At 37.1% G+C, this 72,089-nt stretch overlaps 2 protein-coding genes across 3 annotated transcripts in view; one reads left to right on the forward strand and one right to left on the reverse strand.

Moving 5' to 3' along the window:
• The first annotated feature begins 517 nt into the window (after nt 1-517).
• lcor (ligand dependent nuclear receptor corepressor) lies at nt 518-35,144 on the forward strand. 2 transcript variants are annotated; one of them, XM_084417987.1, is made up of 7 exons: nt 518-649; nt 21,641-21,706; nt 24,837-24,916; nt 25,471-25,597; nt 28,164-28,490; nt 30,419-30,515; nt 33,418-35,144. In XM_084417987.1, the coding sequence occupies exons 1-7, from the start codon at nt 553-555 to the stop codon at nt 34,472-34,474; spliced, it is 1,851 nt and encodes a 616-aa protein (XP_084274113.1). In that variant the 5' UTR covers nt 518-552; the 3' UTR covers nt 34,475-35,144. The 2 variants fall into 2 exon arrangements, with proteins under 2 accessions (XP_084274113.1, XP_084274112.1); XM_084417986.1 differs by having other exon boundaries at nt 541-649; nt 28,161-28,490.
• A 22,769-nt stretch (nt 35,145-57,913) lies between these two features.
• The window catches only part of slit1b (slit homolog 1b), a 53,165-nt gene continuing 38,989 nt past the window's right edge, over nt 57,914-72,089 (reverse strand). The window contains exons 26-37 of the mRNA XM_084416728.1: nt 71,500-71,663; nt 71,301-71,425; nt 70,109-70,203; nt 69,893-70,032; nt 69,673-69,769; nt 64,603-64,740; nt 63,033-63,261; nt 62,056-62,186; nt 61,821-61,975; nt 61,442-61,742; nt 59,558-59,757; nt 57,914-58,645 (exon numbers count right to left, since the gene is read on the reverse strand). Of these exons, the coding sequence (XP_084272854.1) occupies nt 58,401-58,645; nt 59,558-59,757; nt 61,442-61,742; nt 61,821-61,975; nt 62,056-62,186; nt 63,033-63,261; nt 64,603-64,740; nt 69,673-69,769; nt 69,893-70,032; nt 70,109-70,203; nt 71,301-71,425; nt 71,500-71,663 (2,020 nt within the window). The 3' untranslated portion in view covers nt 57,914-58,400. The remainder of the gene's footprint in view (nt 58,646-59,557; nt 59,758-61,441; nt 61,743-61,820; nt 61,976-62,055; nt 62,187-63,032; nt 63,262-64,602; nt 64,741-69,672; nt 69,770-69,892; nt 70,033-70,108; nt 70,204-71,300; nt 71,426-71,499; nt 71,664-72,089) is intronic.

Consider the following 72,089-nt stretch of genomic DNA (forward strand, 5'->3'; position numbering starts at 1 on the left):
AATTAATGACAAAATTGTCTTTTTTGGGTGAACTATCCCTTTAATGCATTAAACATTCCTCGGAGAAACTAAGTACAAATGTAATAATTCAATTATGTTTCTGTAATGTAAATTATTTTATAATTTTTATCTAAAGTATAGGCTATTATTAAAAAAATTACAATGTATGTTTATTGTTTTTTATACTATTTATCAACATATGAAATACACAATATAAATGACAAGGATCATATAAGTATTAACATATGATAACAGACAATTTTAAAATGAAGTCATCTGAATTCTTTTCAGCGAAACACGCTATAGCAAAATGTAAAGCTTCGGCATAGGCTGAATAAGATTTGGATGTGGGAGGGACATGTCAGAACAGAAGAGTGCTGCAGCAGCGAAGACCCCCCCCTCCAGCCCTTCCCACAGAGAGAGAGAGAGAGAGAGAGAGAGAGAGAGAGAGAGAGAGAGAGAGAGAGAGAGAGAGAGAGAGGGGGACTGATGACGTCGACTCTGGGAAGCTCCCAGTAGAAGGTGCGCGCCCGCGGGAGGGGCCGATAGAAAATGGCGAGTCTGTGCAGAAGGCAGCAATGCACGATCGAGAGGCGCGGCTTTCGGCAGGAACTTGATTCGTGGCGGCATAAACTCATTCACTGTGTAGGTAAGCTCGTTTAACCTAACATGCAGAATTGTCCAGAACAGCTTCACGTTCCGTGAATGTGTATATTTGGTGTAGGGGACTAGTGGAAATCTATTGCCTATAGCGGCGAGCGAAGCGTCTTTTTTTGTCTCGCAACGATTTTTTCCTCATAGCCGCTCACCACCCGCTGGACCTTATCAAAAAAAAAAAAAAAAACGCAGTTATGAGTTTAGTTATGCGGCTGTAATATGAGCAATAATGTGTCAAGTGCACATTTGTTTTTATTTCACTGTGTAATAGTTAGCGTTTTTGCCCCGACGTTATTTCTTTAAGTTATTATTTTTTTTAAGAAAATTTTGGCGATGTTTATTTATTGTAAGCAGGGCGTGTTACGTGTACAGAGAGAATTGTGCATTGACCAATCAAATGCGTTCCTTTTGCCAGTGTGCGCGCTCCCTGTTTTATTGTAGGCTACTGTATTATTTGGGGTTGGGGGAGGGCTGTGCGCGTCCCCGCCCCACTGTCATGCTGCTGCTGCGCGCGCGCGCGCGTCCTCCCTTCCCTCAAATCATCGGCGCTGGGGGAGCGCGCTTTGCTGCAATGGGGAAATGTCAGAAAATAATTTTGTATTTTAGGGGAAGGTGGGGGGTTGACAAAGAAAATGACACTGCGCATATTGCATAGTTGTTATCGCGGCCTTGTCAAGACCAATTCTTGCTATACTGAGCATTTTAATATAACGCCTTGATCTTAATCTGAAGATTTTTTTGGCGAATATATACGCTCTGATATTTGAGTCATGTGTTTTTTGTTTTTTGGTTAATCGATTGCTCGCTTTGTCCGTGAACGAGACTTGCCAGTGTAACCAAAATGTCGCGCAAATAACAACATTATTTGGTTTTTAGGAACCCACGAGTCCCGTTTCAAAGTGTTATTTACCCATATTTGTTTCTCATTTCCCAAAATATGATGGAAAATATTGGTTTCCCGCCCCTCCCCCGTTACATGTAATGTTTCATTAGCTGTGTTTAATCCTTTTAAATCGCCGTATCTGATGTTATTGGGAGATTATCTATTGAGTCTTAACCTCGAGGTTTCCTCGTTTTTCAACCCTAGATTTGTGTTAATCTCCCTTTTAATGTCAGACAGAAAACCCTTGGCTTTTGGCATCTGTTAACTGCAGCTTTTAAGTAAATGTTGGACACACTTTATCAACCAAAACAATGTAGATATTTCAACACATAGTGAACCGCACAAAGTCTGATTATAATGTTGCTTAAGATATGCCACAAATACATTTTAGATGTCACATATGTGGATCTCTATGAATGGTAAAGCTTTTATTGTGAACTTTGCTCTTCTGTTTGCTCAACATGCTCTACATCGTATCAAACATGATACACTTCTGTGTTTAAAATGACTAGGATGTGTTTTATTATCGAAGATGGCATGTGTCAGTGAAACCTGCTTAGTTATCATCTCATGATACGAGGAAAACACTCCCAATCTGTATCAAAATGCCTGTTTCAGGAAGTATCAAGGCACTGAGGTTATGTTGGTTGGATTCATTGCTCTTCTGTTCTGAAATATGAAAGATATTTGGCAGAGAGCCATTAAAGGGTTGGTTCATCCAAAAATGATTTCCTTACCCTCAAGCCATCCTAGGTGTAGGCTATATGACTTTCTTCTTTCAGCCAAATATTATCGGAGGTAATATCCAGGCTCTTCCAAGCTTTATAATGGGAGTGAATGGTAGAAGATATTTTAAAGCCCAAAAAAGCGCATCCATCCATCATAAAAGTAATCCAAACGCCTCCAGGTGGTTAATAAAGGCCGTCTGAAGCACAGCCATGCATTTTTGCAAGAAAGATATCCATATTTATAACTTTATAAACTATTATCAATGGCTTCCGGTAACGGCCATACGCGAGTCTAGATCCGGCGGAAGAGTGACCTCCCACCCGACGCATGACGTATTAACGTAACCGGAAGCCAGTGATTATATTTTTCTTACAAAAACGCATGGCTGTGCTTCAGAAGGCATTTAATAACCCTCTATATATTACTTTTATGATGGATGGATGCGCTTTTTTGGAGCTTCAAAATCCATTACAGTATAAAGCTTGGAAGAGCCAGGATATTTTTTTAATATAACTCTGATTGTGTTTGGCTGAAATAATAAAGTCATATACACCTAGGATGGCTCGAGGGTGAGGAAATTATGGGATCATTTTCATTTTTGGGTGAACTAACCCTTTAATTATTACCTTACAAATCATGGGAATTTCTATAGGCCTAGTTAATATATATTTTTTCCTGTTATAGTCTGCTCAAAAATATTACATTGTATAAGATTGTTTCTTTGAGAGTACAATCTCTATGAATTTAAAAAAAACATCCTTCTAGTAATCACAAATGACTATGTTATGGAAAGATGATAATTGTATGGGAACTCTATTTTAAATATAATTGCTGTGTTTAAGGCTTAAAGATTGGTTGCTTCTTGTATCTTGTGCTGTGTAGTTATTCTGTCCATCATAAGAGATTAATTCCAAGTACATTTTTTGAGGAAATCTAGGCTAAATATTTTGGGCTTAGCCTATTGAAAATTTGCAGTGAATTCATAACGAGAGCTTAGCTTTATCATGTGTTTTTAAAAAGTAACCAAAGCCATTAATCTCCCACCGTATTTCTGAAATCTAGAAGTGTGTAAAAGTTGATTCACACCTTCGTGACGAGATGTTTCTCCCGAGCTCTGTTGATAACGCTTTAGGGAGCATCATAAATCATTCCCTCAAACTTTTTGTTCCAGGGTCAAAGTTCCAAAATCCGAACTCTATTGTTGTTAACACACTTGTCCAGCATTCCAGCACTGATAGAAGTTGCCACGTTCAGAAACACCATTTAGTTTGATGGTGAATTTGGACTGTCGGTATCATATTTTGTCATACATTTCTTTTTCCGTTTCTATTTGTAGTCTGATACTAAATCGCCCTCTGTAATGTAACATGGACTATTATGTTTCCTACAGGCTAGCTTTTCCTGTATGTTGTTGGTAACTTTTATACAGCCTTGCATTATGGGAACAGCAGTGGAGGACTAAATAAAGGACTGATTGCCTAAAATGGTTAATAACCTGATTAAAAATGACTCTTGATAATAATTGATTCATAATAATTGACCAAAAATGACCAACATTGAATTATCATCAAATTCATTAACTCATAACTGTTTTTATTTACATTCATTTTATGATGAGCATTTCAGTTGTGCCATTCCTTGTCATTTACTTTAAGTAACAGTCTATTATGAGACCCCTGAATAGGATTTGAGGTGTTATGGATGTTTCATTCGGTTAAGGTGCCTGTGTTTTAATAAGCCAAATTCATTCCATCTGCTGTTTATTTTCACCCCCTGCAAACAGTCGATCCATACGTGGACCCGACGCTCCCAGTGCCAAACCTAACCTTGTCTTTCCCGGCTTTTCGGACCTCTTTCTGTGTGAATTTGTCGGCACACATTTGGTGTCATGCTCGAGAGCGTCACAAATTCAAACAAAACTGAAGGTCAAAGCTGCTTGCTGTGAGAACCATTACCATCAGGAAAAATGTCACTTTTTATTTTTATCTCTAGTCATCATCTACCTCCCCCTCTCTCTCTTCGAAAGCTTCCCTTTCCTCTCTTTTCATCAAAGATCAGCAGCAACCTTATGGCCAATTATGTTTCTTGCAACATTTCTCTCAAATATAGGGCTATTTTGGATATTCCTTTGACATTTTATCAATGCTTTAGTCTCCAGTTTTGGTCTAGTCCATACTAGTGCTTTAACAAGTTCCTGTAGTTCTTCTTTTTGAATTGGTTGATAATCATGCATTTTGGTTTTGGTGGCACATATTGAGAGCGACTTTATACCTTTATTTTTCCAGCTAGACCGTAAAACGTTTCTAGCAGCTCTTGAACATCCACCCCCAACTGAAGAGGTTGTTAAAGAAGCGTCTGGAGCTATTTGACGACAGTTTCCAGCAGATTTAATTGGTATGTAGGCTGCAAGAAGGTGCATTGATTCAAGTTGCATTCGTTTTTTGACCACCGCTGAAAATCAACAGCATTTTATATTGATTTTAAAAAAAAAATTGTCATCTGAATTGTGTATGGATCTTTTCTCTGTGGGGAGATATTGCATTTAGGGAAAATATAGGGAACATTTTTCAATGGTTATGCTCCATAAAGCCTAGGTTAGTTGCATTTAGTATTTTATTCAATGAAATATACAATTACTGTTAGGTTTCATTGATGACCAAATGAAAGACGTGTTTTGTTTGCACCGTTGGAGAAGCCGGTTCATAATCACAATAGCAACTGTGATGATTTTACGGTGGCGCAGCTAAGGAACTAAAACATTGATTCTTCATGATTATCGAGTTTACAGCTTGCAGTTTCCATCACAGCTTTGAAGCTGTCAGGGTTTCACTAAACCGTGTAAACTACTTAAAATGTACTAGCACTACACTCCCACAGAGATAATACTTTTGGTTTTTCCACTGGATTTTTCTCAACAGTTCGGATCTTAAACATGCCAGGCTTCTGTGCCTAAGTATTTTGACATCTGCGAAGTCTGTTTCCATTATTATTTTCTTTTAAAACCCCAGGGATTCTCATTCTGTCAAAGGGCATCTAGATTAAATCCGTACTTTATCCCAATTCTGACTTTTCTGACTCCTCATTTCATGCAAATCCTGTTCTTTTTTTTTTTGTGTGTGTGTGTGTCCATGTACATAGTGATTTTTGGATTAAAGGCACAATATGTACGATTTTTGGATTAAAATATCCAAAAACCACTAGAACAGTGTTATGTGTTTTTTTTTACTTATACTTACATTATCTCATGTTTCCAACAGTGTTTAAATCCAGAAGCAGTTTTAACCAGTGTAACATAACATTGATGTCATGTTCAAGTTTCCAGTTTTACTTCCGTAGAAATCATGGAAGCACCAAAGACGTTTTAATAAATATTGTTTTTTTATAGCAACTGTTTGGATACATTAACTGATGGAAAACTAATCATTGTTTTATAGCTCAACACAGTAGTGTTTTAACAACTTTCAACACACTCAAATGTGTTTTAGTATGATTGACCAAGTCAAACACCGCTGCGTTACTACAATAAAATGGCCAGTATTAGTGGTAATTCAGCACTTGCGGCTGTTTATGAAATAAAATAATGTGAATTTAAAGGGATACTCCACTTTTTTTGGAAATGGGCTCATTTTACAACTCCCCCAGAGTTAAACAGTTGAGTTTTACCGTTTTCGAATCCATTCAGCCGATCTCCGGGTCTGGCTTTTAGCATAGCTTAGCATAGATCATTGAATCGGACAGGACCATTAGCATCTCTCTCAAAAAAATTACCAAAGAGTTTCGATATTTTTCCTATTTAAAACTTGACTCTTCTGTAGTTACATCGTGTACTAAGACCGACGGAAAATGTAAAGTTGCGATTTTCTAGGCTGATATGGCTAGGAACTATACTCTCATTCCTGCGTAATAACCAAGAAACTTTGCTGCCGTACCATGAGTGCAGCAGGCGTAATGATATGACGTAGCGCCTGAAAATAGGTCTAATAGGTTAGACAAACTCCCGGTCACGTTGGAAGTTACAGAGCTGGGGACTATTTTCAGGCGCTGCGTCATATCATTACGCCTGCTGGACTCATGGTACAGCAGCAAAGTTTCTTGATTATTACGCAACTTTTCATTTTCCGTCGGTCTTAGTACACGATGTAACTACAGAAGAGTCAAGTTTTAAATAGGAAAAATATCGAAACTCTGGTCATTTTTTTGAGAGAGATGCTAATGGTCTTATCCGATTCAATGATCTATGCTAAGCTATGCTAAAAGTGGTACCGCCAGACCCGGAGATCGGCTGAATGGATTCGAAAACGGTAAAACTCAACTGTTTAACTCTGGGGGAGTTGTAAAATGAGCCTATTTCCAAAAAAAGTGGAGTATCCCTTTAAGTAATCAAACGTAACTAACTGTAACAAAATTCAAGTTCAGGATGCAGACATTAATCGTAAAATAAACATGACCAACAAAACGAAAGGAATGGCCGACTACGGTCACTGAAAAAAACGATTCGTTGAATTTAATCAATTTTTTTATCGTAAGTGGTTGCACACGATTGATTTTAGCTACATTTAAACAAATGTATTAAGATGAACTTAATCAATTTTCAACTTAATGCATTTGTTTAAATGTAGCTAAAATCAATTGTGTGCAACCACTTATGATAATTTTTTTTATTACATTTTTTTTCGGTGTACAAGCATAATAAAATAAAAAAAGTCCGGCTTCATACCACAGTAACGTTAGTAAAACTTTTATACATTAGCTCATGCATGAACATGATTTCTGTTTATTTTTCATTGGCTGTGAAGGTGAAGACGACAACTCCCGTGATCCCGCGCTCATTCACGGCGTCATCAAGCTACGCCTTCGTTATTGTTTCGAATAAGCGACCTCTGGCGGCGAAACTTACATACTGTGCCTTTAAGTAGATCAGTTGGTATTTTGGATGTCAGATGCAAATGAACAATAATTGTAAAATAAACCTTTCACATTTAAAAGAACAGTTTGAAAAGACTACACATTTGTTCTCTCAAGGCAGGTTTTCCCCTAAATTCCTCAAAGATTCTAGGTTAAGCGAGTCCTTTTGATTTGCTAAAATGAAACAGTCTTTAACAGCCTCTTGCGCAAGAACTTTGGGAGTGTTTCTTTTTGATATCCAGTAACCGTAAAAGACAAGATAAGCTAAATTTTCACTCTTCCTCTTTCTGTGCTGAAGGTCATTTTAGCCTTTAGCTAAACAACTCCTTGTAAATTCAAGTGTGTCAGAAATCTGCCATATGGTTTACTTTTTTTTGTTTTTTTTGTCTACTTCTCATGTGACACTGTGGTGGTTGTTATCCATTAAACCCCCTGAACACTTGCCGTGTTGGGAATGAGTTTAGATTAGGGTGAGGGTTGAAGGAATTTTGACATTATTTTTGCTGCCTAATGCTGTCGATGTTTTCAGGGAACTGTTGGCATGCCTAGTTTTCAGGTTTTAATGTTTTACGGTGGTACAATTCCTAAACATTTTAGCTTAAATCTTACTGAAACATACTTGTGAAATGTTGTACACAAAGACATTTATACGTTTTCCAAACTTACTGCAGGTATTTGATGGATATATCTTATGCATCAATGTTATTTGAGTGACTTTTTTTTTTTTACCCCAGATTTTGCGGTTAAAATTTTGAATGCTTCAGTAATATTTGATCTAGATGCTATCCTGCAAATATATTGAACCAAATGTGAACAAAAGTCACTCTATCATGAGGTAAAAGCCACTGTTAATGTTTCTTGTGTCATTGTTTAACATTAACATTGTTTAATAGTTTTACGGTTATTGTTTTACGGTTAAGTATTTTCATGTATTTTTGGGTTATGATTAGCTGTTATTAGGGATGGGTTGCGATGGTCGATTGGTCAAAGAAAGCACTGGTCGATTAGTGAGTTTTTTTTTTTTTGCACCAATACTTAAATTTGCATCCTGTAAAACTCTCAGAAAAGTTCATCCCGTTTAAAGCACAAGAACAGGCTCAGGTGAATCCAAAACATACAATTAATTAGCTTTTTACACTCACAACCAACCTTTTAGTAGAGTTTACAAGTGTGTAGTTTTGCCCATCCCTGAGCTGTATGTTTGCATCATTCATTTTCTCCTACATCCATCTGGATCCCAACACGTGAAGGATTTCTTTTGTTTCTCATAGAGCAAGAATCCATGTGAAAATCATATGAAAAGAGCAAGACTGAAATCTCATATCAATTACATGCCCCCCCTCCTCCTCCTCCTCCTCCCGAATGGAGATGATTTTATACTCTGGTGATCTGATGACTATTGTCTTCAGGGTCTTTTTGCTATTAAATGAGGATCAATTGTGAATCCCATTGTTCAGTAGCTGCCACTAATTACAAAAGTAAAATCACGTGTTTACTATCCTGAATTATTATTATAAAACGCTATATTTTTTGGTCATTTTAATATTCTGAAATGTTTTGGGATTTTTCCACACAGTTCTGATTAAAAATCATTTAGTGGAACGCATTATCTCTCCAGCGAAGTTATTACTTTTTGTCAGTTTTTTTCAAAGCTAGATTAAATCTCATTAAAACCCATATAACCTAGAATAGTATTTGAGCAGATATAGAGAGTACGACCTGATGTTATTTGCTGAAGTTTGAGTTGTTTTTGTGTTTCTCATAAATGAGAAATGAGAAACACAAAGCAATTGACCTGGATATATATTGCTGTGTGGTTGAATTATGATATTTTCATGGTAGTTTGACAGTTTCTTGGTAAATCTTAACGCTAATTTTCTGAATTGTGCATTGGCTTAACTGGTCTTGGATGTGTAGTTTTTGACTTGTCCTGGGAGAGACCTGGAGGATCCCAGACAGATTGACTTGTGGGAACGAGTGCGAGTATCGCATCTCCTGCATTGTATGTTGAAGTTTTCCTTTCTCTCGTGTATTGTTGAATTATCACACTGGCATACAATGGATACATGTTCTCTGATGTCTTTTTGAAAGGAATAGTTCACCCCAAAAAAAAAAAAAAAACATTTTCTGGAAGTTATTTAACAGAATGTCCAAGCTGCTCTTTTACACTTACAGTGGAAATTGTCACAATTCACTTTTAAAGATATAGACAATTCACTTTCATTGTATGGAAAAGAGCAGCTTGGACATTCTGAAGAATTTCTTCTTTTATGTTTCACTGAAGAAAGAACATTTAAACTACTTTTTTTTTTTGGTGGTGGTGGTGGTGAACTACACTCTAGAAAGTGGTAACCAGCAATTTTTTGCTGTTTTTTACTTGATTTAACCCATACATTTAAATTTTGTTGGTATAAAATGAACACATTTACATTGATTCAGTGATGCTAAATAATATGTTTGACTTGAATAAAGCCAGTTCATTTGGTTTCTTCTTTTTTTTTTTTTTTTTATCAGTGAACGCCTTTAGAGGGATTTGATTTATTACGGTGGTTTTGTTGCTGGTTCTGAAAATATTTCGGTTAAATATCCATATTTTGGGAAAAACTTAAAATTATGTATTTTATGTACTGCGTTAAACATTTTGAACATACTTGGCAACATTGTTCATGCATGGTTGAAATAATCGTATTTATACAATATAACATAAAATATATGAAAAAAAGTGAAAAATAGATACATTTGTGTTTGTTATATCCATCAACCCTATTAAATGAACAGATAGAAGGATATTATTGATTCAAGGTTCAGATGCAATGTAATACACACACGATGAAGGCCATGCCTTTTTTTGTAAGTGCTTTCATTCTCAGATTGTCCTCAGGCTATAAAAATAACATCGTTTTTACAGGAAAAAAATTAATTATGTCAAAGAAATATATATTTTTAAATGTGCTGCAGATGTTCTGTGCGTTTACACGGAGATCGCCACATCAGTTTGACGTGCTAGTCGTGAAAATAACTAACACAGAACGCCTTGCAATTGCATTAATATTGATCGATTCTTTAAAAAATGACGGCTTTTTGAAGAAGAAGAAGAAGAAAAAAAGGCGTTATTCTACGTCACATTTGGTTTGTTTTTTGGTGAACACTTAACCCTATAAATAACCTGCTTTGCCGTGGACTTAAATCCACATCTACTTCAACCTAATGCTTCACATTTGGTACTTAATGGCCAAGTAAACATTGCTTTTGACACTAATCACCACCATCAAAAGCTTAAAATTGCCTTTCGTAGCCAATAGTTCGTTTTTATGACATGTACATTCCCTGCAATTGGGGCTTTGATGACCTAAAAGGTCCTGTCATAGAAGGCCGATGTCCTGATGGGTTCAATTTGATTGGCCGTTCCCTCAAAGCACATCTGCGGGTGTACAGTTTTCCCGCACTCTAATTCAAACCCAATCTAGGTCAAGAGGGGCCCGAATGACATTGTTTAACCTCCTCTCCAAATAACACTTCTGCACTTGCAATGTTCTTGCTGGAATTGGACAAGGGAAAATAAAATAGCTGAAGCAGGAAGCATTTGAGTGTGTTTTCTTGTGCACTAGCTTGTACCAGGAATGTTCTGTTTTTTTTATTTTATTTATTAAGTTATTTAGTTGTTGTTGTTGTTGCTGGAAAAGCAGTGTATTTCAGGTAATAGGACAAAATTATCTGGAAGACAGCCGCCAAGTCTTCTTTTATCCTTTATCTTTATGATCTTCATAGTGTTTAGACTTATTATTATTTAGACATTTAACAATCCAAACCAGATTTGAATATATTTTTGAATAATATTTATTTATTTACTGCCTTTTTACTTTATTTAGATTCTAAGTCTCCAGGGGGTATCAAGTCATATTTGTTGTCTAAATTTGGCTATTGCTTTGATACTTAAAATGTTGCATTAATTTGCATATTTTTGAGAGTGTCAACAAAAGTGACAAATGCTAAAGTTTTTATTTAGTGAATTGAGCCAAGATATGGGCATGCTTTTGGATGGTCCGTTTATATTATTATTATTCATGTATTATTGACTGTTATATGACAGTTTTTCGATTTTTACCTGTTAATTCTGATGATTTTTTTGTTTTGAAAAAGTTTTGGGTGACATTTTTTTATACAAATGTGTTTTAAATAAATTCTATTATAATTAATTTTCTGAAGGATAAAAAAATATATCTTAGCTAATGCTGTAAACTATATGGGGGGCCCTTAATTGCAAATTACTATAAAATTTAAAGGTTATAATTAACAACAGAGCCCAAATTATTAAATTTAGCTGCTATTTATTTTTAGATATATAATAATCAACACTAAACTGCACATAAGGCAGAGCTGATAAGAATGTAAATGTGTACCTTGAAATGCGATGCAAGTCGCTTTGGATAAAAAGCGTCTGCCAAAAATGCAGAAATATAAAATAGATGTTTTGCATTAACTTCAAAAGTTAATTTTCTAATCATTTTTTTTTTTAAATATAATCATTTACTCAGTGGCTATCATAACTTGTTTTCATGACATATTTATTTAAACATACATTAAATAATCAAAACATTAATAACAGGTTAAGTAAATATAATGTATAGGTTAATATAGTGCATATATACGAAATGCTTCTCTCTAGAGTTAATTTATCTAGCGAACTAACCCTGCTGTCGACACTAAATCCCTGAGGTAAATGTAATGCTACGTGAGATATTATTCTCAAGCTGTTTTATTGATATCTTTCCACAGAGAGTTTGAGAGATTTAAAAATATCGAGTGATCGTCTCTTCTTCTTCTGTGCTTTTTACTGGTAGAAAACAGCGTTTCCCCCTTCTGGATTGGAGTGTGGATCGCCTGTAATGTACGGTTCGGGGCAAATACCTAGAGTTGGGTATCGTTTGAATTTTAACGATTACGATTTCAATTCTGCTTATCGATTACGTTTCTTATCGATTCCTAATTTAAATTCCAAAAAGGTAAAAAAATCAAAAAAAAAAATCAACAGGCTAAAGAACAACTTGCGCAAGGAACGTTTGCTGTGGTTTAAAATTATCAAAAAAAACAACAACTAGCCTTTATATTTTAATATAAATTTTAAGCATTCGCAACAAATAGATACAACCGAACAAAGAAGCGATTGAGATAAAGTGTTTTAAGATTTTCAGGTATTCAGGTACAGAAACTGTAATCAAATCGTTAGCCTCATAGCATAATTGCCTAAGTCCTTTTAAAAAAAATATTACTTAGGCAATTATGCTATGAGGCTAACAAAATGTAAAATAACACTGCACTTTATAAAGAAAATATACATTACAAATATAGTTACAAAAGTTATTTAGCCAAGAACGAGTGAATTTTCTCTTTGTCTTTTGTTGTTTGATTAGTGTTGCTATAGAGACGGCAGCAGGAATATAAGGCTGCTGTCACTTTAAGGCCGTGTGTCCACCAAAGCGTTATTAGCCAGCTGAAAACGCTAGGCGCTCTGCTAAAAACGCTCAGCTGTGGGCGCTTGAGAGCGTTTTGGCAGCGCAGCGTTTTTTCAGTTGAGACGGTTGAGACCGAGACACTTGCTTGTTATGATACGGAATATCCGCGAAAGTCTTACTAGTATCTCATTTCACACATATTTTGTTTCTGTGTTGATTCTATATTAAAATGTCAATACAATGTAATGTATTTTATCTGGCTCTTGATTTTATTCCGTTATATGCTTGTTGTTGTCATCTGTTGACGTTGTACAAGCAGAATCATGTGGCGGACGCGGTTGGTCGGTATGGTATTAGTCCCGCCCCTCCTCCACTGTGATTGGACGGTTGGGTAAAAAGTGACAGTGATGAGCGCTGCGTTTTACCAAAAGTTGAACATTCTTCAACTTTCGGCGACCAGTAAAAAACGCCGAACGCTCAGCGCTTCAGCGTAAAAAAGACGCTCAGCGCCTCGTTACGCTCATGGCGTTTTAAAAACGCGGCGCTCCCATTGAAAACAATTGAAAAAACACGCCAGCCGCGAGTAAAAACGCTTTGGTGGACACACGGCCTAAGAGTTTCCCAATAGTTACACACGCCTGCAGTGCTGAGAACAGCGCGCGAGTCGCCTTTATAACAAGTATCCGATTCCTGACCTCAAGTATTTCTGGAATCGATTTTCGATTCCCAACCCTACATGTACCGTTACACCCCTACTTATCAGTCAAAAGACCTGGGGTGCGTTTCCCAAAAGCATCGTTAGCCAACTATGTTCGCAAGTTCCGTCGTTACCAGCATAGTTCAACGAGTCTGTGTTTCCCGAAACCTTCTTTCTAACAAACATTCGCAAACAGCATCGCAAAGTTGTGTGGTTGGAACGACAGCTCTCGACCTGTGGTTAGAAGCAGAGTTTCTTGTTTTCATGACATGTGGACTTAATAAATCCTTATCTTGAGCAAAATAAGCAATCTGACATTCATTACAACCTATATATTTTATTTAGAATACATACAAATGTCATTTACGTCTTTTAGTTTGTCAAGAGATTAAAAACACCGTTTCTGAAGAGTGTGCATGTGCGAACGTGCTCTGGTACGTAAGAACGAGCCTATGATTGAATCTGGAAATAAAGCAAAATAACTGAGAAAACTCAGATGCCATGTCCGTATTTTATAGCAAAACATCTAGCATTAATTCGATCTCAAACAGATTCATTAAAGGAAGTTATTACTCCACCACGTGTGTGACGTCATAAACCAATGTGGTTGGACGACCAATTTGCGACAATACGGTTTCGGGAAAACAGTCGCGACTAGCTAGTTGATTTCTTCAGCGATGCATCGTACTATTGTAGTTAAACAGCGAGTTGCGTCGTTGAAGAAATCAACTAGCTAGTCACGACTGGTTTCCCGAAACCGTACGGTCGCAAATTGGTCTTTTTTTTTGCGTCGCGAGTTGTGTCGTTGTACGGGAAACGCACCCCAGGCCACTGAATCCTAGTTGCTTCGTACGACGTGTCCGCTTTGCGCATCTTCTCCTAGATTGGTGCGACGCCCAACCGTTTCCTGACGTCTTCGTTCGCTACGAGGTCCCGTCGCTTTAGCCCGTCCGTATCTCCATAACACGCAGAGCCTGTTCGTGTTTCACAGGGCGAACAATGATCTGATAGATCTTGGCCTTGAGGCGGTCAGGCATCCGTTCGAGTTGTTGTCTTCAAAAACAGACAGAGCTGTTTAACAGCTAAAGCTCAGAATGCTAATCAAAATATATTTGCGGTTAAGAAAAAGTCTAAATTAACTAGTCAACCTCACGGAGTTCTGAATAAATGCGAGGATCTAATTTGCTGTCGGTCACTTGTATCATGCTATATATAATCAGTATTGTATCTACCATCTTCCACCTTGATCTCAGAGTATCGTTATTAAAAACTCATATCAGTCATGCTTTAATCTCCATGCACTGCATGCAACCGGTTTAACATTAATTTACCTTTCCTTTAACCTAGCGCCCTTCATCTGCAGTACGTACACCTTCCTACGGCATTCTCCAGGAACTCGCAGTTACGGCCAGCGTGTTATAAATACTTTTCTAACTTCATCAGATGCTACGCCACATCAGTTGAGGATCATAATTAGCCATTCATCTGCACACAAAGACCCCGTATGAAATGGATGATGGGGGGTAGATGTCCAGATTCGATCCTCCCTTTCATACCATGCGTGTCCTTCAGAATTCAAAAGCCTTTTTAAGAGGTTTTAAAAGCAAGTTTTCAATCACAATCCAAGCATGTTATATATATATATAGTCCAAAAAAGATGACTGACAGGCAGCAGGAGACAAAGGGATGGAGTAAAGGCTAATTAAGAGAAGTATAGCGATCTCGCCCAGTGTCACTAAGCAACGTATGAAACCCTTCTTTCACGCCCTGAGGATAGGAAGCACACGTCTGAGGAAAGCCGGTCTGCCTCCATAAACTTCCCTTTTTTTTCCTGTCCTCTCTTTAATAATAAAGTATGTGCACCTTGCGACCTCATAATTAGCTTTTTCAGCAGTCTTTCAAATTAATTAGTTGGATGTCTGCGTATGAAATACGGGGATAAGAGGGCATTAAATAGTGAAGGCGGGCAAAATGGCAGTAGCGTTGCGCTTATTTATACCATTAATCTCACACAGGTGATGTGACACTCTTTTATTTAAGCTTCTGCGGTGAAAGAAAACAGGTTTTTAGGGGTTGCAGTTCTTGAATGAACAAAACGAAACATTAAGGTTGTATTGAAAGCCGTGGCGAAGTGGTTAATGGCGCTGAGCTGTGATGCTCACGCGGACTCTTGAGGTTCAAATCCGGCTTTCAACGTGTCTCTTCCCTTCGTTTTCTGTCGTTTTTTTCCACTTTCATGTGGTAAACATTATATAAAGGCCATTATATTTTTGCCAAAAAGGTTTTATTTCCTCTAATCTCATTGAAAACGAAGGCCAAACATTAAAAAGCAAGGAAAGGTCTTTGTTTTGAATTCTGTTTTTTTTTTTTTTTTTTTTTTTTGGAGCCAAAGAAATACTACAGATTTTTTTTTTTTTTTTTAAGTCTTCAAAGCATTTGACACAAGGTCATCTGTGAGCAATGCCTTTATGTCGGTGTTTACAGTTTATTTGGAATTGAAGTTAATTGACTCTGGGAGAACGTGTGAATTGAAGCGTAGAAAACCTATAAAGCACTTTCCTGTGTGAGAATAGAGAACTGAGTCTATTGATATCACGTAGAGCAGTCGCATGAGATATCTGCGCTATCCACTCGCCGTTGGTTTGTATTTGTTCGCCGTACACCTCGCAGGTGATTGAGACAAGAGCAGAAATCTACTCTCTCAAGGGTGAATCTATCCAGCTGCAGTATAAGCAGCCGAAGGTAATCTTCGTTACCCCAACATCTGTTCCACTTCACTAAAAATATGAGCGTCTTAAACGCTGAATAAAACATAAGCGTTTGAAACGCGCTCGCTTTTTGTGAGCAAAGTGTCTCTGCGTCCAGGATGATGATTTGTGAATTTATATTCTGTTTGTAAAGAATGTGAAAATAGATGTCAAATTGATTTAATTAGAATCTTTTGTTTATATATTAACTTGCTGAAAAGATATAAATGTAATATAAAAAACTATGAATATTCATATTATTTATAAATAAGTCTTAGAATATATTTAATATATTATTTATGTATTATATTATATTTTCATATATATTTACATAATGGATACCATAAGAGTAATTTACTGAATTCTCAGCTCAGAGTTTGCCTGTACCTTGATTTTCTTGGGCTTGTTTGGACAAATCCCAAACACTAAATGCACGTTGTAGTTTATTTATATTACAGACATTGATAATGCCTAAAAGTACTTTGAATGGAAGCTTGTTTTCCTCCATGGAATAATTATAAACTTTTCCGATATAAACTCGCAACTGCGAACTCAGAGATAAAAAGTCAGAACTGCGACTTCATGAGATATAAACTCGCAATTGTGAGAAAAAAAGTCAGAATTGTGAGAAAAAAAGTCAGAATTGTGAGATATAAACTCTATAAAGACTGCGAGTTTATATCCCGGTTTTGCCAGTTTATATCCTGCAATTCTGACTTTATATCACACAATTGTGAGGAAAGAAATTCAGAATTGTGAGAGAAAAAGTCACAATTATTTTGTATAATTTTTTATTACGTGGTGGAAATACGCTTCCATATGTTTGAGCTTATTTGAAGGGATCAACTTGTGTTAGTACTTGTATTGATGTCTCTGGCTTGTATTTTTTTATTTCATTTTTCATATATATCTATATATATATCTATATATCTATATATCTATATCTATATATATATATATATATATATATATATATATATATATATATATATATATATATATATATATATATATATCTATATATATCTATATATATATATTGGGACAAACGAGTGGATGTTATCATACCTTGATGCTTCTTTTCATATTTCTAATAACCAGCGTTCCCAGAGGGCATTGAGGCTCACACTATTTAGATATGTGTTTTGTATAATATCATGAAAAGGTATATTAAAGATAGTGGGACCTATCAACATTACTTTAGATTAGCTCTATAGTATTCTAGCTACATTTTCTTGTTGCTTGAAAATTAGAGCACGTTAAAAATTGATTTCATTTATTTTTATGAATGTGTCAAAGGAATAATAAAAGATATCAAGCTTGCGTTTTACAATTGAAATCCTAATCATTTCAGTGGCCTTCGGTCGGATAATTAAATAATTGGATAATTAATTAGACGTTCTGCTTTTGGCACATGGCGCACTGAATAAATCATTGGCCCCAACAGGATGGTTGAACTGCGCTGCGTGACTCCTGCGTGCCGCCACACTGAATTCATTCCTGTCACAAGGAAAATGTTCCTGCTTTTTTTTTCCCCTCTTCTAAACGTATAGAATAGCCGTCAGGATCACAAAGGCAGGTTCTTCGCAGATTTGGGATTGCTTTCTCAAACACTGCGGCTTTTTTTGTGGGTTAACTCCTTAACCAAACAAAGAGAAATGACCCATTTTCCTCCACCCCTCCCAAATTTGAATAAGCTTGGAGTGAAATTGGATAAATGCGGCTGAAATGCGGAGGAACTACTCTTTAAACACAACAGTGGACTGAAGAATGGGGTTGAGGGCAGGATTGGGATCATATTTTGGTGTGTTTTTCTTTTTTGTCTTTTGAACTGCTTGGGGCCGGATAAAGGGTGACATCCTCTTCCGATGTATATGTTGAAATCTAACAATCTACTCTTCCCATCGGAGATGTTTCTGCAGGGACTAACCATAAGATCTAACCGAGATCAATGTGTCGTGTGTTTGTCATATTATTGGTCAGTTTCGTTGGTTCGTTCTTGAAAACTCGACACAGTGGTTTGTTTAGTTTTCCTTTGACCTGGCTGTCACGCTGCTGACTTTTTTTGTGTACCATCCGTCTCAGGGAATGGCTCTACCAGATAGAGATGGTTGTAGTTGACACAGATTTCCCCTGAAAGAACAAACCCAACCCCCTTTCTACCTTCTGTGAATGGAGGATGTTAAGGATTGGGGGTAGGGAGTTGGCTTAATTTAGGGTTAAGATAAACCACGGGGAGGCAAGCGTGCACCGTCTCTAAAATGCTGATTTTAACGATTTAATGAAGGTATTGCCATCCCCGGAGAGAAAGAGATATTTCCCCCCCCCCCTCAGTCTTAATGTAAGATGATATTGATCTCTTGGGTGGTGCTTAGTTCCTTAAAATGTTACAGAGGAAGTCTGGAAGATATTATTGACAACAGCTCAAGCCTTTAGGAAAGTCTATATTTTAAGCATGAAATGGCAATCAATTTGATTTTTTAAAAATAAAACAAAAAATGTTAAGGTAAATTTTCAGCAACATATATGAAGCCAAAATATTAACAAATTATTGTAATATTCATTCAGAAGCAGTTAATATCCACGTTCATTTCAAAGGGGCCAAATGTCAAACGGTGTGCCTCAGGGCTCGGTACTCGGTCCAACGTGTGAAAATCTCCAAATCGGCATGCTGTCACCACAGATAAAAAATACTGCTAATGCTAAATCTCAAACTTTGCTCGGAGACGTTGTCACATGGGTTCAATACCATAAACTTCTAATTTTCTTTTCTTTCTCTAACTATATATATATATATATATATATCGAACGGTATATATGAAGAGTTCAGATGCAAAAGCCTCTGTGCCATCTGAAAATTTCTTCTAGAATGATCATTTTTATTAAGCTTGTATGTTTAAGTTCAGTAATTTCACTTAAATGACAATTAATAGGTAATTTTTATTGTCATTTAAGTGAAATTACTAAACTTAAATATACGCGCTTGATAAAAAATGATCATTTTAGAAGAAAATTTCACGATGGCACTTTAGAGGCTTTTGAATCTGAACTATATATATATATATACACATTTTAAGGGGATAATTTAATAGGAATTTTAAGTAGATAAAATAAACCCTTATGTAGTTCATGGATTTAGAAACATAGCACTCCATGTTAATTGTGTTTAGACTAATTTCAGCATTAGAGGTAAAAGCATGATTATGTTTTTTTGTTGTTTTTTTACAGTAACTGAGCCTTCTAATCTGTCCTCAATATAGATTACACATAAGCATTTATGTTAGATTAAATTCAATTAAAGATCGAGCAGTTAGCTTGTGTGGAAAGCTTGCTCAAGACGTACATCTCGTCCTTCAACCATCTGCAGAACTCAGACTCTGTACGATATATCGATCTTATCTACTGGTTAGATACATGGTTGCTTGTTGCCCAGCGAAAGTAAATTATTCATTCATCCACTACACTATATATAGACTATTAATGGTCACCAGGAAGTTCGAACAAAAAGCTGCTGACGCGACCCTCCCTGGTGTCAAATTGATTGGCTTGTTTCTGTTCGTTCACGCACCCCTCAGTGGGACATTTCCCCCGCCCTGGTTTTACTGTTGTGTATGTATGGAATGCATTCTTCATTTGCTCATGGCGATTTAGGGTCATGTAGTGAATGAATGTTAGTTTTGTTGGCTTGACTGAGTCGCTCTATGTCGATATCCCACACAGTTGTCCTTCATACAAAATGCAAGAGGCCTGTATGAAGTATTATACCAAGACTTATGATAATACAAAATACTTGGTATCTTGCAAACCAACTTGGGTAAGGATTACATTTTAGGCTAAATTTTTACACACACACACACACACACACACATATATGTATATGTACATTTTGTTTGTGACATTTGTAAATTATTTTACATTTTTTAAATTTGCTTATCAGGGTTTTTTTTTTCTCCAAACACTTTTTACCATCAAACACTCCATGTAGTAAAACGTTAGTTTTGTGGTCCATGTGTGTCAGCTTTGAGGTACTTGAATTGCTGACAAAATTGACTTTTAGGAGATACATATAAAATGTACAGTCTTTTTCTCCCAGGAAAATGGCTCATCTTGCATTGCTCATTATTTTATCGGTAACTCACTTAATAAGGTCTTAACATCATTAATGTATTAGCTAACATGAACTAACAATGGACAATACATTTGTTACAGTATTTATTAATCTTTGTTAATATTAATTAATAAAAATACAGATGTTCATTGTTTGTTAATGTTAGTTCACACAGTGCATTAACTAGTGTTAACAAACACAACTTTTGATTTGAATAATATATGAGTAAATGTTGAAATTAACATGAACTAAAATTCATAAATGCTGTTGAAGTATTGTTCATTCTTAGTGCATGTTCACTTATGAAACCTTATATTTTATCCAAAATATGTATTAAATAAAAATATAGAAAATAAATTCGGCATCACAGTCCATTCATCATTTTTTTTAAATAAAATACTCTTGATTACAATATAACTTATAATGTGTATCTGTATCTGCACATCATATGAACAACTACACTGACTTTCACTAGCAATATATCTCAGTATATCAGTTGATTTTGGGCAAAAAATGATGTATGGCAAAAATGTGTAAATGTTTGTGAAATGTAATCACACAAAAAAAAATCTTTTTTGTCCTTAATCACAAATATCTTTGCATTATATGTCCAGTGCTTGATCACTGTGTACCTACCAATGCAATTATCCACTAGAGCTGGAAAAGCGCTGCAGTTTTAGCATTAATGCGGTGCATTTAATGGACTACAATGTTAGAAGTCTCTGAAGTGCTCGTTTTTGTTTTCAAAGCCTCCTTTGTAGAAGCAACAATTTGGAATGCGTGCTTTATAACTGCAGTGGGAACCGCTGATGAATAGCGAATCACACTAACTAAGTCTGGCCGTTTCTGTTTCTGTTTCTGTCAGAAAGACGGCGGTCTCCTGAAGGACAAACACTCGTGATCGTGTTCTTCTTAATCGTTGTGACAGCATAGCTTTAAGGACGTCACTGAACAGTATGCTCAAGAAAATGCCATACATTCAAGTTTAAGTGTATGGTACGGTTTAGACTAGAAAATGCACAGAAATGTTATTTTGACAGTGTTGATGGCTGTATTAATTTGCATAATTTTTTTTTTTTTTAGATATTTTTGGTGGCAGTTCTTCATTTAGGAGTTGACATTGTGTATTCAGATGTCTGCATCGCATCTGGTTCCTTTCTAAGGTTTCCAAAGCTTGTACAAAATCACTTCTATAGACATTTACCCAGAATAACACTTTTTTTTTTTTGTATTCCCTATTTTAGCGGCTTCATCAGAGTGTATTCATGCAACTACTCCGTTGATCCAGTATTTTCAGTTAATTAAATTGAGTGGCAGGATTAAATTGGCAAAGCATTGATTTAGTTCATAAAATTGAAAGCGGTTTTGTGCGTGTGTGGGGGTAGACGTGGGTGGACATGTGATTTGTACTTAAAGTCCATACATATAGCTAATGAGAATGTACCTTTGTCTTCTTCACAGGGTTTGAAAGCATTTTGGAGGGGCTGTTTGGACCAGGACTCGTAAAAGATCTTACCTTCTTTCAAGGTCAGTGTTGCAGTTTATATGATGGTGGTGAAGATTAAAATAACGATTACTTTTAGTTTCGAATGTTGGAAACTTCTACAGTCTAAATAAAGAACACTTGTTCAGATGTTCCTAACCTTATATTATAAATCATGAAAATGTTTTAAAAATCCATAAAAAATATGAATTATTACATTTAAAAAAACATTTGGCCACAACTAACAATTTTGCCTAAGTTTTTTCACTGTAGGTTACCAAAGAAACAATAGCGTCAGTGAAGAGCATGTTCAAAACTAAATATAACATTAAATTAAAAACTATATTGTGCATAATTTGCAATCAACCTGTAATTTTTTTTTTTTTTTTTTTTTTAAACTGCGAAAGTGTTGTGTTCAAAAATAGTGCTAGCAATAAAATTAGCCTTTGTGAGACAAAGAAGTTGGCCGGTTTATTCCAGAAATGTTTAAAGTGTTATTTTAGTCTCAGAATGCTTTAAACATAATACATAATCCGAGATTTAGTGAAGTTAGGAAGGAAATCTGGACTAAAACATGCCGAATAAATGTACAGATGTTCCACTGTGGTGATGGGAGCAGCTAAAAGAGAGAGAGAGATTTGTTCTTAAGTTATTGGAGGTTTGGCGTCATTAGTGACATTCGCTCTGATAAAATGCATGGTTGTAACCACAGATACACGAGTAAGCCTCAAACTAGGGCTGTGCAATGATTAATCGCATCCAAAATAAAAGTTTGTGTTTACATAATATATGTATGTGTACTGTGCATAACTATTTAGTCTATATAAATCGATATAAATGCATGTATATATGAAATATTTGCAGATATTGTATAGAAATAAGACATTTTTCTTAAATATATACATGCATATGTGTGTCTTTATATATACAAAATGATTATACACACACATATATTACGTAAACACAAACTTTTAATCGTTGCACAGCCCTAATTCAAACCATCATATTCATTCACGCTGAAAAAGCCAAAGCCCACACTCGCGACGTGATTGCAAATTACTCTCGGAGGAACATTGTTTTGGTAGTTTTATGCCTCCACTGCTCGATGGACGAATCTTTTGTACTGCACTTTAAATAATGAAACCGTTTAAAGAGGTTTTTTTTGTCCACTTAAACAAAATTGCTGTTGAAAAATGTCTTCTTTTGTTCTGGAGTGCCTCAGGGTTCTATTTTAAGACCTTTAGTCATTTTGGTAAATTCACAAAATTAAACGCAACGATCTAATTGCACATTAGCTCGTCAACCATAAAGCCAGAAAATGTTCAAATTGTCTGTTTCTAAAGGTATAACTAGGTAGAACCATTCATGAGCCTAAACCATCAAATCATATTACTAAATTTTTCATGAATGAGCATGAAATATAAACATGGCTTTGATGCTCTTTTTTTTGCAGCACTTGAAGTGCAAATTACCTTCACACAGAATTTTCTATGCCAAATATGACCTTATTCTCCAAGTTTTAAATTACGCTGCCAATTATTTATTAAGAAAAATGCATATTTTTGCAATAACATTTCATATTAATAAATGTCCATTGACCAAGTATATTTTGTGTTTGATCATTTTAAGGACGTTTCTGTTTATCTTTTGCTGTTACTGGCAACTAACAGTAAGAAAGCTACTATTCATACCCAGATCAGTACAGTTTAGTTCTGGCTCTTCGTGTTCTTTGGTAATGAGAGATTGTTTGATTGCTTGAGACAGATGTCACCGCATTTCTTTTTTTTAGTCATCCTTTTGTCTTAATTTAATAAACTGTTCTCTGTTTTTCTTCATTATTAAATAATATATCCTTATTATAACATCGTTTGTTTAATTTACCTGTCACACATGGAGTAGTCTAGACTAAAAAGCTAGACTCTCCGCTTGGGTTACTTTGCAGTCAATCGGTCAAGAGACGGCAACTCCTAAAAATAAGCAGAATGACCTTTTCATGTGATTGTCAGCTAGCGGCTATGATCAGACACAGCGTTGAAAACATAATCTGCCGAGGATCATAACAAAGAAGCATATTTAAAGGGTTCATATAAGGGGTCAAGGTTTATCACTTAAATGTCCCCCCCCAGGCCCACTTATGGTAGTCAAGGTTTCTTACATTCATGACTATTTTCCACCCCCTCTTTTGAACCCTTAGAAATTAATGGGCCATTTTAATTTTTTTTTGCACATGACTCCTGTCAATGTTCACCAATACATCAGATCGCCGCAGTCTAACATGTGATTTAATATTCTGGTCACACTTTAGATTAGGGTCCAATTCTCTCTATTATTTTACTATTAACTTTGACTTTTGCCTCAATAAACTCCTAATTACGGCTTATTAATAGTTAGTAAGGTAGTTAAATTTAGGTATTGGTGGATTAAGGGATATAGAATATCGTCATGCAGAATGAGGCATTAATATGTGCTTTATAAGTACTAATAAACAGCCAATATCCTAGTAATATGCATGCTAAATAAGCAACTAGTGAATAGTGAGAATTGGACCCTAAAATAAAGTGTTACCAATATTTTTACATCAATTAAAAAAAGTACTAGTAAAAAATAGATGTAGTTAAATACGACGATTATTATTTATTTTACATTGTTTTGCTTTGTCAGAATGTTCTGTTTCAGTTTTTAAGCCCTCAGTTTCATCTAAGTTTACGTGGTTGCGTTCGCTATTCTTCAGCGTTTTAGTTTGTGTGTTATATTAAAGACTGCGTTTTAGTTCTTCCTCCTTTACAACTACGAGTCTGACACTCAACACACTGAAATTAGAAAAGAAAAGTTCACTTTTTGCGCATTTCATTCAATTATGCTAACTAAATATCTTCTGACTTCTGAGCTTAAACCTCTATAGTGTCAGGTTTTCTAAAAAAAAAAGGAGGTTTCATTCTTTTTAATACTTTAATATACAAAAAAAAAAAACATAGCATGGACCAAAATATCGTTTGGGTTGCTACTGAAAAATGTGTCAGTGCAGGAAAAACATATGCATTATATTCATAATTCATATGCATTATAATTAATAATAATAACTGTCCAACATGTTGTCATTAGTTGCAAAGTGTTTTCAGTGTTTGTTTGTAAAAGGATAGCACTTCACTTACACCATTTCTTGTTCTCCTGCAGATTGTGAGCCTGAGGGTGTGTCAGATTGGTCGTTTAATGAAAATTGTCTCTTTTGCTGCTTAAGACGTGAAAAAGTTAAGGTAATTAATCTCGCTCTTATTTTCTTATCTATGTATTTCCACAAACAATGCATTAGCAATGTCACATTTCACCTTGAGTCATGCCATGTTTTCAGCCATGCAGCACTTTATATATACAGTAATCTGTAGTAGCTGGGTCATTGGCGTTGAATAAAAAGAAAAACAGGAGAGATGCTCATTAACGCTCTCAGGAATGTTTATTAGTCAGATACGACATTATTATTAACTTAACTCTTTTAGTGTTTAAGATATTACTTGACAACACATCTTCAGATACACTGTAAAGGAAGATTTTCTCTATAACAAACCTCAAATCATATTTTTTCTTTCTTTGAAAGTAAATGGCATTACTGTGTAATTTGTATGCACAAATTTTAGCCGCTAACAATTTGAGACGTATATTGGTACACATCACATAGCACTCACTACACATCCATTTTTCAGGTGAAAAGAAAAGACTTTTTTTTAATGTAATTCAAATATGATTGCTTTTGCTTTTAATTAGCTTTTTATTTATTTAATTAATTTAGTCTCTCATTGTATTTTCTCTCTAGGAAAATTTGGTTGGTTTGAACAACCAAGTGTTATCAGAAGCGGACAGCTTCAAGCAAGATCAGTCCAATATTAACAAACTTGAGAGGCAAGCAGAGGATTTCCTCAATGTTGTCTTCTACAGAAAGGGTAAGGACAAGCTTCACACGCAGTACAAGAACTCAAACCAAAGTAGTTGAAGACTGTGTAAAGACACTTTGTCCAGTTTACTGGTATGATCAATGTTAATTGTAGTTGAATTGTGTGTTTTTTCTTTTCTTAAAGTTATTTGTTATAAACAAAGGCAATTACGGTGGTGAATTAAAATGATGTCCTTTTAAAATAACCCCAAATAATGACTCTTTAGTGTTAAATGTGTCTGTTTGAGCATGAAAAAGCTCTGAATAGTCAGTATATCAGTGCAAAATCTCAGTGTCAGTGTTTCTGAACTCCCTGAAACGCCTCCATTGCAGTCTTGAGTTTTCTTCCAGGAACAAAAAGATCACAATATTCCTCATTTAAATCATTACCGCCCATATGCACATGCAAAATAAAGAGATGAGGCCTGGTTGAGTTAGTTAGTAGTGTGTTGAAACTGGCGGTTATGGTAATTAGGGGCGGGACATTTCCCAAACACGCTCGAAGTGCTTAACCAATCACAACACACTGCTCCAGTCGACCAATCAGAGCACAGTGTGCTTTTCAGAAGGAGGGGCTTCATGGAGTCAGGAACTAAACAGAGCGTTACTGACAGACTGGGAAGAGAGGAGCTGCAACAATGGAGAATATGTGTTTTTGAACATTCAAGCATGAAACCTATTCTAGTAGAGCCCAAAAACAAAATACACAAACAAAAAAAGTCTTGAAAAAGGGCATAATAGGTCCTCTTTAAATCAATTACAGTGTATAGTCAACATTTGAAGTGGATCGAAACCTTTCGTCAAAGTTATACATGAATTTTGAACAATACCCGTTCTCGTCTCAGGACAACTTTGCTGACCTTTTTTGATCCACGTCAAATGTTGACTATTGCGTAATATATACACAGGGGTTGGACAATGAAACTGAAACTGTTGGAGGTTTAATGCCTGTATATGCACGGCCTGGTTGCCAATCTTCACTGATTGGGGTTTGAATTAGCAGAGCAAAAAGCACAGCTGTACATAAAAATATTGCAAACCACACAGCATAATGGGAGACAAATCAGAGTTCAAATGCACCAATACACACAGCAAGACTGGTGACTGAATGGTTTGATGAACATGAAAGTTAAGTTAAACATCTCACGTGGCCTGTAGACTCACCAGATCTAAATATTTCAGGGTATTTAGGAGGAGCGAGTCAGATAACGCTCTGAATCCCTCTGAAGGACTTGTATCTGTCATTCCCAAGACGAATTGACGCTCTGTTGGCCACAGAAGGAGGCCCTGCACTATAATAATACATGATTTTGGTTTCATTGTCCAACCCCTGTATATCACACATATTCTACAGTAAACAGCATACGATACGCCTATATAAATGTGTACAAGATAAGGGTTTTGAGGTTTAAATGTTTTCAGGTTGTCTTCCTTCCTTGTGCTGTGTGCATTTGATGTTTTATACTCTACGGAAACAGCCTGCAGAACTTTACTGCCCTGTAGGAAATGTTTTCACAGCCTTGTCTGCTGAATCCAGTGCCTTTGATTTGAACAATGGCAGTAAACAAGCGCATTGTGAAATAGTTTGATGATGCAGTGTTTTAAGTTATAAAATATTGATGAGAGAGGTATTTTTAGTCAAATATTAACTTATCTTGTTCGTGTTCACCTGGCTGGTCAATAACAATATTGCAAAATACATAAGAGACTTGTTCAAATCTGTGTGTATGGGTGTGTATATATATATATATATATATATATATATATATATATAGTAGGGGTGTAACGATACCCTCATGTTACGATTCGATACATATCACGATAGTGAACTCTCAATATGATATTATTGCGATACTCCAAGACAGATGATAAAAGGTTAATTTAGTATTAATTTAAGTATTATTAAGTATACATTTAGTATTACACTGGGGGTTTAAATGAATAGACTTGGACTTGGTGCTGATATCCCAATGCACAGGACAATAGAGACACCAGAATAACAATATTCATGATTCTGAAGCTGAAAATACTGACTTATTTTAGACGAATATGCTTTACTCTGTCACTGACTAGATATATTTAAAATAATATTGCCCACTTTTTACTGGTAACAAGACATTTGGCATTATCATGACCCACAAATATTCCCCCATTGCATTATTATACATTATATTCAACATTATATATAGCAGTTTAATGTAGTACTGACACCAAAACTCTGTAAATTTGTATTTTGGGTAAACCATCCACGATACATATTGTTGCATTTTTGAATTGCGATATATTGTGACACAACACATTGTTACTTACACCCCAAACATATAGACTAAAAATAGAATAAAAATAAAAATAAATTACCAAAACTTCAACTAAAATTAACTATCATTAAAAACTATAGCGTATAGCATCTCAATGACACTAAAAACACTGCTGTAAAGTGTAAGGTTTGAGTGATCAAAATATTTGGAGGCTAGACGTATATCTTATAGCTAAAGCTACTTTCTCTATATCTTGAGGTAATATATACACTAAATGCATTCATTGTCTCATTGCATCCCGTATATCTCTCTCAGCAGACCTCCCAAGATTTACAGACCCCCACATTCCTCTAGTGGCTCGTGAGATCATGCAGCGAATGATCCGACAGTTCGCTGCCGAATATACCTCAAAAACCAGCTCAACTCAGGACGTACCCCAACCCCAGTCCCAGCCCAACGGCACCAAGGACCAAAGCCTGCCGAAAGCGCCCTCGCTGGAGCCGGACGCCTCCACACCCGCTCCCGGCACCGGCACCGCTGCCTCCGCACAGAACCCCGTCCTCAGCAAGCTCCTCATGGCAGACCAGGACTCCCCGCTGGACCTCACCATCAAGAAACCAGAGACGCCAGAACCCAGCGAACAAGGTGAGGCCAGCTTCGGTCATCGCTGCGAAACTGTTTTCTTAACCTGTATGAGTATCTTTTTTAAATGTCGAAACATACTTTTTTAATGTTTTAATGTTTTCAACTTTATTTAGGCTATTGAAGTAGTGCTGGGCAATGATTAATCACATCCAAAATAAAAGTTTGTGTTTACATAATATATATGTGTGTGTACTGTGTATGATTATTTTGTATATATAAATACACACACATGCGTATATGCATTTAATAAAAAATTCGTTATTTATATATAAAATATTTATATTTATGATATAAATTATGTATAAATACAGTCGAAGTGGATCAAAATCTTTCATCAAAGTTATACATGAATTTTGAACAAAACTTTTTTGATCCACGTCAAATGTTGACTACTGTATATGTACAGTATATACATGCAAATATTTCTGAAATATATACATGCATATGTGTGTATTTATATATACAAAATAATTATACACAGTACACACACATATATTATGTAAACACAAACTTTTATTTTGGATGCGATTAAAAAAAGTTAAATATCTATATAGTTATAAATAATCAAGGCATGTGTTCCATTAAACATTTAAAAAAAGGAACAATTTTATTCTGTATTCACTGAAATATCAATACATTTTAATAAACAGCAATTTACCTACATTTTTTTAATTTTTTTTAAAGGGATACTCCACTTTTTTGGGAAATAGGCTCATTTTACAACTCCCCCAGAGTTAAACAGTTGAGTTTTACCGTTTTCGAATCCATTCAGCCGATCTCCGGGTCTGGCGGTACCACTTTTAGCATAGCTTAGCATAGATCATTGAATCGGACAAGACCATTAGCATCTCTCTCAAAAAAATGACCAAAGAGTTTCGATATTTTTCCTATTCATAACTTGACTCTTCTGTAGTTACATCGTGTACTAAGACCGACGGAAAATGTAAAGTTGCGATTTTCTAGGCTGATATGGCTAGGAACTATACTCTCATTCATGCGTAATAATCAAGAAAATTTGCTGCCGTACCATGAGTCCAGCAGGCGTAATGATATGACGCAGCGCCTGAAAATAGGTGTAATAGGTTAGACAAACTTAGTCCCGGTCACGTTGGAAGTTACTGAGTCAAGTCAAATTTTAAATAGGAATATCGAAACTCTGTGGTCATTTTTTTGAGAGAGATGCTAATGGTCTTGTCCGATTCAATGATCTATGCTAAGCTATGCTAAAAGTGGTACCGCCAGACCCGGAGATCAGCTGAATGGATTAGAAAACGGTAAAACTCAACTGTTTAACTCTGGGGGAGTTGTAAAATGAGCCTGTTTCCAAAAAAAGTGGAGTATCCCTTTAAGCATGTTAATTTCCAGTCTGTCAAAATGGGGCAAATTATGATTCAGTGTTTTGAGCAGATTCATTTAAAATAATTGATATGCAAAAAAAAAAAAGAGACACTAAAATAAGGTTTAAATATTTGGCTGAAAATACACTATTAAAATATATGTAACTATTGCACTTACACAATTTTAAGAAATCGGAAAAAAACATGCTTTAAAATCATAACAATATTCACTTTGCTGGTGAATTTTATACTGGAAACAAAATATCAAATATATTGAGTCAGCTTGTAAAGTTTTGAGACAGAATGTCCTTTTGGTTGAGAATTGGTTAATTCTGTACACATTTGTTGTATATAGATCTCTTTTCACAGAGATTGTCTTGCGTTTGGGATGTGCATTACTCAGTGAGGAAACTGTGAATATGATTACAGAAATTATTATAACCAGAACCTCGTAAAGATCTTTCAAGACTATAAAATATCAAAACTTTGGATCTATGAATGGTTAAAGGATAACTAGACGCTTTGATTCAGTTTGGTCAACTGATTTCTGTTTTAGTTTGGTCTTAGAATATGACGACGTTTTATTTGCAGATGGAGTCCTTGACCTCTCGACTAAGAAGAACCATAGTCATGGTAGTGTCTCAATGAAAAGCTCTCATGGTTTCTCAATCATGCCCACAGTTAAGGGGTAAGAAGTCCTTTTTCTTTTCTTTGTGGCATTGTGACCATTTCTGGCATGTCTGTTGTACACATGACTGTATCAGTGAATCGGTGAATGAGTTTTTAGTCCTATCACTAGTTGCTTATTTTATGTCTCACTTTTTGTTCACAAAATGAGCACTTCAGTAACAATCACCCTCTACAAAAATAAGATTCAGTAAGTAGGGATGTCCCGTGAATGAATATTGAATGAATGAGTCAATGAATATTGAGCATCTGCCGATACCGAGTCCCAATCCGATAGCCTACTTGTATTTTCCTAGTGCTTGGTTTTATATATATATATATTAGGGCTGTCAAAATTAACACGTTAACGCACACAATACATTTTTCTAGTTTAACACATTACAAATATTTAACACAACGCGGCATCCATTTTTTTTACCATCATCCTTTGGCTAGCGTTATATTATATGATCTGTGTATCTCCTGTCTGTGTGACCGAAACATGACTCGTGCGCACAGAAAGCCGCTTCAGACGACACTTCAACAGACAAAACCACACAAAATTATGCCGAAATGCCCGTTTTGTCGAGTATCCTCGCAAGCACAGTCTCACATGAGTTAAATGAACGTTAAGAGTTGGGAAAAAATGGGATGCGTGTCAGATCCGTGTCGTGCATCAGGTCTTAAAGTGACGGCTGCCTAATAAACCTCCTCGTGTCTGTTATTAATGTTAATCAGAGAACAAAAGAAAAGGAGAAAATCACTCATTGCTTTTGACTGAATAACTTTTGTAGCTTTAATAAGGGTTAATCTATATTTCGTTTATAATTTATGCAATGAAGACTGTGAAGTGTTTGATAACTTTATTCAATTTCTGGATATATCTTACCTGTTAGACCTACCTGAAAATCTTAAAGCACTGTTTATAAGGTTACATGGGTCGAAAACAATGACTTATTGTGCATTTTGACAGGGGAAGTAAAAATATGAACTCGTCTGACTGGGCCAATAGAAAAAAAAAAAATTTGCCCTGATATATATTGAAGTATATGAAGTACTATTATCATGTGTTTATGTGGAGATTGTTTTAAGTTAACTTCAATTAAAAGTTGTTATTATATATATATATATATATATGCACACACATTGATAGATGTAAACATCTGTTACAATGGTGTATACAGACTGTGTGGTTACAATTATGAATATGATTATAATATTGATATGAACTTCTAGTACTGAAGTTCGTGGTGTCAGAATGCCAGTCTGTCAGTCAAGTCCGAAGCAAGACGTAACCCATAACAACGTGTTAAGGCAGCGATGTCTCAGATAGTCTGACGGCATATAAAAATAAACAAAGTGATTTGTTACAAAAGTGTGCATCAAATATGTTAAACACCAACGCTCGAACAAGCGCGTGTAAAACACTAGAATAGACCTCATTGGTTATTGCGCTTCACGAACGCATATTTGAGCTTCGTATTTTCCTTTTAATGGCGGTGGGCAAACAAACCCACTTGAAGCTGCAACTGCCACCTACTGCACAACACCTGCGTGACAGGTGACGAAAAATAAAGGATCGGCCTCGGGATAACCAACACCAATCAGTGTAAAAAAAAGCATAAAGCATCAGTAAGTGAAAAGCATTATCTGTAATTTTAGATTTATTAGCGAGCATTTCAAGCCAAACCATGTAATGCAAAGATCATAGAAAGACTGTTTGGCACAATAAACATTTATAATCTAGGTACAGGTGTCCGTGAAATTTTACTCTTTTAGGTTATAAAATTGTTACTTGGATAAAAAAAAAAAAAAAAAAGTGCATGTCTGTGTAGTGAAATTTGTATAAATCTTGTACAGAATGGTGCGTTTTTAAAGTAAAGAACTTTATTTGTACCATGGGCAAGAATTACATTTCATAATTTAGCTGATGTTTGAAAGAACAGAGCAACCAGAGTTATCTAAGTGAAGTATCATCAGAGCACAATGGTGACAGTTTATGTAAAACCCCTTGTGGGACCTTCAATTTCCTGCTTAGACAATCAACTATACTTTCTGTACTAAGACACTTTACTGAGGTACAGACAATGTGGTACATTTCCTCAGAAAAGGTACATTTTTTTGTTCTCTGAAAAGATACGGAATGGTACTGTGAATGATTGTCTATGAAACCACACAAATAAGGTTCAAAACCTTTGTTTTTTGTAACACATTGTATGTGTTTAACCTTGGATCAAACTACATATTACATGAGCCGTTTTATTTTCTATTCATTTTACATGTGGTTTGCAATATTTGCAACCTTATTAACCATGGCAACCTTATTGGGACATGTCTAAGTACACTTTAAAACTCTGATTTGTTTTATTTTTAGCAATAAAACTAGCATAGATGGAAAAACATTTAATTAAAAATGACAACATGTATGAAATTAAAACGGTTAGAATGGCAAGCTAGCAAGTTTGTGTAAGTAAAAGTGTAAATGAATCTGTCACTGAAGTATGGGTTAGCTTGTTTGGTACCAGATGTTGGTTTCCATTTATTTTCCATAAATTAAAGAAAAAAAATATTAGTTTGATATTTTCTAATTCCAATATCTATATGGTAATGGGCATGAATGATTAAGCTTGACAAATGCAGTCAACATTACATCATCAAGTTAATCATTATAAATAGTTCTGTAGTTATAACGATTATAAATAGTTCAAGATTATGTCTAAATTATAACGTTTGGCATTCATTGTTCGACACAGTAAAAGTGGTGTTTGTTACCCTTTACAAAAACTTAACGGGACTATTCATGGCAAATCCCCCATTCAATTTCTTGAAGACAACAGAATTGTTCCTTTCCATTAAGTACAAGACTTCATTCCAGTAACATACCACATTCTCACATATGAACATTTTATCTTTCCATAAATTAGGCGTTCCCAGAGAGCTGATCACAACTATCGAGATGTTGACGATGAGGATGGCTTGCCACCGAGAAGCTTGCATGATGGGATAAGGGAGAACTGTATTAGTTCTGGACCCCTCAAGCCACCGTTGGCCCGTTCACTCCTTATAAAAGAGGAACTCCTGAACCAGAAACATCGCCTCCTTGGCCAACCCACACCTCTTTCTTTGGCTAGCCTAGAGTCCGTGGGTCTCCTCAACAGCCAAGCCCAATCCCTTCTTTCGCGTGATGGATCCTGGGGAAAATCCCATCTAGACAGCCTCCTGAAGCTCAAACAAATTGGCGGGAATCTCAATGACCTAAGCGACCTGCCTCTTTTCCAGGAGAACCTAGGCCTGTTCACCAAGGGCACAAAGTCCCATGACACTGGCTCCATCACGGTAAAGAAAGAACTAGGACATTCCCCTCCAGTGGACTTGAAGATCCCGCAAGTCAGAGGCATGGACCTGTCCTGGGACTCCCATGGGAACGCCTCGGATCTCTATAGTTACAGCTCTATAACGATGGGTAACGTGCACTCGGAGAATGCGCTCAGTAGGAAGCTGAGGGTCATCTTGCCAAAGCAGAGTCGCAGGGCCGCTCTGGGAGGCCTTCTCGATGCAGGAGCGGTGGCCGAGTACTGGGGGGCAGACCTCGAACAGCCAACTTTGGGACCCCAGTACCCGACATCAGATCCAGAGGCCGACCCAACAGGCTCCAAGCAACCCCGAAAGAAAAGGGGACGGTATCGGCAGTACAACACTGAGATTCTAGAAGAAGCCATTGCTGTGGTGATGGGTGGGAAGATGAGCGTTTCAAAGGCGCAAAACATCTACGGTATTCCCCACAGTACCTTGGAGTACAAGGTAAAAGAGAGGATGGGCACACTGAAGAACCCACCAAAGAAAAAGCTTAAACTGATGATGAGGGCCGAGGGGCAAGACTCTGGGATCACCGGCGAAACCGAATCCACGTCGACGCCCGCCACCACACCCATCGCAACGCCAGTGGATCTCTTGCAGGGGGCAGGAGACAAAGTCGAGTAGATTACACAGAACACCTCATAAAATGGAAACAGTTTTAGATTCTGACAGAAACAATTGATGATTTGGAATTGAGGAAGGGGCTTTAATTGTGCCAATTTACTTGCAGTATCTGGGTGAGCACAACTGCAGGGATTGATGGGAGGATTTGAGCCTGATAACTGGGGATAAGAAACAAATTGGCAGTTATCAGTGGTCGCATTGACACTGCAAGCATTTGCTGAAGTTTTTTACAACATAAAGCAACAAATGCGTACTAAAGCCATAAGAGAGTATCGACAGAAAGACATTTTGTTAAAAACGAAAAGCAAGCAGATTAACCCTTTGTTCGCCCCCTTCATCATGAACTTTGCTTAGCCGTGCCATTAATGCTCACGCGTTTTGGACGGCATGCCATTTTGAGAAATGAGAAGTGGGGTTTGAAGGGTTTACGTGCAAAGCTGGAAAATAACCCTTCAAAAATGAATTCATCTTCTCTTTATTGGTAGGTTTATGAAATAATTCATGATCTTTAAAACTAATTTATTTCAAATGGAGTTGACAAGGATTCTGACCCAGGGATCAATCCCAGGCCCGTTTTCTATTAACAGGTAAAACCAATTGCTTTCAACTCTTTGTAGTTTCCTCCTTTTATATTCTGCGCCATTGAAACAGACTGAGAATTAGACAAGTCCATTTTAAAAAAAAAACAAATGAAGCTTAAGATTAGTCATTCAGGGATGCATGTTTGTGATGTTGAAAAGATTTTTTTTTTTTTTTTTACTTTACTGTATAACTTTTCTTTTACTCTAGCGCTTTCTTTTGCACTACACTTTCAGTCTGGCGCTCGCCAGAGCCTAAATCTGGCAATTAGACCTGATTACCTCGACACTGCTTGCATTACGCACTTACTGTTCTGTCTGGCATACTACATCATACTCATTTTACAGTACTCTACTCTTGGTGAGAGCCTCTCTCTTAAAAGGTTTCCAAAACCCATGAAAGGGGACGATGCCGACTTAAACCACACAGGACAGGAACGTGTTTCAGATTCACATCTTTCTACTAAAATGAATCGAGGGAGGGTTCAATGCAGTCAATTTTTGGCTGTTTCTGGCCGGCTCCCTCGTCGCTGCTTATAGTCAGTCGCTGACGTGTATATTTATAAAAAGAAAAGCGTTTTTCGCAGAGGGTTGGTTTCGGGGAGGGTGGAACATAGATGGGGGGAAATGTAGGTCGGGTTATGACCATATAACCCTGTTATATTATAAATTTGCGTTCTTTCAGAGGGCCAATTGTTGCCTCTGAATAGATTCTTTTCCTCATGTAAAACTCAGGGCAACTGAGACAAATATAGCGATCATGTTTTTAGAGAAACAATGCATCTTACCTACTTGAACTGGAACCTGTGACACACTCGCAGTAAATGAGTTGGGTCAGGGGCAGGGCTTTATACCGGGCGTTAGTTGGGTCGAGCTGAGCCATTGGTGGGGATGTTATCGTTCGAGACACCTGGCTCGATGGGAATTTTCTGAGATCTCTCTGAAAATAGCACTTTGTTTAAAAATAAAAGCGAATATGTTTGGGTGTTGCGTTTTAAAGTAGCTTTTGCAGTAGCAGATAGCATAAAGGAGACTTGCAAGATCAAAGGGGGGATCATTTCAACGACCCCCGCCGTCCTGCAGCTTAGACCCAAACATACTCATTTTGTTTTGAAAAAAATTACCTCTTTAATACACAGTGGTCGACAGCTTGAACTCTCAGATTTGTCCAGTGTTGCCTCACTGTTTAGTGTCACATTGCCCCTCTTCAAATCTAAACCGTGTCACCTGATGTATATAAAACTGAAAAAGCGCGTAGATCTGTGAAGATTTTCAGAGAAGAGAAGGCTTTTGGAATGGCATGCTCCACTTTTGATGTTGTTTGAAGGGCATTCTGGTATATCACTGCCTGGTGCTCACCCAGTCTGTGACAAAAAAATTATACTTCAGACTTCAGGGTTTCTGATGGATGAAACTGACTCTTTGAAATGTACCTTTTATTTATTTCATTATTTAATTTCAATAATTTAAGTAAATGGCATGCACCAGTTAAGTGGAGGCTGATGAGTTATTTATAATCGGACACTTTTGGTGGCCAGGTTTGCTTCAAGGTGGACGAACGGGAACACTGTCCTGGCCTCACCCTTACAATTTTGCCCAGTGAATTCAAGTCATTTTAAAGCCTTAATTAGGCTTGTATGTATTGGACAATTTCCTACAACTCTATAGTTGTTTAAATGATCTTATTAATAAAAAATTTATTTTTAGTTTTGTTAGCTTTGTTTAATGATAGCATTGCCATTATAGCCACGTGTGGAGACACTACTGAAATTACTAAGAATCTTGATTATTTTTACCAACACTACATACAATACTAAACAATTGATGTAATATATATATATTTAGTGCAAATTTTTAAATGATGATCTGTACTTCTACAATTGATTATGTAGCAAGTCGAAGGGGAAGTTATAGCTAAGTTAGAATCATATTCATACTTATAGCTCTACGCGTAAAATCCCTTTAGGTCATCTGGCATCAAATGCACCAACACTTTACCAATGCTGAGCGTTTAAAGTGTCTAATTAGAATTTAGTTTGGTCCTTAATCAATCAATCAGGTTATTTATTAATCGACGTGATGTAAAATAATACTCTTGCCATTTAAAACATTTCTTAACCAGGATTGTCTTGTTTTACAGTAAAACATTCTTGATTTTACTGAATATTTGAAACCCTTGAGTTCAATTTTTCTTACCCTACTGGCAAATGTATTTTTCTTGTTTTAAGTATAAATTTAGTTGGATTCTCCAATAAAATTGCTTAACTTTTAAAAACTAGTAAATTATAAGTAGTAGATCAGTAGCTACATCCTAGATTGTAGATTGAATATTTGCCCTCATAATTGGCACTTATGAATTATTGCACTGATGGCCATGACTGGAAGTTGTTTTGCAGCACTTAAATCTTTCGGAGGAAACCTCCCTATTGTTGGATCTAGAAAGTTTTGAACTTTGCCACTGTACATTCTGCAACCTAATTCATCATCAGCCGTCCGATTCACAATGGTGCATGCCATTTCGACATATTTATTTAATTTGACTTCAATGATTAAATGTATTACAGGGTTAACGGCTCCCCCTGTCCAAAAACATCCTCCCTCTTAAAGAAATCCAAACATCTTTTACACAAATGAATGTAGAACCATTTTTTGGAATGATTTCTGAAACTTAGTAGTTTAGAAAACATGGCACTTTCACATTTCATACATTGAACAGACTGTTTTAATTTTTCTCTTGCTGCTCGTTTCAAACGGTTGTTGTTTTATTTGCGTTTCTCTGAAACGTACACCTGTAGCCTTCAGTACTTTCGTATCTCAGGATAGATTCAGCGGAAGGGTTCGCAATATTTGTCAGTCGGATATCAATGCAGACATAACTACCTGTACAAGAAGTGCATGGACATGTTATATTAACTACAGTCTTTTTGCACAATATACCTCATCCTTGGGAATAAACGCGCCTTTCTGTGCCACATCCTTAAATACCATTCAGGGGCACGTGGAAAAGGAGCAGTTGAAACTCTGGGAAATTAATTTTTATTTTCCTATTTCACCCTCTTTTTTGTCTTCTATGAGAGGGGATGGCGAGGCATTTCATGTGTCTGACTGACCAATATTTACACCCTTTTCATTCAGGTACAGAAAAAAAAAAACGATTTTTTTGAATACCATCAAACATTTCGCATCTTGCCAATAACGGGTCCCATCCTTTAAGTTAACTATCAAAGGCAAACATCAATGGATACTTTTTAAGACACAATCCCTTTTTCCTGTACTCTGAATAAGCGATTCAACCATCAGGTTTAACCCTCATGGGTGTTTTTGTGGAAAACACAAATGGAGGTTCGAAGGGGAGATTATGGGACAGGTGGAAATGTTAACCTTTCTGTTGTTTTTTTTTGTGCTCTTTGTAAACTTGTTTTTAAACTGCATTCCAAAAATCTCAAGAGATAACCTTTATATGGAAGAAGAAACCTATACATATTACAAATGAATATATTATATTTATTTTACTGTTAATCTTGTTTATTTGTCTTTTTGTTCTGGTCGACATTGAAATGCTACACAAAGAAACGATGGAAATCGACGCCGACATGAAGTGCCATTTGTTTTGTCTCAAGTGGCTCGTTATGATTTCTTTTCTGAAAAGATGTTTTCGGATAGCCTTTTATTTTATTTGATTTTCTTTGACAAGCTTTTGACCTCCACTGCATATCCACATAACAGCATTACCTCAGGTGAGACCTCTCCAGAGCAGCTGATTCTACATTTAGTTGTAGAAATCAGGACCTGTACTTGACTTTTACACGTTTCCAAGAACGCAACGATCACTTTTCAAGGAAGCAGTTTATAAATAACGCTAGTCGCATTTTTTGTTTTGTTTTTCTCCGGTGTATTTTACAATTGAACGCTTTGCTTAACTGAACCACGGGTCTCTTTTTTGAATACAACTTTAGCACACGTTCAAATCAATAGGGCACACATTTGTACTCCACAAATAATACACACTCCAAACACTCACATGCACACAATCATGTTGGGTGGTTTACAGTTTTAAGCTATTGGTTTGATAACTCTTCAAGGGAAACTAGTCGGTTGTGACATTTAGAAAGAATCTGAAAAGGCAAATATGGACACGATGTCTTATTATAGCTGATTAAATGTCTCTTTACAACTGCCATTTAAATACATACTAGATGTTTAGTTGATTTTTTTTCTTTTTTGAGATTGGATTATTTTATATTTTTTGTTCAAACCATTAGTTAAGCCCAGAATGATGTTGTCATTTGCAATTCCTTCAAGTTTAACTATTGTTTTCTATGGATTTTAGTGAAATTGAAACGAATAGGCACACCTTTATTCAACAGAACGTTTGGAATTGGGAAAAACAAATTGTCGGCAAGCATTGTAGTCCAATTTAATTACAGATATCCATCGGACTGTCAATCTATGCACTTGAGAGTTACTTGCACCACAACAAGTTTTCTGAGTTTGTGATCACATCAAGTAGGTTTTAGCACCAATTTGTTCTTCATTTGCAATTTAAATAGCATTATGTCAAGTAAATAAGTTGAATATTTTAGATCAGCAGTATAGCTTAAAATAGCAGTTGTCATGGTGCAGCACACGCCGTGGTAAAAGACATGTTTTGATTGAATGTAACTTCCTAGAGAAGCATGTCTCAGAGGAAAAGATGGAATATGCACAGACAGTTCGGCTCAGAATAGTCAAACTTGCCATGATACATTATGCATTTCATTGAAATTTTCATTTTGGTGTCATCCGGAGTGCCTGTCTTGCAGTGTTCAATCGTCACCGATAATTTGATAATTGCATTCAATCACCATTACACGAATAAACATTGTTTACTAATCAATGGAAACGATACTGAGCCGATGATACCTATTGATAATTGGTAACAACAATCGAAAATCATTAACCAAGGCGACTTACAATCTATATATTCGTTTTCTTACACTGAATTGAATCAATGTTGTCTTGATTAAGGCAATTAAATAAAAATAAATGCATTTTATTTATAGGTGAAGTGTGTCATTTCTAGCGCAATGGCAAACAAACATGTTCAGAACACTCGTCCGGTGTGCCATTGGTCCACAAACAGATAATCCCGCCCTGAACTCGCTCTATTGGTTGAACCGATGTTGCTACGCTAGATGCTCGCACGAACAGATCAATGTTTTGAAAGCAAGAAACAGGGACAGAAAAATGTTTAAATACACACTTCATCTTTAAAATGAGATGTTCCTGCATAGGTCTAAGTGAAACTGTGAATTATATGGAACAGAGCCATGAAAAGTCAACACCAGACTTCTACTGTCTCCACAATGAAACATTAGTATGGATGGCAGTGAAGTCGTTGTTCTTAATACACTCAATGCTAGCTCAGCGAGAGGTCAAGTAGAAGCTGTGAAAACGCAGATGAAAGCGAAAAAGGAGAAAATGTGCTTGATGAAATAGTCAGCGTTCTTCTAAAGAACTTGAGAGCTTTCGGCTGGTAAAGGTCTGCCATTGTGTTGCCATGACAATCGTGCAAGATCATTCACAAGTAAAGGTGTGCCTATTCAAATTACCGTTTTCTTGAGGCAAAATCCAAGTCTTTTTTGTTCTTGAAGTTTATACCTGGATTGTGCATTCTCAGTATTTCTACCATACATTAAAATGTAGACCAAATGTTTCTTTCTTTAGTAACTTTTCTATATAATTTGGCGGGACACAAAGAGAATATTACATTGAAACGTGTTGGGAGTTATGATATTTCCAAGCGAGAGTCCTTCTTTTCTGTAATGCGTGTTGGATCTTGTTTCATGCCTGGATCTGCTCTTGACCATTAATCTCATCCATGACTGTTTCAACCCTGCAGTCCATTGAGTTCTGCGGGATTAGGATTATTAGTTTTGCTACCTCAACTTGCAGATGGTTTTGACATTAGGTAGTATTTTGGGAGTAAAGCAAAAATGACTTGTATCTTGAGGGACGGACTGTCCCTAAAGGCTTTTGCCGATCAGGTTGTGAAAAAAAAAAAAAAACGTGTTTGCGGTTTGATCGGCGTACCTGCCGTACTGTATGTAGCATTTCAGATGCACGGAAAAACACTGGCTCGTCGTTCCAAAAGTCACGGTCCCGTTCTGTCGGAAAGCAGTTATACATTCCGCATGCACATATGTGTACCTAATAAACCACATTTATGATCGAGGTAATGGCTCTTTTTTGGACCAAAAGGTCCTAAGTTATGCATCTTGACTGCTTCTAAGTCCAGTGTTTGGGAGGAATATCAGGTCGACCGATCACCTCTAAAGTTGGGAATTTGTCATTATGTGTTTTTTTTCTTAAGAATCTCAGTGTAGTCATTCCATAACCATATGAGTTTGTGCCCTTGAAATCCAAGCCAAATGCAGTCTGTGGGCAGTATCTTTGTTTGCAATCGCATTTGCATTCATGCGTTTATGGTGCACATCTCACCTCTTGACGGGATGCTGCGCTGCTCTTTTCTGAGGGTTTTTCCAATGAATGGAGTCGAAGCTTTATGGAGCAAAAATGCCTTTTGCTATCTGTTCGACTGTTCATATTTCCAAGTACTTTTTAAAGTTTGGTAAACATTTTCAGAGTGGAGTCTTAACGTTGTAAAGGTTCGGCGTTCAGTGTAGTATGACGATTGGTTCCCTTCTCCCGTAAACCCCCCCTCAGGTTAATGCATGAGACTGGAATGATTAGGCTCGGCTAAAGATTGATACCTTTTCTATATTTCTTAATACTGTTGATATTGTGATTTTAAAACTTTGATCAAAAACGCTTGCCTTTACGTTCCATTTCTTTCACCAGTTTTGAGAAGTTTACCCCTCTTAATAAAGTGTAGTGGTCCAAAAAAAAACGTTTGATTTTTGTTGCAATACGAAACGATTTGAGTGGTGAAGGCAATACTCGTGATTTAAGTCCCATTGAAAGTGAGTTTGTTGTCGCAGGCCCAAGAAAGCAGGTCGCCCAACAGCCGGACGACTCGACTCGACGTCCTTATCAGACCGCCTTTTCGCATTTTGAAAAGATTCAGCCAAATATCCTTAGTTCAGTGCTTTATTAACAGCGAGGATTGTAAAGTACACGAATTACCTGGGGAAACAAAAATGGACGCTCTAACTTTAGATCTTTCGTTTGGTCCCTCAGGACCCACAAGGCCACAAAGACTATTTTGTTTCTGATGTCTGTACAATGTGTGATGATGTTTCAACTAAAAGAAAAAAAAAAACCTTACAACGCAGAATACCTCAGATAATAAATCCATGTAAATCTTGACAGCCTCCACATGTAGATAGAGCCCTGTTCACTGCCTCCCCACCTCTCATGTCTGTTCTTCTACCGTTCCACTGCCCGTTATATGTTGTGGAGGTTTCATTACTTTCTTTTCATGTCTGTTTCTTAGTCCCAGGAACAAATGAACCGTTCATCATTCATCCGTGTGCTTGACAACGTTAGGCGGCGTTCACACTGAAGGGACTCGTGTTTTGACGTTGGCGATTTGAGGCATCATGATCAGACTGTTGATGATGCAGCAAAGTTGAGCTATTCAACTTTATGCAAATGCGTAGTGATGAGGTGACAGCCAATGGGAGTCTGGACTGTGATTTGTCACCTGATCCAGTTGGATACTGTGGTTGAGTAGAAACGTCTTCTTCTAGCAACCGACAGTGCAGCGACCTCGTGACCTCCAGCGTTTTCATCATGACAGTGTGAATGCCATTTTAGGAAGGGAAGACATTGACTCAGTAGTAGACACTTATTTTTACGGTCCATTTCAGAGTAACAGTAACAATCAGACGTTTTCGGTAAAGTACCATGTTTCTTGCGGATTTTGCTCTACACTGAAAAATAATGAGTTGTTTCAACTTAGAAAGAAAGGAAGTGTTTGTGCTACCTTTAAATTTTAAGTTTAGTCAAGTTTGTGACAACATGGATATTTGAGTTGACTAAACTTAAAATGTAATGGTAGTGTAGTTCGTATTACGTAAATTAAGTTTTGGCTCCGAGTGTGGCTAGCCAAAATCAGTCGGACTTTTTAAGTGATAAAGTGGGCTTTGTCTTCTTTTAGGGGTTGTCTGTTGAACATAAGCCATAGTTTACGCATTTGTCGGGCGTAATTTCATCATCCGTTTTCGTTATCAGCTAAACTGAATGTAGGGGGAAAAAATAATACAGAATTGAAACTCTTAACACATTAACTTTTTATGTACCTATACATACTTTAGGACAAGCTATAGATTATTATATTAATGTGTTCTTAAATATATATATACACACACTCAACAGTCACAGTGCATTGTATATAATGTTCTGTATAGTTATATACTTATCTTCTGGAAAGAGATGTAAATCTCTTCCTCATTTGATTCAGGGAACAAACATTTCAGTGCAGTATATTTAGACTCCAGTATACGGCATTTGTACAGTTCGTTTTCATTTGCTCACACGTTTCTTTTTTCGTAAAACATACTGGAATGGTAGTTAGTCTTGAAGTGAGCTAAACAAAACATAAGTTATTGTAAGGCATCTTAACGCTGCAGTGGTGCAAACAGTTGTGTTTTTCCACAATACTGTACAAACAGAATATATATATATATATTAAGAGGAAACGCAAACTTTTTAAGGTGGATGTGTATATAGTCTCGAACCAATTTCGCGATTCGATTTTTATTTAATTTTTTCTTTCTGGTTGAAAAACCGGAGTGATTTTAAAGTATTTATTGTTACATCATTTGGTGATGTAAATTGATTTTCCCCGTAAAAAAAAAAAAAAAAAGGTTATAAGCCAAGTTTTACGGTATTACTTGTTATTTTTGCTTGCTACGTGTAAATGGAATTTAAGTTTAGGAGTCGGATGGTCAAAATCATTTGTAAACACTGGATCTATCGGACGATGTCCTAAAATCATCCTCATTCGTGGCGATGAGGAAATGCGCCCTGGGTGTGCTTTGCTGCAACTACTTTTTCTTAACGATAATGATGTTTATTACTACTATGATTTCTCGCGCGAAGTGAAACGTCTCCGTGGCTGTGAGCTGGTTCTGTACGAGTGTGTGGAATTGCTTGAGGTTTGAGCTTTTTACTCATGCGTTTTGAGGATAAACCATTTCTTATACACTTAAAATCATGCGATTTCTAAAAAGACAAGCCTGAAAAGACAAAAGTAGTTGTTTTCTTGATCATCTGTGAAAAAGATAGAAAAATACGTTCCTTAAAAGCATTTCTCTATTTATCTTAAATCCTATTATTAAGCCACAACTACGAATCCCTCAGGGACAAACGACACTGATTCAATCTATTCAGGTACTTTCTCTAGATTCTGCGGCCTAGCTGTTAAAATAGGACAAAAAACTAAAAAAAAAACTAAAAAAAACCGTACATATTTTTTGACAAATTGAGCAAAAGAAAACGGTCGCTCATGACAAGAGTCATTTTTAACCCGTTGTCACTTAATTTCTTTTTCCTCTGTCCTTTTTAGTTTTTGTATTCTTTGTATCCAGACTTAAGTACAATATACTAAATGAATGTCAAGCTGAAACTTCAGGTGAAGAGCAACACTCAGCCAGACAGTGCTTTTCATTACAATTTCCTCTGCACACACTGTGCCTCAAATGCCTGAAGACAATACAACACTATAGTGACAAACACCACATCAGACCCCTCAAATGATAGTGGTTGACCGGTTTCAGCACGCCTATACAGACGTACCTCTACAAACGCCAGGCCTGATCTTTCACATTTGCGGTCAGTAATTGGTAGTTTCGCTCTCTGCTTTTAGCATGTAAGTATTTCAGCGAAGAAACTGCCTGAAGAAACTGCCTCTCAATATGTTTTATTTGAGCTTTTAGGTGCCTACTATTATTGTCAAAAAAGCTCAGATACTTCACGAAGGACGTGTGGCTGTCTTACTGATTAGAAAGATTATTAGAAAGTCGAGCACAGGAATCGTTTTAGCGCAGAGGTAAGTGTGAAGAATAAGGGCAGCATTTACTCTTTAATTAGTCTCGGTGTTGAGTTTTTGTTGTTGTTGTTGTTTTCCTTCAGATTTGCAGTTCTTGAAAACATTCCTGTTGTTCATGTCGTCGTGTGTTTTAGATCATGATGCCTGATAATTGGCAGTGGTTTTGTTGTTTTCCACACGTGGGCTTGGATTCAAAGGTTCAGGCCTGATGTAAGGCAAAAAAAATGAAATACTTACATGTTAACTCTTTTAATATGAGACGGAACAGGTTTTTAAAACGCGCAGGTTTGCCGGTGTGGGAAAATGTGCTGCTTTTTCCGAATCTTCTCTGTTTTCGATATACCTCAGACCATCTAGATCGAAACGAGTGCTTTTTACGAAATGGCATCTTTGTCCTGTAACACGCTGGTTCCTCCGAGTCAGTCCAATTGTTGGAAGACAGGCGCTCCAAAACTAGAATAGACCTCATTTCAATATATACTGTTTACTCTTTGACAAAAACATTGTATAGTTTAATATTTTCTTGTACTGTAGATTTATTTATGTATATTAATTTGTTCTTTTTTTGTACTGTGTGTTTGACTTTTATTCTAGACTATTATCGATGTCCGTGTTAGAGCACTTATGAGGATCACAATTATTTTTGTTTGATTGCACTATTTGTTTTTGTTTTGTTTTTCGTTTGAATGCAAATTCTTATTTTTGAGCTGGGCTAATGAATAATAAGCTGTCTCCTAATGTATGTGATTTTTAAATAAAAAAAAATGAAAAAAATGAAAAGAAAAAAAATTATTAGATTTTCTGTGGTCTAATTTAAAAAACAAAACAAAAAAAAAAAGTTTTCTCTTACTTTTTATTTGCATTGACCGTTAAGCAAAATGCTGATTAGATCCGTCTTTGTGCATGTGTGGAGTTTTACTGGTTATATTTTACCCATTAGGAAAAAAATGCCATTTTTCAACACATTTTAATTGTAACATTGTGCAAGTTAGTATTCACTGGATGCTAGAACCTTCTTATGAAAACCACTATTCTTCTAATAAATTTTTGTTGTGAAAACGACGTGTGGAGATGTGTTATTGTGCAGTTGCATGCTTCTACTGCTTCTACATACATTTTTAATCACATCATTTATAGTTTTATAGTTTAAGAAATCTTTCTTGGGTGACCAGCCCAACCCTCAATTTTAGTTACAAGGGCTTTTCAATGAATGATTCATGAACAAAACATTACATCATACTTACATAAAAAAGTAAGTTTATTTAATGTTTAATAGATCATGTGTCTTGTAATCAATCACAAATTGTATCTATAATTACATTACACTTCTCTTTTTGTACCAACCCTGTAGCATTCATTCAATTTCAGGGTTTAAGGTTGCAGAGTTGAAGATCAGCGCATATTGGTCAATATTTGTATATTATGATCACTGCATTTTTTTCCATAAAAGAGTTTAACTATACAGCCTGATGAGGCAAATATAAGCATATAATTATACTGTAGACAGTCTTTCATTATGTTTGGCATAATACTGCCTACATAGTTCAACTCTAACGGGGAAAAAACTTATTTTTAAGCTCCATAACGGAGTTGAAATATCATCTACTGGAATGTCATGGAACGACGCCACATTATTTGCAGTCGTTACTGTAGTACTTTGTGCCCAAAAAAAAGTACCCCCCCCCCCCCCCCCCCCATAACAGAGTTGACCTACAGACATTGTGAATGTTGTCATTATCTAAATCATTAATCTGAGATACTGTCAGTAAATTACGGCGTGCAGCAAGGCTCTGTGTTAGGACCTCTGCTATTTTCAATATACATGCTGACACTTGGTAATGTTATAAGAAAACATGGAATTAATTTCCACTGTTATGCCGATGATACTCAGTTATATATTTCATCATGACCAGATGAATTCTCTAAATTATATAAATTGACAGAGTGTGTTAAAGATATAAAATATTGGGTGACCTGTAATTCTATTAAATTCAGCTAAGACTGAGGTACTACTTATTGGACCTAAAACCTGTACACAGAATCTCTTAGAATACAATTTGCATCTAGAAGGATGTACTGTAACTTCATCGTCTACAGTTAAAGACCTGGGCATTATATAAGACAGCAAATTCTTTCGAAAATCATATTTCATATGTTACCAAAATAGCCTTCTTCCACCTCAGAAACATCGCTAAGCTCCGGAACATGCTATCTGTTTCTGACGCAGAAAAGTTAGTTCATGCGTTCATGACCTCTAGACTAGATTACTGTAATGCATTACTAGCTGGTTGTCCTGCATCCTCAATAAACAAGCTAAAATTAGTCCAAAATGCAGCTGATAAAGTTTTTACCATGTCAAGAAAATATGATCATATAACACCAATTTTATCGTCTCTACACTGGTTACCTATTACGTTCTGTATCAATTGCAAAGTATTGCCACTGAAATATAAGGCCCTAAATGGTTTAGCTCCTGTGTTTTTTAACTAATCTTCTATTGCCTTACAATCCATCACGCTCTCTAAGGTCTCAAAACTCTGGGCTTCTGATAGTACCTAGGATATCTAAGTCCACTAAAGGAGAAAGAGCGTTTTCACATTTGGCTCTTAAACTCTAGCCTTCCTGATAATGTACGGGCCTCAGACTCACTCTCCCAGTTTAAATCTAGATTAAAGACGCATCTTTTTAGCCAAGCATTCATATAATGCATCTCATAACCTAATACTCCAGTTATATCAGATCAAATGCACATGATTATTTTTGCTTAATGTTATGAACAGCAGCTACGCTAATTATTTTCTATTTGCTTCTCTGTTTTATCTCGGGATGCCCATCCTGAGGAAACTAGAGAGTTTGTCAGCGCCAGTTTGGATCCAGCCTATTATGAAGACTTCAGATGCCCGACACCTGTGAAGAGACGCGAAGACTTCAGATGCAAACTCTGAATCAACATGCACCAATGCTACATTTTAGATGCTACATTAACAAACAAGTATTCATTACTTAATGAGCTCATTGTTTCTGCCTTAAATTATTACATTGTTTAAATTAATAAATGTTTAGCTAACTGTGATTTTGTATGATGAACATTTCTGAAATACATAACTTAGACAGTTACCTCTGATAACAGACCACTCTAAACTGTAATGTGGACTCATGCATTTTCTGTAAAGCTGCTTTGAAATGATGTGTATTGTGAAAAGCGCTATACAAATAAATGTGAATTGAATTGAATTATAAGTCTTAAAGGGGTGGTATAATACCCTTTTCACAAGATGTAAAATAAATCTCTGATGTCCCCAGAGTGTGTATGTGAAGTTTTAGCTCAAAATACCCCACAGATATTTTTATATAGCATGTTAAAGTTGTCAGTTTTTGAGGGTGAGCAAAAACGCCTCGTTTTGTGTCTGTTCCTTTAAATGCAAATGAGCTGCTGCTCCCGGCACAGGGGGCGGAGCTTCAACAGCTTGCACTCACACAGACAGGCACTGAAAATTTCAAAAACTATTAGCCTTTTATGTTCAAACTGGAGAGACTCAAGAAGAAGTGACAACATGTAGACATTTCTGAATGGTTAGTTGATGAATTTATGTCGCTTATGTGTAGTTATCTTCTAGTCATTGATTAGCATATTCTGTCATGATAATCTATAAATCGTGTTCAGGGGGCGGGGTTTATGTAAATTTTAGGGTTGGTGATGTCACTAACCGGGAGGAAGCTCTTGTAGTCCCTACCAGTTTGTTGTAGTCCTTAAAAAGCAATTTCTTTAAAAGCAAATATCTCCCTTTGCTTTGAACTTTGAGCGTCGTAACTTTGCAGATGTTGTTTATGCTCAAACAGCAACATTACACACTAACTAAAGTTAGAAAAGTGAAATCATAATCAACCACCCCTTTAATCTATTATTATATATGCTTATACTGGCCACATAAATCTCAATAGTTCAACTGTTGCGGAAACAGCTCATTACTGTTATTTTTTCCTGCATTACAGTTGGACTTCTACTGAAATATCATTGCACTTCAACACATTTATTATTGTACATTGTGCTAAAAAAATGCTTGTGACTGTTATCGTTATTGTTATCATCTTAATCATCATTATATATGCTTCTCCTGGCCATGTCAATCTCAATAGTTCAACTCTGTTATGTTCTCCAAATGATTTGCTCTTATTTTCCAAAATCACTTGCATGTACATGTCACTTTATGTCAGAGATCGAGGGTATATGCCTAATAATAACTTTTAATTTTGGCTGCTCTCTTTCCTTTTAGATTTCCAATTATGTTAATGTGCCATTTAGGTAATAACCAGTCAGCAACACCAAGATATATTAAATGGCTAACCCATTTGAGATTAATCACAGAGTTGTGTACTGTGCACGGTGACCTTAAACACATTACATCAGTGAAATCATTTCACATCACCCATTTTTGATTGGACCATATTTTAACAATCCTACCACACTACACTTAGCCACTAAGGGCCTGCATTGTTTTAAATTGACACGTGTCAGTGAGTGGAAAGGTCAGGTCCATAATAAAAGAGCCTTTCCTACTGTGCACAGTTGCAAGCGCTCAGCAAGTGTCCCCATTACTGAATAACAACCGCAGAAAATGGATTCAATTAAGAAACTAAGGACAATTCACAAAGAATGTCTGTAGTCATAAAGATCATCACACTCTCACAGGCACGTTCAAGAAATAAATCTATTTCTGTCTTATTTAGTTGACCAGTTATATCCAAAATGGTGTTATTGAAAGTAAGATAGATCTCGAAAGGTATTTGTTTTTTAAATTTGATATATTAAGGTGTATAAATACATTGCCAAGCATTGTAATAGTCCGTGTTTTTGTTAAAGCACGTACATGAATTGTTTAAAAATTGTGAAAAGTTTCTTTTCCAGATGGATGAACTTATATTTTTAGGATGCGTGCGCTTATATGCGAGTTTAAAATTGGGTAAACCTTAGCGCAGATAGACTTGGAAAGTGATTCTAGCATACTAGTCTCTCACTAACATGTGTAACGCTTCATTCTCTCATCATTGGAGACAACATTGGAGCTATTTGACTTGAATTGTGTGGATAAAAAAAATAAAAACGGACTTTAAAAAATGTCGTCTTTTGTTCCACAGAAGCAAAAAGCTTCAGTCTTTGAATTTCCAACATACACCTCCCTCAATTGTATATAAAGTCAAGGTTATTAAACTACGCTCATAGCAACATAAATTAGACCAACAGGTCTGTAATCATTAAGACAGCTTGGATTAGAGGACTGTAGTGCAGAGGTCAGCGTGGCTAATTTGAAGCATTGTGAGTAGTTGAGGCGTGTTAAAAATAGCGGTGTACACTGCTGGTGTGGAGTTCATATGGTGCACAGACAGCTTCTTGTTTTAATTCATTTATTGATGCACAAATAAATGCTTTTATATTGTGCGAATATTGAAGGTTTTTGTTGTTTATACTGTTCGGAAAGTGTGTGTATAATACACTGGTTTTATTAGTGGTGAGGCAAACATCACTATTACTATTATATGCTTATAGTCAGGGCTTGTGATTCGAACAAACCCCTAAAAGTATTAAACTTGGGTGTGAAACACTTGGGTGTTTTTTATTTATTTTTTTTGTTAGGTATATTCAAAGAGACCATTACAACTACAGTAGTTGCCAAAAGTGATTAGGAAAATGTACATCTTCACCCTTTATTTAAATATTATCACAAATGTGTTAAACATTTTGAACGCATATTGCATAGTTTCTTGGAGTCAATTGTTTTATTTGTGATAATGCAATAAAACAAGCCAAATTGTGCTGAGATCATTTTTGGCCAGGCTGTCATTCAAAGAAGTTATGAACACATGCATAAAGAAAGAAAGAAAGAAAGACAGAACCAATGAAATGAATAACTTATTATTGTGTGTGTTTTGCAAAAACATTATATAAAACCTAGCTGTAGGTGTCCCTTTTTGCCAAATAATTTAGTCAGATACCTTAACAAATGTAGTGATTTGTTCTTCCTTTATATTTAAAATGTAAAAAAAAAATCGAAAATATTTCATATTTTGATAGTTTTATCGAACTTGTAGGCTCATAAAAAACAAAATCACTTTTGGTCACTAAAACCATTTTGCTGGAAAAATATTGTCTATTGTCAAAAGCGAAGCGATGTATGAAGCACAGCTCACACAGAATTCACTATTAAAACAAAGCAACTTTCTGTTGGTCAACATGGCAAATACAAGTGACCAACATGAACATGTTGCAAAATCTGTGAGTGAAAATATCACGCTTTTTATTTAAATGACTACATTTTGACTGAAAATTTGCAGGATGGTAAATGTGACCAGTGTAACTGCTTTGGGAGAGGGAGAAAAGAAAGCAGTCCTCCTGGGAAGTTCATATTTATGGGTTGGGAAGTTGTAATTACGACATTACAGGAGGACTTGAACGCACCAAAAGAAAAGCCCAAGTCTTTATTTAAAGCCGGGCTCAGAGAACAGGGGCCTCGCGTATAAAACCTTCCGTAGATTTCATCCAAAAAGCTAGATTTTGCGTAGCCACAAAAGTTGTCCGATTTATAAAACAATAAAAAGTTGTGCGCTTTCCTCTCAATAACAAAATAAACACACAATAAAACTTTAATAAAGCATTAGAAAAGCATCTGATCATAGCAATGTGGATATGTTTGCACAAGCTCTGCAATTCGGCACTCGGGTAAAGTCCTGATGAAATCACATTTATTTATATAGCACTTTATACAAAAGATTGCTTAAAATCAAGCAGCTTTACCGTATTAAACATGAAAAACAGTTTTAGTGTCTCATCTCATCAGAAGTATAAATTCAACTATATAGAAGCTCTCCAGTGTGTTCATGTTTTCACTCGCGGACGTCTGACTTTGACGGACTGAACAGGAGAAATGAGCCAAAAAAGATTTCCACGTGAAAGAAGGCGGAGCCTCAGAGCCACACCTACCTATTATGTAATCGCCATTTTTTATGACGTCACACCAGTTCGTTTTTTTGATTTCGCTTTAAGTATATTTGGGGTTTAAGATTCACCACCTCACGTGACTCATGGCGAAGCGGATGTAAACAAAATGGATGCCGTGTCGCGAGACATTATAAAGGCAGTCCTGTTGTTTCCACATTTTAAAAGTTCTGTCACTTGCGTCTCCTTGTAGACTTGTCTCTCATTGGCTATTGTGGAAGTACTGAAGTAATCATCCCGATTTAAAATCCTAAATATCAAACATGTTTGATATTGTCGGGGCGGCCCCGATGTGTCTTCGAGCAGATTGGGAGGTTTAAGATTTGATCTGTAAACGCCTCATATTACCAGATAATCTGGTCCGAATATCGGAACCGACCGATGCCCTGGACGCACTTTTATTCCTTTTCTTCTCCAAATGTTGGGAGGGGTAAATCGGGCATAAATCCGCCTGAAACAAATCTTGAACCTCCCGATTTGTTCACAGACACATATAGAAGGTTTGCGTAACAAACCCACCCAATCACAGCCAAAACTAGCCCAAACACTTCAATTTGGTTCGCTTCAACCGGCGGCAACAGTGTAAAAAAGTAGCCCAATTCCACGGGAAAACAGCGGACCTGGCAACACTTTATATTTAGGATTTTAAATCAGAATGATTTTGACTATGATTACGTTAGTACTTTCACAATATCCAATGAGAGACAAATCTACAAGGAGACGGCGGTGAATGAAGTTTTGAAACTTGAAATGGTGACCACGAAACAAGCTGCCGTACGGGTCCGTTGGACAGCGGCAATGAAAGGACGGTTTGAGGAAGTGTGGCAACAACACCACTGCCTGTAAAACACTTCTTCAAACACATACCACAACCGCACTGACAAAGAGAAGAGCCGGGGAGAAATCGTCCTCAGTTGTGAACCTACCAGGTGAGTGTAGAAAGCTGCTAGCGCTATAAGCTAATGTGCTGACGGTGTTGCCTAGAAACAGCAAGCATTTTAGCCGTCGAGGCTAACGTTAACTAGCATACTACAGTATCTCACCTCAGGTTCTCCCTGAAGAACAGACAATCAGGCCTCTGGCATGATCATTTTAATAATATCTTGCCGTGTGTGATGCATTGATTGATTTTCAAATCTTGTAGTGTGTGCATGTTTGAAATTTGAGAGAATACAATCTGTAAAGATTCTCCTTATGTGCGTGATAAAACCAGATATCATAATCGGTTATGAATTAAATACTCCTGTAGCCTGAGACCAGCTTAAAGGGGTGCTATTATGCCTTTTTATGAAGTCTTGATTTTGCTTGTGAGGTGTACTAGAATATGCTTTTAATGTTTGATTGTTCAAAAAACACATTATTTTTCACGTTTTACATTATTACAGCACCTCTCTCCCCAGTCTGTCTAAAACGCGGCAGGCAAGTTCTGTTTCGGTGAAGCCCCTCCTTCCAAAATACGAAATGTGCTGTGATTGGTCAGCTGGTCCAGTGTGCTGTGATTGGTCAGCTGGTCCAGTGTGCTGCGATTGGTCAGCTGGTCCAATGTGCTGTGATTGGTCAGCTGGTCCAGTGTGCTGTGATTGGTTAGCTGGTCCAGAGTGCTGTGATTGGTCAGCTGGTCCAGTGTGCTGTGATTGTTCAGCTGGTCCAGTGTGCTGTGATTGGTTAGCTGGTCCAGAGTGCTGTGATTGGTCAGCTGGTCCAGTGTGCTGTGATTGTTCAGCTGGTCCAGTGTGCTGTGATTGGTCAGCTGGTCCAGAGTGCTGTGATTGGTTAGCTGGTCCAGAGTGCTGTGATTGGTCAGCTGGTCCAGTGTGCTGTGATTGGCACCACATAGCGCATGTTCGGGAAATGTCCCGCCCCTTACCATAACCATGAGTTTCATCTGCTCATGTGTAAATATTAAGGATGCCGTCAATTTCAAACCAATTCAAGCGTATTTCAGACTTGACAAACAAGAGGATCGTCCAGAACGGATTTCATGCACGGACTTTGCAAGCACAGCTTTTACAGGAAGTGGTATGTTGTTGTTGTTTGTAATTTTCTTATACATTTTAGATACGATATTATACACCATTTAATTGTGATATTTGTCTGAAAACTATGGTAATACAAACAGTAATCGATCACAAAACCCTGGCTAATTTTCCTAAGGGGCGGTGAACAGCCTCACAAAAGCTACAGTAAACACTATATCAACACTAATGTTGGCTAGCAGGCGAGCGGAGGCAAAGCTTTGCTCTTTGTTTACATCGTCGCAAAAACATAAACTTATAATTGGAACTGTTAATAGAAAACGCAACTAGACATAATAAGACATACTTACAATCTGTGATCCACAAACAACAGATTGTCCCGACAAAGTGGAAACTGCTCCATTGCAGGAGAAGCTTTTGTGCCTAGCCTGCATTGTACTCTGGAAGCAGTTCAAAATGTGCAGCACATATAACCGTTGTGGTTATAATGTTCAGGAACAGTTTAAAATAACTTTTAACCCCTCTAAGTTCGTCAGCCTTAGGAAGGTCAAACAAATGAGTTTTGGAAACGGGGTGGAAAAAACAGCATCTCTTTGACATAGCAGCAGCTCAACCAGGCCTCACGCCGTTTTTGCATATTCCATGGGCGGGGATTATTTAAATGAGTAATATTATGACTTCACAAAACCCTGAAAAAACGTGATGTAGTCCAAACGAGTCGTTCATTGTAGTTCTTGGAAAGTGAATTCTGTTAAATAAAATATCTCCATTTTATTGTGTGTGGACTTTGAGCTTTGTAACCTTGCAGATCTTTTTTGTGCTCAAACAGCAACACTACAGACTAACTAAAGTTGAAAAAGTGAAGAAAAAAAAAACATAATAGGACCCTTTTAAGACATTCTGGTGACATTCAAGTGCATTCAACTCATAAATATGATCTTTCCAACATGGCTTGATTGCAACATTCCACATGGCTAGTGTTGCAATAGTGTTGCAAGTGTTGCAATTCTTCCCTATTGCGCACAGATAAATCATTAATAATAAATACCACAATATTCCATAAATAAAAAAATAAGAAGAATTGTCCGTTTTGATTTCATGGCGACTTTAAATGAATCTTTTATTTTTTTCAGAACTTCACATAACTTAATATTAATTCAAATATTGTTGTTAAAACATACCCATAACACAAATCAGTATTCATGACACAATCCATGCATGGTACAGTTTGTGTGCTGAGCCTGTTAAAGAAATGAAACTTCTTTAGAATGTCATAGTTTTCACAAAAGTGTAATTATTGAACAATTATGACAACAACAAAAAAATGCGGGTGATACATGAAAATGTGGATTTCAAATGGTTTTCTCATAAGTGTATGTAGCTTGCTTAAAGCTACCTTACTCACCTGTCATTTCATTAATCACCTGTGTGTTCAGGTCCATTAGGGTTTGGTGACAGATTTCCTGTAGTTCAGTGAAGAATCGCCTGCTGAGCCTCTGTCATCTTCTCACTTTTATTTTTAAATCGTCATATATTTCTCTTCTCTGTCCTAGAAGTGTCCACACTTTGTTCCATTCGACCGTAAGTAGCCTTCAAAGTGGACTTCACAGGATACTCCATTTTAAGCGAGATTTCAATCAGAAGGAAGCGAACATGTTCAGCTCAAAGCGGACTATAAAGGCACAGGGAACAAGTGTACATCAATACATCACTTCACGTGACGTGGAGAGGGAAATTTACACACCGATCATTAGGCATCGCTACTACAAATAAGTTTGAATAAAATAAACGCGATGAAATGGTGTTGACGCACGTTCCGACGTGTGGTTTGTATGCGATTGTTCGCGGGTAGAAAAGGGCGCGAAATTCGACAGAACACAGTGCAAATGGAACTATCACGATTACGCGGGTTATTTTTATATTAAACATCCCAACATGGGATCCAAACATGAGAAATTATTTTAATTAAACCATATTCTATAAATTACCGTTTTATTAGTGGTGGCCATTTACAGTTGGCTAGTATGCCATCAAACCACAACTCAGGTTTTGCCTTTGTGATGATGATGTTGTAGACTAGATGTATATAGTAGACATATAAACTAGCCAATTATTTAAAACATAACCCAATGCATTATTGCTAATATTAATATTTTTTGAATGAAACACTCATTCATGCCTAATACTGATGAAATCACTTCAACGGTCCTAAGAAACAAACAAAAAAAGAAACAAAAAGGGGATTATTTAAATGAGTAATATTATGACTTCACAAAACCCTGAAAAAACGTGATGTAGTCCAAACGAGTCGTTCATTGTAGTTCTTGGAAAGTGAATTCTGTTAAATAAAATATCTCCATTTTATTGTGTGTGGACTTTGAGCTTTGTAACCTTGCAGATCTTTTTTGTGCTCACACAGCAACACTACAGACTAACTAAAGTTGAAAAAGTGAAGAAAAAAACATAATAGGACCCTTTTAAGACATTCTGGTGACATTCATGTGCATTCAACTCACAAATATGATCTTTCCAACATGGCTTGATTGCAACATTCTAAATGGCTAGTGTTGCAATAGTCTTTTCTTCCCTATTGCACACAGATAAATCATTAATAATAAATATCACAATATTCCATAAATAAAAAAATAAGAAGAATTGTCCGTTTTGATTTCATGGCGACTTTAAATAAATCTTTTATTTTTTTCAGAACTTCACATAACTTAATATTAATTCAAATATTGTTGTTAAAACATACCCATAACACAAATGAGTAGGCCTATTCATGACACAATCCATGCATGGTACAGCTTGTGTGCTGAGCCTGTTAAAGAAATGAAACTTCTTTAGAATGTAATAGTTTTCACGAAAGTGTAATTATTGAACAATTATGACAACAAAAAAAAAATGCGGGTGACACATGAAAATGTGGATTTCAAATGGTTTTCTCATAAGTGCTTGCTTAAAGCTACCTTACTCACCTGTCATTTCATTCATCACCTGTGTGTACAGGTCCATTAGGGTTTGGTGACAGATTTCCTGTAGTTCAAAAGAGTCGCCTGCTGAGCCTTCTGTCGTCTTCTCACTTTTATTTTTAACTCGTCATATTTCTCTTCTCTGCCCTAGGCGTGTCCACACTTTGTTCCATTCGACCGTAAGTAGCCTTCAAATAACTTCACAGGATACTCCATTTTAAGCGAGATTTCAATCCGAAGGAAGCGAACATGTTCAGCTCAAAGCGGGCTACAAACGGCACAGGGAACAAGTGTACATCAATACATCACTTCACCTGACGTGGAGAGGGAAATTTACACACCGATCATTAGGCATCGCTACTACAAATAAGTTTGAATAAAATAAACGCGATGAAATGGTGTTGACGCACGTTCCGACGTGTGGTTTGTTGTGGCACTGATAAAATATCTTTCCAAGAAATTTCACTTCACAAAAAACTCCCGACAATATAAGCTGTGGAAAATTGTAGGAGCTAGAAAAAAATCTAGGAGCTTTATACAGCGGATGCCATTGGAAACACGGTAAGTCTATTCCTCACAGCCTCGCTTTCATACCTGTCATGGCGCTGCTCTGAATAAGGTCTATTAAACCATATTCTATAAATGACTGTTTTATTAGTGTAGCCTATTAGTGGTGGCCATTTACAGTAGGCTAGTATGCCATCACACCACAACTCAGGTTTTGCCTTTGTGATGATGTTGTAGACTAGACGTATATAATAGACATAAACTAGCCAATTATTTAAAACGTAACCCAGTGCATTATTGCTAAAATTAATATTTTTGAATGAAACACTAAATAAAAATTCATGCCTAATATTGAGTGATGAAATCACTTCCAACGGTCCTAAGAAACAAAAAGGCTTGGTTTTACATGACGGTGTGTTTTAAAGAGGTTCAAAACTCTTTAATGAAATAAATAGAAAAACTTGCACACAAAAACACTGCATTAAATGAAAAGAAAAAGCAGCCTCAACTACTTTATCAAACAATTGTGGATAGAAAAACAGACTAAAAGGTAAAAAATTGTACATCACCAATGTTGGTGTTCAACATACAAAAATACTATATGGAAATTAAAAACCGTATATATTACAATCCAAATTAATGTTAAACAAATATTTTACAATTATATTAAATACTATAAATCCTGTATAACATGCTGTTTGTTAAACTATACTCTTAATCCAATTGTTAGATTTTTACTTTCAATAATTCTGACAGCACAACTCAGAAGAAAATACCCATAATTCATCATTCACATGCAAGAGTTATATTTTCTTAAACAGATGTTATGCTCCATGGTACACAGAGACAAATGCACGCTAATTTTTTTTTTTTTTTAATGTCTTCCGTCTGTCTCTAATCTTTAATGACTACACACACTTTCCACAGCTGCATTCGACTGTCTTTTCCACATCCTGTGAGAAGGAACTGCCATCGTCGCACTGGAAGCTGTAGCGTCTGCGTCGTACCCTGGATCCGCTACAGCAGAAGCCCGTATCCGGCCCGCACCCGCCGCCACACTCCATCCAGGACAGCGGCTGCGTGCTCCGGCACTGGACCTCGCCGCGCCAAACCCGATGGAAGTCCCGCACAGACTCGCCTTGGCAAGGAGCCACTGGAAGCAAAGGGTATATTCAAATAATGTCATTATCAGTGTTGGGGGTAACTCATCATTACAAGTAACTTGAGTTACGTAATCAGATTACTTTTTCAAGTAACTAGTAAAGTAACGCATTACTTTTAAAATTTACAACAAAATTTCTGAGTTACTTTTTCAAATAAGTAACGCAAGTTACTTTGTTTTCCCACAAAGCTCTCCTGTCCACAAATCCAAGTGCGGAGGCGTTGTGTGTGAACATGATGGGTATTGTAGTTCTAGACTAAATGTGAGCATTTACTCATCTCACATGCACACAAAAAAAAGATTCAATATTCCTCAAAATGAATAAAATCAGTGAAATGCATAATCAGAATACTATGCAAACCTCAAATAACTAAATATGTTAAATAAAACATACATTTTAATGCATTTAATCTCACTTTATTGACCAATGTACTTGCTTCTAACCTTCGATGATTCAGTTAAACCATAAGCAAAAATGACGTTTTTGATTTTTAAACTTTTTCTTGATTTTTTGGTTTTTATTGGTAAACTAAGTGTTAAACTTTCTTCTGCTGCATCCTATTCTTTCGTAATCCAGAACTGCAGCACAGCTGGAAGGTTTGCTTGAGTTGCGCCCTCTACTGTACACGCGTGAATTTGCACTTTTTTATTATTATTGCACTTTTTGCGTGTAAGGGTCTTTACATTTGCATCAAAATATAACTTTTTTGGTTATAAAAAAACAAGCCCAGCCCAGGTGAAAAGAAGTAACGCAAAAAATAACTTTTCTAAAAAAGTAACTAGTACTTATTAGTTACTTTTTAAGGGAGTAACGCAATATCGTAATGCATTACTTTTCAAAGTAACTTTCCCCAACACTGATTATGACAATGGTTTGTTGTGTAAATGAGCAGCGTAATTTACCCATCTCACACAACTGGCCGCTGTAACCGCTGTCGCAAACGCACTGCGCCTGTCCCGTCTGTGACACCTCGCAGAAGCCGTGTTGGCATGAGAGCGCGGCACACGCGTGCTGTTGACTGCACAGCGGGCCGAGGAAACCGTCCACACACTCGCAGCGATACGACTGCAGGTCCACCGGGACACAGGTGCCGTGAACACACCTAACAGGAGGGGAGAGAAGCGAGTTAGCATGGTTACAAACTGCATACGAGGGAAAGTGGTACTACGGTGATTAATGTCATATTAATGGATTATTTTACCAAAGGTATTTGTTTTACATTTCTGTAGCTCAAACAGTTTGAAAACGCATCTTTTTCTCTCCATTTTGGCCGTCCATCCACACCGAGACAGCGTTTTGGTCAACGAAAACGAAGCTTTTTGAAAACGCTCTCCGAAGTGGATAGCACACGTACATCACGGAGATGTCTATTTGATGCACGTGTTTACATCTGGAAGACGTATTTTTTTAGAGTGTTTGCTCATCTGCGATACGTCTATAGACCTTATGCGCCAGAGAAACGAGGCCGCCGCCGTCTTTCGAATATTGTCTTTAAACTTCCGTTTTTGCGGTCGCTCTGTATATTTCTATTGCATCGCTGTCCAGGAGTAATTCGCTTTTGAAGTGGATTTACTTAATGTAAAGTTAACGAAAGTTATCATGAGGATTGTAATGTTTAAAGCAGATTTTAAAACGAGCCGTTCATTCATAAATACGTAAGATCGCTGTGAAAATACAGACCGGAAATCAAAAGACAACGAGCGCAGCGCTGAAAAGGGGCGGGGCTACATAAGGTCTATAGGACGTATCCTGTCAGATGTCAAATAGACGTTTAGAAAAATGTCTTTTAGATGTTTATGATTTAGAATGTATGCAAAACTGACGTCTATCGGATGTTAGTAAACGGCAGATGCTTTCCAGATGAAGTGATCTTTAACGGACATCTTGCAGACGTACGTGTTCTTTTTGAAGACGCATTTATCGCGTTGTAGACTGTGAAAATGGAGGCTTTCGAGAGTTTTGCCAAGTCGTCGTTTTCCCGCAGAATTGGGCTTGATTTGTTGATTTTTACCCCTGTACGTACGATTTCAGTGCTCCAACAACCTCAAAACACCCCCCAGACATACAAATTCAACGGAAAAGCATAATATTTTAAATAAAAATTATAGATTATTTACATATTTCATATAAAATATATAACATTTTTATTTTAACAATAAAATATTTTTACCAAAATTTTATGATTTGATATTATATTATATTATATTATATTATATTATATTATATTATATTATATTATATTATATTATATTATATTATATTATATTTAGTGCTGGGCAACAATTAATCGCATCCAAAATAAAAATTTGTGTGCGCATATTGTGTATAAATACATATATATGCATGTATATATTTCAGATTTTTTATTTATTTATATATAAAATATTTATATATAATACAAATTATGTATTATAATTTCGCATTTTCATTTTATATATATATATATAAAGTATATACATGCAAATATTTCTTAAATATACACATGCATGTGTGTGTACTTATATATACACAATAATTATATTATTATATACAGTACACGCATATATATTATGTAAACACAAACTTTTATTTTGGGTGCAATTAATCGTTGCCCAGCACTTTTTATATTATATTATATTATATTAGTATATTTAAAGAATATATTTCTAGGCTAATAATATATTATTTTAATTTAATATATAATATTAGGCAAATATATAATTTAGGCTTTAACCTTGACCGCTAATTTAAAATGATTGTATAACATGATTAATGTGAAACGTGCACTTGAAGGCACGAGCACTGACTTGTTCTTCTGGCAGGGGTTGGTGGCGGCCGCCAGCAGGAGCTGATCGCAGTGCGGGCCGCCCCATCCCGGCTGACAGTGGCACACGGGCCCGACGCCAGAGTCCGGCTCACACACGCCGTTCCCGCAGCGCAGATCCTGACAGGCCGCGCACCCCGGCACCACTCCGGGCTTCATCTGGGTGTGTGTGAAGTCCTGCAGCTCGTTGTTAATGTACAGGTTACGAATGCAGCCTTGAAAACTGGATCCGTTGAGAGGCGGCCATTGGTTAAAAGACAGCGACTGCGCATTTTCAGGCATACCTGATGGGAAAAAAAACATGCATTTAGAGGTAGGACCAGCATAGGACCAGCATGCATGGGTATGGGTGAAGATCTTACCCCCTACGTATAGTGGGGCGTCTCTGGTGAGGGGTTGGACGTGTCCCAAGCTGTCCAGAGTAGTAGGAAGCCCTCCATCAACTGAAAGGTTGACCATCCGGTCATAAGTGACCAATTCAACGGTATGAAACTGTCCGTCATTCACTATTTCAGAGCTGTGGAAACAGGTCAATGAGGCAGTGAGTTACAACAGAGATGTTTTTATATTAAAACACGAGCTTGGTCTTTATTGCACCTGTAAATGGTGCTGCCCGACTGACTTCCAGCATCATAGGTGACTTTGACATGTCCCTCATGTAACTGTACAGCGATGTGGTCATTGACGCCGTTGTAGAGAAGAACCCCATTGTCCTCAGCTGTGGAGACCTGAGAGAGAGAGAGTTTTATGAGTGTCGGCGCAATAAACACCAACGTTTGACACCAAACACACCGTTTTTGTTGCAAATAGTCTAAGTACACTACTATTTAAAAGCTTACAGTTTAATATTTCAAAAAATATGTTTTTAACAGACTGCATTTATTTGAAATGCAGTAAAAACAGTAATATTGTGAAATATTATTACAATAAAAAATAACTGTTTTCTATGTGAATATATAGTAAAGTGTAATTTCTTCCTGTGATCAAAGCTGTATTTTCAGCATCATTACTCCAGTCTTCAGTGTCACATGATCCTTCAGAAATCATTCTGATATGATTTTCTATTTGCATTGTTTATTTATTAATTTAATCTATTGTAAATATTTATTTATTTACGTTGTTTATGTATTTGCAATGTTTATACATTTGCATATTGATTTATTTGCATCTATTGCTATTGTTTATTTATTGCATATAGCAATATTTATTTATTTGCCATATTTATTTATTCGTTTGCATATTTTTGCTATATTTATTTATTTACATATATTATTAAATATACATTTATTTGCATATATTTACAATATTTATATATATTTGTTTCTTTATAGACGTGTCATGTCATTTACACAGTATGACAACTGCTGGAAACATATGACACGAGAATTGTTAATTCATGCACAGCCAACAGAGTAGATGCTGCTGTCATGACAACAGCAAAGTTTAAGATGCAGGGCAAGAAAGGTGGTCTGAGATATTCATTTAGTCATTAATTCCTGCCACAATAATAGCACATTCATTTATTTTCACAATGATCGAATGATCTCTGTTATGTAATGAACGGTTAGCTGTACCTGTAGAGTGATGTTGGTCTGAGGCCAGTTTTTGACGTCGCTGAGCAGCAGGTACGAATCTCTGTCGATGAAGTTCACGCTGAGGAGCTTCTCACAGCTCGGGCCCCCGAACCCAGAGAGACACTGACACACTGCAGTACCGTCACTCTCCACACAGGGGGCGCCGTTCTCACAGAGCAACAACTCACAGCCGGAGGGGGGGGAGAGAGACGCCTCGCATAACCGACCACTGCAACCAAACACTCAGTGTGACCCCAGAGAACACACAGCACAGAAATCTCAGCTCCACTGACATGATGAAGAAAGGGGAAAATCTCTCAAAACAAGAGTTTGCAAGTTCTTAGAAATTCACTATGTGTTCATACTGGTTTCATACAGTTTTGAAAACGTTTGTAGCATTTTGAGACACGGTTTCATTTAAATACTCTCAAAATGTCATATGGTGCAACCGTCGAGAAAAAAATTACACATTTTACTGAATACACGTATTAAAATGTAATCATTTATGTTGGAAAAGTTTTTGTACATATTTTTCAGTGTAATGGATCAAATGCATGGGTGTATTTTGCCATTTCTGGAAGATGTTTTGCATGAAAAGCACTATTTTGTTAATATATCATGTTTTTGGTCTGCCCAGTTTTTAATCAGGACAGACTTTGAAGGACTTATTTTGTAAGATTGACCCAATTTTTATCACAAGTACATTTGAAAAATCTTGTATACAATAGTGTTATATATTCATCATTCTCAGTCTTTTTTCAGTTGAATTTGATCAAATGTTTGTATTTATTGTATTGTTTGTTGAATCAGTCTGTGAAGCTGTTATGGCAATACATTTAAATCCAACCAAAGAGTCACACCTCATGACATTATACAACATGAATTCATCTTATTTGTCATAAAACGTCAAATTATCAGATATTTTATTTTTATTCCCTGCATGTTTCTGAATGTTGGTCATACCACATGACTTTGATTTTGTAGACTTAAAAATAAATAAAAAATACATATATACATGTGTGTGTGTATATATGAAGAGTTCAGATGCAAAAGCCTCTAAGTGCCATCTGAAATTTTCTTCTAGAATGATCATTTTTATAAAGCTTGTATATATAAGTTCAGTAATTTCATTTAAATAACAATTAATAGGTAATTTGCATTGCCATTTAAGTGAAATTATTGAACTTAAATATGCAAGCTTTATAAAAATGTTCATTCTAGAAGAAAATTTCACTTAGAGGCTTTTTCATCTGAACTCTTCATATATATATAACAAATTAGAAATAATATTAAAAGATTATAACAAACTACTTAAGACTACTTCAAGAATTTTGTTCTTTATTATGATATCAGGAAAGTTACACCACCCTGATGTTTTTTGCTGCCCAAAATATATATATATAAAAAAAAAATCTATATAGAATCCTGCAGTAATGTGGATAACATTTGTAACGTTTTTATATTATATATTTTGTATTAGTCTTTCATATGAAGTAACCAGGGCAATAAAATTAAACTGGTTATATAAGATAATTTCCATCATTACACAGTATATCAGGTGTTGACTCACCTGTAACCTTGTGGACAGACGCATGTATATCCCGCCACATGATCCACACACCGTGCGCCGTTCTGGCAGTAATGCCCCTCGCATTCGTTAAAATCTATACTGCAGTCATCACCCACAAAACCAGGCGGACAGATGCATCTAAACACACAAACACACACTGTTTTCATTAAAGGTCATAAATGCCATTTATTTCATTATTTGAATGACCTTAAAATGATGCTTTTCAGCTGAAAGGACTATTCACACCAACAGCAAATATTTGCTAAACAGGATTTTGAATAGAAATGACACATTCCTATGGAGCTATTCAAATGGAGGAGGAAAATTAAAATTCATTGGGTGAAAGAAAGTTTTTTTTTTTTCATATTCAGGCTTTTTTTTTCATCAAAATAATTTTCTCCTCACTTTAAAAAGTTGATAAAAAGCTATTTAGTTTGCTCTCCTAAATACTTGATTATATGTTTGTCAGGAAGTTTTTTTGTTTGTTTTTTTTATATAAAAAAAAATAATATTTTTATTCATCAAGGATGCATTAAATGTATCAAAACTAACAGCAAAGACATTAATCATGTTACAAAAGATTTCTATTTCAAATAAATGTTGTTCTTTTAACCCTTAAATGCATTCCTCGGGTCTTTAGTGACCCAGGACGTCATTCACTACCCTCCTCCTCAAGTTACACATCAACCTTCTTAGTATTCCTCAATCAATTCATTATAAACAATATAACAAGAAAAAAATTATAAAAAGAATGCCGGTTTTCCAATTCATTTTTTGGAAAAAAAAATTCGTACAGGGTCACTGACGACCCGAGGCGTGTAACAGTGCAAGTATATTTTTTCTGCACAACAATAATTGAATCTTTGATGACTAAATTCATCTTTATTCCACAAGGTGGCAATGTGTGATACACAATGATGAATGTCTAGGTTACTAATGTAATCCTGTTCCCTGAAGGAGTGAACAGAGACGATGTAAACTGATGAATGGGGATCTCACATTAGAGCCCAATCACCTTTGAGTGTAACAAAACAAGTTAATGGACATTGGCAAGCGAGATTTGCATGGCGAACCCCACCCAGCAAAGGGAAGCGCGGTGCGCTAGCTCAGTTTAAGTTTTGCGCTGAGGAGCCGAGACAGTGTGTCCCGGCCATTCAGCGGTGGCACAGAAATCGTGGCGATGGAAAGTAACGTCCTTCAGGGAATGGAGGTTACATTAGTAACATAGACGGAGAGATGCAAGGCTTTAACTCAGAGAAATATCAATCACTGCCGTTACTTCAATGAGACCATTTGGATAACATTGGGAAAGCGTGTCTACTCCAAATGGAAAGGTTCGCTACGGAGACCACACCCTGCGCGTAAGGAGGTTACATGTGGGAATTACAAAAATGGTCTGACCATTAGGGCAGTGCTATATATGGAAGGTCTCTGTGGTAGATCCAGCCTAGATAGGGTGAAGTCAATACCGGATTCAAGTCAAGTAAGAGATGGCAGGGCAGGCTCTGCTGAGGGAAAGACATGGGCTCGCCAATAGGGAAGCCGTACCGTGGAAGAATACACATGTGGGATTGCCCGTAGGGGAAGAACTCCAAGCAGGGTTCGCCAGGTGGGAAACTCACCTGTGGAGCAAATAGCACACCTATCCGATCCTAAGAGGGAAGTTGCACTGCAAGTGAGACACCGAGCAGGTCCTCAGTGTTACTGGTTACTTGTAGCAGGTACACGAGAGGACACAGGCTCTAGACAGAGATCGTTAAACCTTGCAAACGTGTTAGGTGTCGCCCAGCCCACAGCTCTACAAATGTCTGCCAGGGAGGTGCCAAAGCCAAAGCCCAGGAGGAGGCAACGCTCCAAATGGAGTGAGCTCTCACCCCAGTGGGGGCATGGGTGGTCCTGATTCGCCAAGACCATGGCATCCAAAAACCAGTGGGTTAACCTCTGCTTGGAGAGAGCCTTTCCCTTCTGCTGACCTGCGTAACAGACAAAGAGCTGGTCTGAGGTACTGAAGCTCTGCGTGAGGTCCACATACAAGCTCATATCGAGGATGGGACAGAGCAGAGCCTGGGCTGGGTCTGCCTCCTCCGGGGGCAGCGCTTGCAGGCTCACCACCTGATCCCTGAAAGGGCTGGTGGGAACCTTGCGCACATATCCAGGCAGGGATCTCAGGATCACATGAGAGTCGGCTGGCCTGAATTCCAGGCACGATTTGTTGACTGAAAATGCCTGTAAGTCCACTTCCCTCTTGACAGAAGAAAGCACATTCAGGAGCACTGTCTTGAAAGACAGGATCTAAAGCTCTAATGACTGCAGCGACTCGAAGGGCGCACCGCACAAGGCTAACAAGGCCAAGGAGAGGTCACAAGAGGGTACAAGGTGGGGGCGGGGAGGATTCAGCCTCCTTGCACCCCTCAGTAACCTGCTAATCAGGTCTGCTTTCCCACAGACTTGCAATCTACTGCATTGTGATGTGCAGCAACATACACTTTGAGGATGGAGGGAGACAGCCTTCACTCCAACCCTTCTTGCAGGAAGGAAGGCACTGATCTGATTGGGCACTTCTCGGGTTTTCTCTGTGAGAACACCACCACTCAATGAACAGGTCCCACTTCAGAGCATAAGCGCGCATTGTAGAGGGCGCTCTCGCTTAAGTGATAGTGTCTACCACCGCTGGGGGTAGGTCACCTAAATTATCCGCGTCCCGTCCAGAGACCACACATGGAGGATCCAGAGGTCAGGACGCAGGTGCCATAAGGTGACCCATCTCTGAGAAAGGAGGTCCTTCCTCAGAGGAATTCGCCAGGGAGGGGCTGTCCTGAGGAGCATCAGTTCTGGGAACCAGGTCCGGTTGGGCCAGTAGGCGCAACTAACAAGACCTGCAACTTGCCCTCCCTAACCTTGCACAGACTCTGTGCAAGAAGGCTTACTGGGGGGCCAGCTGTGTGTCAGCGCATCCGTGCCAAGGGTCCCCTCAGTCAGGGAGTAGAACAACTGGCAGTGGGACGTGTCCGGAGAGGCAAACAGGTCTACCAAATCAGCTTGACCGTCTGGGGGTGGAGTCTCCATTCTCCCGGGAGTGTGGGCTGTTGTGAAAGCTCGTCGGCTACGCGATTGAGCTTGTCCGGGATATGAATGACTGTGGCTTTCAGTAAAAAAGCTTTCCTGCCTCTGAACGAATTCAGGCAGTTCAGCACCAACTGAGCACATTCGTTTGTGCGACGTGCTGTCATGTTGACTGAATCCAACTCCATACCGAGAAAAAATATCCTCTGCAAGGGGGAGAGTTTGCTCTTTTCCCAGTTGACCCGAAGCCCAAGGTGGCTGAGGTGCCTTAGCACCAAGTCCCTGTATTAACACAACTGCTCCCACGAGTGGGCCAGGATGAGTGGCCCAGGATGAACTGCTGGGCAAAGTTCTTGACTACATCGCTGAAGAGGCCGGTCTAGGAGATAGGGGAGTAGAGAAAATGATATTTGTCGGTCTTCCTCATATCTGCCAGGTTCAGCCAGAGATGGTGTTCCTGGACCAGAAGAGTGGACATCGTCTGCCCAAGGGACCGCGCAGTGACTTTCGTCACACAAAGGGTGAGGTCCATCACTGTGCGCAGTTCCTGCATCAAGCCAGGGTCAGAACTGCCATTGTGCAGCTCTTTGTGTGCTTTGGCCCAATAGACTTACAGGAGGGCAATGGTGTGCAAGGCAGAGGCAGCCTGTCGAGCAGCTCTGTAAGCCTTGCCCGAAAGCAGAAACGCAAACTTACAGGCCTTGGATGGGAGACGTGGATTACCCTGCCAGGCGACAGCGCTTTGTGGACACCTAACGCGCAGTCACACCAACACTCTCTGGAGAGCTTCTTCCGGGTTTATAGATCACTCGTACCAATGATTGCAGAGCAGAAACGACGAAACACTCGGCTCCGAAGCGAAAGCTCAACTGAGCGAGCGTACCGCGCTTTGTGATGCAAATCTCTCTTTCCAGTGTCTATTGGCTCGTTTTGTTAAACTCCAAGGTGACTGGGTTCTCAGGCAAGATCCCAATTCGTCAGTTCATGTCTGAGGTAACGTTGAACGTGACTGATTGATAGGGAAGTGACATTTCACTCATAGTTACCGCAGGCAGAAAACAAAAGAAAAAGGAGTATCATCAGCAAAACTTGAAATGGCTCAGCGATTTACTGCAGAGCAAGTCCTGAACGCAATAAAAAATGAGTGTCACTGTCACTTGATGATGAATCAAAATATAGATTTTTAAGATGTTGAAAATGATAGTTTTGAGAATATGTTTGAGATTGTGATTATGAACCAGATGCTGAATGCACTGGGAAATGAGCTCTGACGAGGACAGTGATGATGGTATAAAACATCTGCTCAAACTGAACCCTTCCAAGCTCCAATTGTTCCTCTAATTTCAGGAGAGTTTTATATTATCGCGACAGGTAGAGATCCATCCGTTTTAGATATAGATAGATCCGGGTCGCTAAAGACCTGCATATGTAATAATGATTGGTAAAACATTCATGCATTTAAGGGTTAAAACGTTCTATTCATCAAAGAATCCACAAAAATGTGTAGCAGCACAACTGTTTTCAACATTGATAATAATCAGAAACGTTTCTTGAGCAGCAAATCAGCGTATCAGAATGATTTCTGAAGGATCATGTGACACTGAAGAATGGAGTGATGATGCTGAAAACTCACAGGAATAAATTACATTTCACAATATATTCACAAAGGAAACAGTTATTTTAAATTGTAAAATTATTTCGCAATATCAATATTTTTATGCAGCCTTGGTGAGCAAAAAATAATACAGACCCGGAAGTGCATGACTTTTTTATTATATATATTATGAATTGATATATGTTTTTTATCTTTTTTTTTTATAATATGAATTATTATTTTTTTCAGCTCTCTGCAACCACATCAGAATTGGGTCGCAACCCAGAATAGGGATGCAACAATTTTTGGGTTGCAACCCAAGGTGATAACGTGTAATATTGCACACCATATTTACAATAACAATAAGCTAATAATAACAATAAGCTAAACGCAGCAGCACAACTAGCACTTACTTCGGTCCTGTGACGGTCGGTATACAAGTAGAGCCGCGATGACAGGGATTCTGGCCAGGATAACACAGATCTTCCTCATACTCTTCACACTTTGGCCCTGTAATGCAATTGTAATGCAATTCACACTTTCTTTGCCAATCCATTCACATCACATTCTATCTACAAGGACAATCTGTCCATATGAATCACTGGGTCAGTATAAATCAATATCAGTATGTACCTGAGAAGGGGTGCGGACAGACGCAGGTGTAGTTTCCCACTCCGTCCACACAGATGGTGCCATTTTCACACTTGTTATCCACACAATCGTCAACATCCACCTCACAGAACTGACCGTCGTATCCCAGAGGACACATGCAACTAGACAGATGTGCAAAAGTCAACTTGATGTTTCTTGTTTTAATCGTCAACGGAATAACAAGGTGTGTGTTCTCACCTGAAGCCTTTTCTAGCCTCTTCGCTATAACAGGTGCCTCCATTTACACATGGATTGCATTCACAAGCGCTGACAGAGACCTCACAGTTTTTACCCTATAAATACCAACATGCAGCAGACAGACTTTTCAAAGAATGCTCTTTTAATGCTCTTTAACATCCAATGCAATAAAACACATATAGAATCTGTGGCATGTTGTAAGTTACTGCAGAAAATAATTCCTACTTTAAAAAGAAAATGTTTTTGCAATAATATGCTTTCAATGGAAGTCTATAGGGCACAACATTCATTGTTGGTGCTTATATTCTATAGAAATGTGTGCTGTTTTAGATGTTTAATTGATTTGAGAAGTCTAAACCCTCCTTTTAGCAGTCGGACTGCTCTTCTTGGCGGATGACCGTCTGGATATGTGTTTCAGTAGTCCTGTGAGTGGGTTAACCGGCTTTATGTGGTAAAAATTGGATGTGTGTAGTTATTGTTAACTAAAATTGTTTAAAAAAATAAATAATTATTCATTGAAATAAGGCTGAAATAAAATATAAATACTAGTTTACTACTAACTTTTTGGAATTCCCCCCCCCCCATAAATTTAAATAAAACTGACATAAAATAAATATAATTAAATTTTAGAATTAAAACGTTAGAAAATTGACGCCTCACTATTGGTCGACGCTGGTCACATGACACATGCGTGCGATTCTGACGCAGCAGCCGACCAATAGTGAGGCGGCATTTTGACAGAACCAGGAAGTGCTGCACTGATTACACTATGTCAGCAGTGTAGGAGTTTGTTTATAGCGCTCGGTGACTGGCGTCTGTCTAAAGGTCAGAAAATTGTCGTCCGAAATCTTCGCACGTTAAGAAAAAAATACGGCCTCACGTTGTGTCAATCACGTTTACACACTGCCTCCGAAACTTTCGTCCGTCATAAAAAAAATTCGTATTGGGTTTGATTTTCTGCGTTTTTTGCATTTGTAGCAAGCATTTTGAGAGGTGTTTTGACAATTCAGAGACACCGACTTACGAAAACGAAAAAACGCATACGAAAATTTCGGGACCTTTAAAGTTCGTGTGAATTTTATTTGGGGACGAGTTTAAATGATTGTGTTAATTGATAATATATCAGGTATATTGTCAATGCATTGAACCTGGAATATTTTAGCAGTAGTTCTCAGTAATGTATGATCAGGACCTTGTAACCCTGCGGACAGCTGCACTTGTACTGGTGCACGGGGTCGTCGTGGCACCGGCCTTGATTCTGGCAGGGGTTCGAAGAACACGGGCTGCATTTCCCAGACACAGACGGATCCACGGGACCTGAGGAAGATCAGACCTCTCAAGCGTCATCCTGAAGGGAAATGTTCTTTCTTTCTCTGATGTTTTTCACCCACCTGTGCATTGGAAGGTATTGCCTGGTGTTGTGAGCAGTAGTTTTCCCTCCATACCCCGCGGCCCGGAACAACGGGCGATGCCGGGTTCCTTGTACCCGCTTTTCACCCAATCAGAAAGCCAACGCAGCCGACAGTCACAGTACAGCGGGTTTGCCCCAATGGCCCTTGAAGAATTTAATCGCAGAAAACACATATGAATGTAAAGTGCAAAACAAATGAAGTGGCGGACATGGTGAGTATTTGTTTGACAGTAAATTCATGAATTCACATCTTATCCAAAATGAAAATTTCGACATATTGGCAGTTGTAAAATGTCCATTTATTTATTATTTCCGTATTATTAATTAAAAAGGTATTTATATTTTTTCTTTTACCATAAATTTGTATAAAAAAATAATAAAAAAACATTTTAAATTATGTCTAAAATGTCTTAACTCAACTGAGCGAGCGTACCGTGTTAATGTCTTAACACATTTTTTTTATACGTTTTATACGTTTTCTTTTTTTTTTTACTTTATTACATTTAGGTAAACAGTTAAAATTTCAAAATAAAATAAAATAATTACTAATGGAAACATTAATAGAATAGA

The sequence above is a fragment of the Rutilus rutilus genome (assembly GCF_951802725.1).
Source record: "Rutilus rutilus genome assembly, chromosome: 8".
Taxonomy (NCBI): domain Eukaryota; kingdom Metazoa; phylum Chordata; class Actinopteri; order Cypriniformes; family Leuciscidae; genus Rutilus; species Rutilus rutilus.

Excerpts from the sequence above, each read along its gene's own strand:
- lcor (XM_084417986.1), top strand. The coding sequence starts at position 553 with ATGGCGAGTCTGTGCAGAAGGCAGCAATGCACGATCGAGAGGCGCGGC. Across the intron at positions 650-21,640 it reads TAAACTCATTCACTGTGTAG|GGTTTGAAAGCATTTTGGAG; the intron begins GTAAGCTCGTTT and ends TCTTCTTCACAG. Across the intron at positions 21,707-24,836 it reads AGATCTTACCTTCTTTCAAG|ATTGTGAGCCTGAGGGTGTG; the intron begins GTCAGTGTTGCA and ends GTTCTCCTGCAG.